The sequence below is a fragment of the Nomascus leucogenys genome, chromosome 10 (assembly GCF_006542625.1).
Source record: "Nomascus leucogenys isolate Asia chromosome 10, Asia_NLE_v1, whole genome shotgun sequence".
Lineage (NCBI taxonomy): Eukaryota > Metazoa > Chordata > Mammalia > Primates > Hylobatidae > Nomascus > Nomascus leucogenys.
This window is the reverse complement of record NC_044390.1, coordinates 697,154-767,050: the sequence shown is the minus strand read 5'-3', so window position 1 is coordinate 767,050 and position 69,897 is coordinate 697,154. Positions and strand designations below refer to the sequence as shown.

At 45.4% G+C, this 69,897-nt stretch overlaps 2 protein-coding genes and 2 pseudogenes across 2 annotated transcripts; 2 read left to right on the top strand and 2 right to left on the bottom strand.

The window, feature by feature from the left end:
- The first annotated feature begins 17,592 nt into the window (after positions 1-17,592).
- On the top strand, positions 17,593-18,320 carry LOC101178717 (annotated as a pseudogene).
- A 3,334-nt stretch (positions 18,321-21,654) lies between these two features.
- On the bottom strand, positions 21,655-36,644 carry LOC105738311 (zinc finger protein 814). Its single transcript, XM_030819482.1, has 3 exons — positions 36,378-36,644; positions 26,330-26,456; positions 21,655-24,659 (listed from the first exon to the last, which is right to left on the bottom strand). The coding sequence occupies exons 1-3, from the start codon at positions 36,411-36,413 to the stop codon at positions 22,504-22,506; spliced, it is 2,319 nt and encodes a 772-aa protein (XP_030675342.1). The 5' UTR covers positions 36,414-36,644; the 3' UTR covers positions 21,655-22,503.
- Positions 36,645-46,999: 10,355 nt separating this feature from the next.
- On the top strand, positions 47,000-49,070 carry LOC115836898 (annotated as a pseudogene).
- An 11,883-nt stretch (positions 49,071-60,953) lies between these two features.
- On the bottom strand, positions 60,954-66,694 carry LOC100598299 (zinc finger protein 417). The gene is made up of 3 exons (XM_030819924.1): positions 66,608-66,694; positions 66,359-66,488; positions 60,954-64,027 (listed from the first exon to the last, which is right to left on the bottom strand). Exons 1-3 carry the CDS (start codon positions 66,692-66,694, stop codon positions 62,457-62,459), a joined length of 1,788 nt encoding a protein of 595 aa, XP_030675784.1. The 3' UTR covers positions 60,954-62,456.
- Between the last annotated feature and the right edge of the window lie 3,203 nt (positions 66,695-69,897).

The window sequence follows — 69,897 nt, the reverse complement described above, 5'->3', positions numbered from 1 at the left end:
TTGCTCTTGTTTGTATATCTACCATCAGTGTCCAAGAATTTCTTCTATCTTACCAAGAGGGAGTATGGTTAGTATTTGAAATTGTTTATTATCTTAATAAGTGGTTATAGCTTTTTGAGGCAATGGTTTATGTTTTGCATACTTTTTTGTTTTGAGACAAGGTCTTCCTCTGTCTCCCAGGCTGGAGTGCAGTGGCACAATCTCAGCTCATTGCAACCTCTGCTTCCTGGACTCAAGCACTCTGCCCACCTCAGCCTCCAGAGTAGCTGGAAATAGAGGCGTGCACCACCACAACTGGGTAATTTTTGCATTTTCTGTAGAGAGGGTTTTACCTTTTTGCCCAGTCTGATCTCAGACTCCTGGGCTCAGGCGATCCACTTGCCTAGGCCTCCAAAAGTGCTTGGTCTACAGATGTGAGGCACCCTGCCTGGCCTCACCTGTAGGCTTGTTTTTTAAAATGAATTTTATCCATTTCCCATTTCATTAAGATATTTAAAAATAATGAAATAACAAAGACGTATGTTGGACTTCATTCTTCAGTGATATCACTTTGCTGCAAGGAATATTTGGTTTCCTTTTTTTTTTTTTTTGAGATGGAGTCTAGCTCTGTCTCCTAAGCTACAGTGAAGTGGCGTGATCTCGGCTCACTGCAACCTCCACCTCCTGTGTTCAAGCAGTTCTGCCTCAGCCTCCTGAGTAGCTGGGACTACAGGCATGTGCCATTATGCCTGGCTAATTTTATTTATTTATTTATTTTAGTAGAGATGGGGTTTCACCATGTTACCCAGGCCGCTCTCTAACTTCTGAGCTCAAGTGATCAACCCGCCTCGGCCTCCCAAAGTGCTGGGATTACAGGTGTCAGCCACTGTACCTGGCCGAATACTTGGTTTTCAGTACCACAAGAACTATGAGCTGGTTATCCACTTCATGTGGAATCATAAGTATCCCAAAGCGACAATACGTATAGATTGCTGGGCAGTGAAACAGTTAAGATGCCACCATAGCTTGCTTTCTTTTCAACATCTAAGATTACCTTACTATTTCTTTTGTTCCGAGTTTGTATTTCCTCAGAGTTTTCACATATGGAAAGGATACACACTTTGTAGAAACAAGAACTTTATGTTATCCAAGTTCTAGGATAGCCATGAGCTCCAATTATCTCAGAGCTCTGAGTCCTCTACTCAATACCCATTGAGATTTATGTGTTCTGAGGCTTTTGTCTTCTAGCTACTTATGTCATTCTCCATGGGTAACGTCATTCATCCACATTAGCTAATTTCCTCACTCCAAGCTCTTTTCTAGAGATAATCTCCAGTCCCTGTGCAGAAACTGTCATTGCACTTTCTGCTGAAACGGTAGTTTCTTGCCAGCAAGGTAAGATTATGGAATCCAGAATCTTTTTTCAGGGGCCACATGCCCATTTCCCCACTTGCATGAATGTTGACACTGCAGCCACAGTTATGGCAGTAAATGTGAATATGGCAAGTAACCACTGTTCCCAGGGAAACGTCCCAATCAGAAGAATATTATCTGGGACACTGATACTGACAGGGAGATGGGACATTCTGAGGGACCTAGAGGCAGGGTGCCACCTCCTCAGCTTCCCTGAGGGCTGCCTAGAATCTCTCTGTTTCCTCTCACTGAATTATTCTTCCTCTTATGGCTGAACAAACACATGGAACCTCACAATGTCCATTGTAAGGGCTTTATCTTTGTGAAGTGAAGAACATGAAGACAGTTTGAATCAGTTATTGAGTGGACACTTTGTGTTTTTGTTGTTGTTGTTGTTGTTGTTGTTTGAGAAGTCTTGCTCTTTCACCCAGGTTGGAGTGCAGTGGCATGATCTTGGCTCACTGCAACTCCACCTCCCGGGTTCACACCATTCTCTTGCCTCAGCCTCCTGAGTAGCTGGGACTACAAGCGCCCACCACCATGCCAGCTTAATTTTTTTGTTTTTTGAGACAAGAGTCTCGCCCTGTTGCCCAGGTTGGAGTGCCGTGGTGCAATCTCGGCTCACTGCAACCTCCACCTCCCGGATTCAAGCAACTCTCCTTGCCTCAGCCTCCTCATTAGTGGGATTACAGGCACGAGCCACCACACCCAGCTAATTTTTGTATTTTTAGTAGAGACCGGGTTTCACCATGTTGGTCAGGCTGGTCTCAAACTCCTGACCTCCTGATCCACCCACCTCTGCCTCCCAAAGTGCTGGAATTACAGGCATGAGCCACTGCACCTGGCCTGTATTTTTTTCTTTAGTAGAGATAGGGTTTTACTGTTTGCCAGGATGGTCTCGATCTCCAGACCTCGTGATCCGCCCACCTTAGCCTCCCAAAGTGCTGGGATTATAGGTGTGAGCCAACGCACCCTGGCCACTTCGTGTCTTTGCAACATTTTTTAGATATGTATTTGTGTTTTTTGGGGAGCATAATTTGCAAATGGAATCTCTGTTATTTTCCTAACATGCTTGGTGGATACAAGAGTTAAGACTTCCTAGCCGGGCGCGGTGGCTCAAGCCTGTAATCCCAGCACTTTGGGAGGCTGAGGTGGGCGGATCACAAGGTCAGGAGTTCAAGACCACCCTGGTCAATATGGTGAATTCCTGTCTCTACTAAAAACACAAAAATTAGTCAGGCATGGTGACGGGTGCCTGTAGTCCCAGCTACTTGGGAGGCTGAGGCTGGAAAATCAGTTGAACCTGGGAGGTGGAGGGTGCATTGACCCAATATTGCACCAGTGCACTCCAATCTCGTGACAGAGACATCATCTCAAAAAAAAAAATCTCAATCCATAAATGTTACATTTTATAATTTTATAACAGCCTGTTATATAGGCACAGATATTATCCCTAAAAGTTTTTTGTTTTTTTTTGAGTTACAGTCTCAGTCTGTCACCCAGGCTGAAGTGCAATGGCGTGGTCTCAGCTCACTGCAACCTCCACCTCCCAGGTTCAAGTGCCTCTCTTGCCTCAGCCTCCCAAGTAGCTGGGCCTACAGGTTCCTGCCACCAGGCCCAGCTAATTTTTGTATTTTTAGTAGAGATGGGCTTTCACTACATTAGCCAGGCAGATCTCAAACTTCTGACCTCATGATCCACCCCCCTCGGCCTCCTAAAGTGCTGGGATTACAGGCATCTGCCACCGCACTCGGCTTATCCCTAGAAATCCTATGATAGCATGATGTATAGGCACCTAAAGGTATGACACTTGAGAAATGTGAATAAAAGATTGTAAGTTACAAATAGCAAGGTACAATCAGATGTTAACAGTCTCAACCCCTAAATGTCGCCTTGTATTACAGCATGTTATATAAGCTCATATAGGCACATATATGAAATAGTGATACTTCATTCTCAGTTGTGGGCGGCAAGCCACCCAGGCGCCGAGGCAAGAGACCAAGGACACGAGCTGTTCCAGCATAATAAAATATAAAACAAGGATAGTCGTACCAGATATAGATCTTAGATATGATTATATATGAATATCATTAATCATTAGTTGGTAGTAATTACTCTTTATCCCAATATTATAATAATCCCTGCTCTATAATCATAACCTAGGAAAAACCAGGCCATACAGAGATAGGAGCTGAGGGGACACAGTGAGGTGTGACCAGAAGACAAGTGCGAGCCTTCTGTTATGCCTGGACAGGGCCACCAGAGGGCTCCTCTGTCTAGCTGTGACGCCAGCATCTGGGAAGATGCCCGTTGCCAGGGGGACCATGGTCTAGCGGTAGCAAAATGTGTCAAGCAACAACACCCGCTACTTAGCAGACCGGCAAAGGGAGTCTCCTTTTCCCCAGGGGAGTTTAGAGAAGACTCTGCTCCCCCACCTTCTGTGGAGGGCCTGACACCAGTCAGGCTTTCCCGCAGTTATCCGGAGGCCTAACACTCTCCCTGTGATGCTGTGCTTCAGTGGTCATGCTCTTAGTCCACCTTCATGTTCCATCCTGTACACCTGGCTCTGCTTTCTAGATAGCACTAGTAAATTAGTGAAAGTACTAAAAGTCTCTGATATGTAGAAATAATGGCGTAAGCTGTCTTTCTCTTTGTCTTCTCCCTCTCTCTGCCTTGGCTGCCAGGCAGGGAAGGGCCCCCTGTCCAGTAGACACGTGACCCACGTGACCTTACCTATCATTGGAGAAGACTCACATTCGTTACCCTGCCCCTTTTGCTTTGTATACAATAAATAACAGCGCAGCCAGACATTCGGGGCCACTACCGGTCTCCGCGCATTGGTGGTAGTGGTCCCCTGGGCCCAGCTGCCTTTTATCTCTTTGTCTTGTGTCTTTATTTCTACACTCTCTCATCGCCACACATGGGGAGAGACCCACCCACCCTGTGGGGCTGGTCCGTACATCTGGCGCTCCGACGTGGGGCTCTCCCTCGCTGTGTGAAGTTGCACCCTGACTGCGGGATCAGCGGAGGAGTTCAACGAGAGATTCCTGAGGATTGCGGTCAATAAATTTGGTGGTAAGCTACAGCACTCAGAGTATTCCAGGGACACGATGGGACAGGCCAGTACAAAGTACTCGGCTTATTTAAATTTTATAAAAACTCTTCTTAAGGAGGTGTTAAAGTCTCTACTGAAAATTTAATTGAATTATTTGAGGTTGTAGATCTTCTTTGCCCTTGGTTTCCGACTGAGGGAACTTTAGAACTTAAAGATTGGGATGAGATTGGCAAACAATTCAAAATTGCTCATAAAGGGGTACATTTTATCCCACCCACCATTTGGTCAATCTGGGCTTCGGTTCGCTCTGTCTTAGACTCCTTACAGACTCAGGAGGACAACATAGAGACTGATCCCTCCTACCTCTCCTCTGAGGAGGCCGAGGAAGTTCTCAGTTCTCCTTCCCCTGAGGATACTTCACAAATTGAGAACATAATTTCACAGGAGGACTTTCACTCTGACATGCCTGTGCCGCCGCCACCCACACCAGAGGCTACCGCACCCCCGTTGTCGCTTTACGATGAGCTTTTAACTGACCTAAATGCACTCATTTCCCCCAACCAGCAAAACTCAGCTGAAACATATCAACAGCCATTGCGGCCAGACCCTCCTGTCTCTCCTCCCTCTTTTAACGCTGCCACTGTGCAAATAGCGGATAAGATCAGGCAGCCTGAAAACGAGTCTATAAATTATGTTCCTATGCAACCCGGTACAGAGGCTCCGCTATCTGAACAACCGGGAAAAGAGGCTCCCAATTCTCGGCCCGGTAGGGAGGCCCTCAATCCCATTTCTTCTCATCAGACTCAGAGTCACAGCCTCCCTTGAAGCCTGGATCCTTTTCTGAAAATCGGACTCAGAGTCACAGGCTCCCTAGAAGCCTGGATCCTTTTCTGAAAATCGGACTCAGAGTCACAGGCTCCCTTGAAGCCTGGATCCTTTTCTGAAAATCGGACTCAGTTAGAGTCACAGGCTCCCTTGAAGCCTGGTCCACTTCCTACAAATCGGACTCGGATAGAGTCACAAGCCCCTGTGAAGCCTGGTCTGCACTTGCCGTGGCAGCCTGGTTTTCAGGCCCATGAAAGACCTGCTCAGCAGGTAATCTGGTCTCAAGCTGGCTCTAAGTTTCTCAACTCTCCTTCTATTCAAAATTCTACACCTTTTCCTGCTCCTGGTCCAGTCAAAACTGCTGTTGCTAATACTACTATTGCCGCTCATAAGCAACAAATTACACACATCCCTGAAAATGACACTCCGCTTATGAGGGCTGTAATTCAGGCAAGGGAATATGGGGATCGCGAAGCCTGGCAATTTCCTGTAATTTTACAACCTCCAGTACTTGCCACCCCAACAGTGCAAAACCACTCACAGCCTGTTGTTGATCCTGCCCAGCAGGCGGCTGACCCTGCAGCTCAACAAGATCAAGAGGCTGATAATCAAGCCCCTCAGCCCTAAAATCAGGCTGCTCAGGGAAATAATCAGGCTCCGCAGTTGCCTGCTCCTGGGGCACAGCAGATACCTGGCATTCCCGCTGTTCAGGCGGTAGTTCAGCCTGACCCCATACGTCCAGGCCAGGTCCAGCTATGCCCTGCTACTTGGGAAAGTTTTTCTTTTAAATTCCTCAAAGATTTTAAGGAATCAGTGAAACAATACGGCACCAACTCTCCTTTTGTCCATTCCACATTAAAAGCCTTAGCAGAAGATAAACCTTTGGTACCCTATGATTGGGAACTTTTAGCAAAGTCAGTCTTATCTAAATCTCAGTATTTACAATTCAGGACTTGGTGGGTTGATGCTGTCCAGGAACGCATTCTTCTTAATCAGGGCTCTAATTCTCCTGTTAACGTTACAGCTGACCAGTTACTGGCAATGGGTCAATGGGCTGCAATCGGACACCAAACTATACTAAATGATGGGCTTATTGAACAACAGCGAAAATGTTGCTTAGATGCTTGGGACAAAATTCAAGATGATGGTAAAGTGTGCCCATCTTTCACAGCCCTCAGACAGGGACAACATGAGCCCTACCCAGACTTTATTGCTCGTCTTCAAGACTCAGCAGAAAAGGCTATTCCTGATAGCCACGGCCAAAGACTTGTTGTAGAACTTGTGGCTTATGAACAAGCAAATCCAGATTGTCAGGCGGCTATTCGCCCCCATCGAAGGCAAAATTCCACCAGGTGGTGATGTACTCACCTCCTACATTAAAGCCTGTGAAGGGGTGGGAGGAACTCTGCATACAGCAATGATTATGGCACAAGCTATGGCCTCTATTCGAATGCCTGGACAATTCTCTGGCCAATGCTTCATATGCAGCCAGAAGGAACATGCAAAAAGAAATTGCCCTCGGCGTGCAGGTCGCCGTCCCTTACATCACCACCAACAACAAAAAACTTTTCAGCAGCAGGACACCCTACCTTCTACTGTATGCCCACGATGCCGAAAGGGCTTTCACTGGGCATCTCAATGCCATTCCAAATTTGATATTAATGGCAATCCTTTACGACCTTCTAAAAATCAGGGAAACAGGATGAGGGGCCAGCCCCAGGCCCCTTTAAAAAATGGGACATTCCTCAACTCTCAGCCCCAGGCGTCCAGCCAGATGGGAGCCTTCCCAGTTCATTCCATTCAACCTCCACCCCAATTCCCACTTCAGCAATTTGTCCCACAGGATCTAATGGCTCAGCCCCAGCACGAATCTCAGTACAATGCTTGTCCCCCACCACCACAGGCTCAGCAGCAGTAGATCTCTGTTGTACCAGAGATATTTCTTTGTTGCCTGGAGAGCCACCTATTGCTATTCCTACAGGTGTTTTTGGTCCCTTGCCGGCTGGCAGTGTAGGTTTGCTACTAGGACGTTCAAGTTTAAATTTAAAAGGTGTTCAAGTACATACTGGTGTAATTGATTCTGACTATTCAGGTGAAATTCATATTGTCATTAGCTCTGCAGTCCCTTGGAATGCAGCAGCAGGGGACCACATTGCTCAACTCCTGATACTTCCTTACATTCCTTTGGGATCCAGTTCTAGTATAAGAAAAGGAGGTTTTGGTAGCACAGATTATCGAAGTAAAGCAGCCTACTGGGCCAACAAAACTTCTGACACTCGTCCTGTGTGCTTCATGCATATTCAGGGAAAAAAGTTTGAGGGAATGATTGATACGGGTGCTGATGTTTCTATTATAGCTTTACATCAATGGCCCCGACACTGGCCAAAGGAGCATGCCTCCACAGCATTAGTGGGTGTCGGTCAGGCTTCAGAGGTATACGAAAGCTCCACAATTTTACATTGCACAGGCCCTGAAGGACAGACTGGAACTATTCGCCCCCTTATTACACCCATTCCTGTTAATCTGTGGGGAAGAGATCTTTTATATCAATGGGGGGCTCAGATTACTTTTCCTAAAGGCAATTACAGCCAGCAGAGTAAAGATATGATGACTAAAATGGGATTTGTTCAAGGTAAGGGTTTAGGAAAATCAGCACAGGCATCACTGAGCCTATCATACATACTCCTAAAGCAGACTCTACAGGACTTGGTTATTCTTTTTAGAAGCGGTCACTGTCAAGCCTCCAGACCCCATCCCTTTGATGTGGAAAACTCAAAAACCTGTCTGGGTAGATCAGTGGCCGCTTCCAAAAAATAAGCTGGAGGCACATCATATTTTGGTTCTCAAACAATTAAAATTGGGACACATTGAACCTTCTTTTTCTCCTTGGAATTCACCTGTTTTTGTTATCCAAAAGAAATCTGTTAAGTGGAGAATGCTTACTGATCTTAGGGCAGTAAATGCTGTCCTTCAGCCTATGGGGACATTATAGCCTGGTTTACCCTCCCCCACTATGATTCCTGAGTACTGGCCACTTATCATCATTGATCTTAAAGATTACTTCTTTACCGTTCCTCTGGCCCCTCAGGATTTTGAAAAATTTGCTTTCACTGTTCCAACCCTTAATAATATCGCTCCTGCAGCACGTTACCATTGGAAAGTTCTACCTCAAGGTGTGCTCAATAGCCCTACTATTTGTCAATATTATGTGGGATGCATATTAAAGCCAGTTAGAGATAAATTTCCCCAATGTTATATTATTCATTACACAGATGATATTCTTTGTGCAGCACCTTCACGTTCTGTATTGATATCTTGTTTTTCTGCATTACAACAAGCAGTCACAGCAGCTGGCTTGGTTATCGCCCCAGAAAAAATTCAGTCTTCATCCCCCTATTACTATTTAGGAATGCAGCTAGAGGACAAGGTCATTAAGCCTCAAATAGTTCAACTCAGACGAGACTCCTTAAAAACTCTAAATGATTTCCAAAAATTACTTGGAGATATTAATTGGATTCGTCCCTCCTTAGGCATTCCTACTTATGCTCTGTCTAATCTTTTTGCAGCACTATGGGGCAATCCTGATTTACGCAGTAAAAGGTCTTTGACTCCTGAGGCAGATTCTGAATTACGACTTATAGAAAAATGCATTCAACAGTCTCAGGTTACCAGAGTGAATCCACATTTACCTTGTGAAATACTAATTTTTCCCACTGAACATTCTCCAACAGGACTCATTATTCAGGCACATAATTTAATTGAATGGTGCTTTCTTCCACACAACTCTTTATGGACGCTAACTATATATCTAGATCAAATTTCTACCTTAATTGGTCAGGTTCGTTCTCATCTCCTTCGTCTTTCGGGAACAGAGCCCCAAAAAATCATTGTTCCCCTTACCCGATTACAAGTTCAACAGGCTTTTGCTACTTGCATCGCTTGGCAAGTGCATTTGGCAGGTTTCCCGGGTATGATTGATAATCACTGTCCTAATGTAAAATTATTTCATTTCCTTAAACTCACTTCTTGGATTTTAACTAACATTACTAGAAACACCCCATTACCTGAAGCTGTCACTGTTTTCACTGATGCTTCCTCTAATGGCCGAGCAGCATATACAGGACCAGGAGAACGTGTTCTTTTTTTTTTTTTTTTTTTTTTTTTTTTTTTGAGACGGACTCTCGCTCTGTCGCCCAGGCTGGAGTGCAGTGGCGCAATCTCGGCTCACTGCAAGCTCCGCCTCCCGGGTTCACGCCATTCTCCTGCCTCAGCCCCTCCGAGTAGCTGGGACTACAGGCGCCCGCCACCACGCCTGGCTAATTTTTTTTGTATTTTTAGTAGAGACGGGGTTTCACCGTGGTCTCGATCTCCTGACCTCGTGATCCGCCCGCCTCGGCCTCCCAAAGTGCTGGGATTACAAGCGTGAGCCACCGCGCCCGGCCTCAGGAGAACGTGTTCTTAACACAGGAGCTATTTCAGCACAACGAGCTGAACTGCTTGCTGTTATGGCTGTCCTTGAAGATTTTCCTGAACCAGTTAACATCGTCTCTGACTCAGCACATGTAGTACATGTTGCTCGCAACATTGAAACTGCCTTAATCAAATTTTTGCCCGATGATAACCTATTTTTTCCTTTCAAAAATTTCAGTCTGTGCTCAGAGCAAGGTCTTCTCCTTTCTACATTACTCACATTCGGGCCCACACACCTCTACCCGGACCTCCCTCGACAGCAAATGCCAGAGCTGATACATTAGTTACTCCCGTTTTTACAGATGCAGAAAACTTTCATGCTTTAACCCATGTCAATGCTGCGGGACTCCGAAAAAAGGTCCCCCTTACATGGAAACAAGCTAAAACCATTGTACGTCACTGTCCTACTTGTCAAGTGTTAATTTTACAGCCACTGTCTTCAGGAGTTAACCCTAGAGGACTTTCACAGAATGCTCTCTGGCAAATGGACGTGACTCATTATCCTCCTTTTGGCAAGCTTTCTTTTATACATGTAACTATTGATACCTTTTCTCATTTTATTTGGGCCACTTGTCAAACAGGAGAAAGTACAGCTCATGGTAAACGACATATGCTTCCCTGTTTCTCGGTTATGGGCTGTCCTGAGAAACTAAAAACTGATAACGGCCCCGGCTACACTAGTGCTGCTTTCAAACAGTTTACTCAGACCTGGGCAATTACTCACACAACTGGCATCCCCTATAGTTCTCAAGGACAGGCTTTAGTTGAACGAGCCAATAAAACACTCAAAGATCAACTTCGAAAACAAGCAATTAAATCAGAGGGAGATGCTGTTACTCCTCATGCCCAATTAAATCTGGCTCTTTTCACACTAAATTTCTTAAAACTTGACAAGAAATCAATCTTTCACAGCCGCAGAACAACATTTCACTGGAAATAAATTTGATCCACAAAAAGGAATGTGGGTGTGGTGGAAGGACGTAAAAACTAACACATGGGAATTAGGCACGGTCATAACTGGGGTTAGGGGTTTTGCTTGTGTTTCCCCAGGAAAAGGACTACAGCCTGTGTGGGTTCCATCCCGACAATTAAAATTGCACCATAACTCCAAAGATGAAACGCTCCCAGAAACAAAAGGCAAAGACCCATCAGAAACAAAAGAGCAACTTTCACAGCCTGACACATACACTTCAGGACCTCCACATTGAGGCAAAATCTCGCCGTGTGACCTACAACACCTCTCGTTCAACTCCACCAACATGGGCTCAAATAAAGGTTTTATCTCATCAAACAGAAAATTTCCTAACAGAAAAAAAAGGAATCCCAAAAACGACGGGTAATATAATTCTGGCTGCCTTTATGGTAGTCAGTGCAGCGGTAAGTACACCACCGGTTGGGGCAATTCAAAATTATACTTATTGGGCGTATGTTCCTTTTCCCCCTCTAATTCGGTCTGTCTCCTGGATGGACTCCCCAGTAGAAGTTTACACTAACAGTAGTGCATTCATGCCGGTGCCTAATGATGATCGGTTTCCAGCTCAACCGGAAGAAGAAGGTATGCACTTAAATCTGTCAATTGGTTATAAATATCCACCACTATGCATTGGGAAGACGCCTGGCTGTTTATCTTATTCTAACCAGAATTGGATGTGGACTGTACTGTCCTTTACAAATGATTCTTATCAATCGCATAATGTGTTCAGTACTAACTCTTCAACTTTTCACTGTCAAACGTAATCCACATGAGGGATGGAGAATTCCTCTCACTACCAAAGGTAATAAAACAAAAGGACTGCCAGACTGTCCAAAGAAACCTACAAAGGGGCCTTTTAAAGTGACTTCAATTTTATGGGATGATTGTAATTCTCCTAAGGCCGTTGTACTTCAAACTCTAGCCACGGGTATTGTTATTGATTTGGCTCCAAAGGATATTATTGGCAAGATTGCTCCGGGAAACTACCTTATGCTCGGAGTTTATTCATTCCTTAGTATAAAGAGCATAGATGGCAGTCTTACATGCTGAGACAATGGGTGTCTCGTTACCCGTTTAAATGGAAGGACGCAGGCATTGCTCCTCCTAGACCAAAAATGATTCATCCCTTTGTCACCCCGGAACATCTTGAACTATGGAAATTAGCTGCAGCCCTGACAGGAATAAGAGTATGGAACGCTACCTATCAACTCCTTTGTACTAATACCAAAACAACCACATTCAACATCACCCTCAGTTCTGAACGGGTGATACCCATCAGGAGCTGTGTCAAACCCCCTTATATGCTGTTGGATGGAAATATAATTATTATTCCTAATGCACAAACTATAGAATGTGATAACTGTAAGCTGTTCACTTGCATTGATGCAACTTTTAATGCCACTACAAGTATTCTCTTAGTAAGGGCTAGGGAGGGGGTATGGATACCAGTTTCTTTACATCATCCATGGGAATCTTCCCCCTCTATTCACATAGTCAATGAAGTTCTTAAAGGTATCCTCAAAAGAACAAAGAGATTTATTTTTACTCTTATTGCAGTCCTTGCAGGACTAATTGCGGTTACTGCAACAGCAGCAACTGCTGGAGTTGCCATTCACAATTCTGTTCAAACTGCTCACTATGTCGAAGCATGGAAAAAAAACTCCTCCAGACTTTGGAATTCTCAGGCTCAAATTGATCAAAAATTAGCTAATCAAATTAATGATCTCCACCAAAGTATAACATGGCTGGGAGATAGAGTTATGAATTCGGAACACCGTATGCAATTACAGTGTGATTGGAATACTTCTGATTACTGCATAACGCCTTATGCTTATAATCAAGATCAATATAGCTGGGAACAGGTCTCAAGACATTTAAAAGCCTGGGATGATAACTTAACCTTGGATATTTCACAACTTAAAGAGCAAATTTTTGAGGCTTCACAGGCCCATTTATCCACTGTTCCTGGCTCAGACACATTTGAAGGCATAACTAAACAATTATCTGATTTTAATCTCTTCAAACCGCTCAAACCCTTCGGAGGATCATTGTTGTTACTGGCATTATTGATATTGGTATGCTTATGTTGTCTCCTTTTAGTCTGCAGATGCCTCCAAGGAGTCTGAAACCAAGTCTGAAGTCAACGACAAGCAATGAAGGCGATGGCGATCCTAGTTAATAAAAAGGGGGGAGATGTGGGCGGCAAGCCACCCAGTCGCCGAGACAAGAGAATAAGGACACGAGCTGTTCCAGCATAATAAAATATAAAACAAGAATAGTCATACCAGATATAGATCTTAGATATGATTATATATGAATATCATTAATCATTAGTTGGTAGTAATTACTCTTTATCCCAATATTATAATAATCCCTGCTCTATAATCGTAACCTAGGAAAAACCAGGCCATACAGAGATAGGAGCTGAGGGGACATAGTGAGGTGTGACCAGAAGACAAGAGTGGGAGCCTTCTGTTATGCCTGGATAGGGCCACCAGAGGGCTCCTCTGTCTAGCGGTGATGCCAGCATCTGGGAAGATGCCCGTTGCCAGGGGGACCATGGTCTAGCGGTAGCAAAAGGTGTCAAGCAACAACACCCGCTACTTAGCAGACCCGGAAAGGGAGTCTCCTTTTCCCCAGGGGAGTTTAGAGAAGACTCTGCTCCTCCACCTCTTGTGGAGGGCCTGACACCAGTCAGGCTTTCCCGCAGTTATCCGGAGGCCTAACCGTCTCCCTGTGATGCTGTGCTTCGGTGGTCACGCTCTTAGTCCACCTTCATGTTCCATCCTGTACACCTGGCTCTGCTTTCTAGATAGCACTAGTAAATGAGTGGAAGTAGTAAAAGTCTCTGATATGTAGAAATAATGGCATAAGCTGTCTTTCTCTTTGTCTTCTCTCTCTCTCTGCCTCGGCTGCCAGGCAGGGAAGGGCCCCCTGTCCAGTGGACACGTGACCCACGTGACCTTACCTATCATTGGAGAAGACTCATATTCTTTACCCTGCCCCTTTTGCTTTGTATACAATAAATAACAGCGCAGCCAGACATTCAGGGCCACTACCGGTCTCCGCACATTGGTGGTAGTGGTCCCCCGGGCCCAGCTGCCTTTTATCTCTGTCTTGTGTCTTTATTTCTACACTGTCTCTGTCGCAGCACACGGGGAAAGACCCACCGACCCTGTGGGGCTGGTCCCTACACTCAGTAATATTTTTCATCCTTCTCACTGGAAAGATCTTTGATGATTTTTAATCAACATAGGAATTTGAATGGTATCTAGAAGTTTAAAAGGGCTTGTTCAAATAAATTATGACCATAAATAGTGAAGAGTATGTTTCTGTCTCTTGTGGTGTAAATTTATTTTTATTACACCCAATTATGTTCACACAAAACCTTTCTAATCAGGTGGAATTAAAGAGCCTTCCTGGAAAATGGAGGTTGCAATCAGCCGAGATGGTGCCACCGCACTCTAGCCTGGGCAACAGAGCGAGACCCTGCCTCAAAAAAAACTAAAAAATTCTTTATTTTCTCCATAAACTACAGTTTATATAAGCACAACTTTCAGTACTAAGCAATTTTAGTCTCTGCAGGCTCTTGTCTTGAATACAACTTTTGTTAATTCTCTTATGAAGTTAATCTTCCTGCTTGTATGTGACTTAAATATATGTCAAAATTTTTTTGTACAAGATTCATACCTCTTTCCTCTTTGAAATTCTTTTACTGTGTTTCATCAACCTAATGTTTATTTTTATTACACCAGTAATTTCCTCATTGTGTTGAATCTTACAGTGGCTTATAAATCGACATGTACCTAGAAATGTTTAGCCAGTCCATGTGTATTTGATATGGCACATTTTTTCCTTTGTATCACATATTCTTTTTTTTTTTTTTTTTTTTTTTTTTTTTTTTTTTTTTTTTTTTTTTTTTTTTTTGAGACGGAGTCTCGCTCTGTCACCAGGCTGGAGTGCAGTGGCGCGATCTCGGCTCACTGCAGGCTCCGCCCCCCGGGGTTCACGCCATTCTCCTGCCTCAGCCTCCCGCGTAGCTGGGACTACAGGCGCCTGCCACCTCGCCCGGCTAATTTTTTGTATTTTTAGTAGAGACGGGGTCTCACCGTGTTAGCCAGGATGGTCTCGATCTCCTGACCTTGTGATCCGCCCGCCTCGGCCTCCCAAAGTGCTGGGATTACAGGCGTGAGCCACCGCGCCCGGCTTGTATCACATATTCTAAGAGAAGTAACTTCCTCTTGCTAACCTCTACTTTCCCTAAGTGATGAATTAATCCTCTTTAGATGATTATAATTCTCTTTTCAACACATAGCTAGAAAGAATCTATAAAGAAGAACTTTCCTGGCTGTGTGCTGTGGCTCATGCCTGTAATCCCAGCACTTCAAGAGGCTGTGGGCGGATCACGAAGTCAGGAGTTCAAGACCAGCCTGACCAACATGGTGAAACCATGTCTTTACTAAAAATACAAAAATTAGCTGGGCGTGGTGGTGCACAACTGTAATCCCAGCTACTCAGGAGGCTGAGGCATAGAATTGCTTGAACCTGGCAGGCAGAGGTTGCAGTGAGTCAAGATCGCGCCACTGCACTACAGCCCGGGAAACAGAGCAAGACTCTGTCTCAAAAAAAAAAAAAAGAAACGAAACCACAGTCCATGTCTGAGGGGTGAACGTTGTTTATCAATTTGGAGAGAAAATAGATAATGTAATACAATGTTAAAATAGATTAAAAATTGAGATAGAAAAACTACTCAATTTATGCTTCACATAAAATTGAAAATTAAATCAAGCCTACACATAAAAAGGCATTTTATGTATATACATATATGTGTGTGTATATATATGTACACATATACATATATGTGTTTATATATGTATATATGTACACACATATATACATATATGTGTATATATGTACACACACATATATATACATATATACATATATACATATATATTCAACCATTCAGTTGAAGTATATATATATATATACATATATATGTATGTGTGTACATATATGTGTGTGTATATGTATATATGTATATACACACACACATACATACACACATACATACTTTTTATTTTATTTTTGGAGACAGAATCTTGCTCTGCTGCCCAGGCTGGAATGCAGTGGCATGATCATGGCTCACTGCAGCCTCGACCACCCCCAGGGTTCAAGTGATCCTGCCACCTCAGCCTGCTGGGTAGCTGGGACTACAGGGATGTACCCTGCCTGGCTAATTTTTGCATTTTTTGTGAACACAGGGTTTTGCCATGTTGCCCAGGCTGGTCTCAATCTCCTCGGCTCAAGTCAACAGCCTGTCTCTGCCTCCCAATGTGCTGGGATTACAGGAATAAACTACTATACCCAACTCAAGATTATTTTTTAAATGGTTTTTCTTAGTAAATTGGGGTGCACAAGTCATTAAAAGCAAGGATTAAATTTAAAGGGAAAAATCTGTTTTACTTTTCTACAGAAAATTAAAACAAAAGCACATTAAAAGTGACAACACGGCCAGGCACAGTGGCTCACACCTGTAATCCCAGCACTTTGGGAGGACGAGGTGGGCGGATCACTAGGTCAGGAGATCGAGACCATCCTGGCTAACACAGTGAAACCCCGTCTCTACTAAAAATACAGAAAGTTAGACAGGTATGGTGGCACGCGCCTGTCGTCCCAGCTACTTGGGAAGCTGAGGAAGGAGAATGGCATGAACCCAGGAGGCGGAGTTTGCAGTGAGCCAAAATCGTGCCACTGCACTCCAGCCTGGGCGACAGAGTGAGACTGTCTCAAAAAACAAACAAAAAAGCAACAACCCAAGACGGAAATAATGACAAAAATTACTTAAAATGTGCAACATAAAAAGTAGTCATCTAGGCTGGGCGCAGTGGTTCATGCCTGTAATCCCAGCACTTTGGGAGGCCGAGACAGGTGGATCACTTGAGGACAGGAGTTCGAGACCAGTCAGGCCAACACCATGAAACGGTCTCTACTAAAAATCCAAAAATTAGCCAGATGTGGTGTCATGCACCTGTAATCCCAGCTGTTCGGGAGGAGGCACAAGAATCACTTGAATGCAGGAGGCAGAGGTTGCAGTAAGCTGTGATCATGCCATTGCCCTCCAGCCTAGGCAACAGAGCTAGACCCTTGTCTTAAAAAAAAAAAAAAAAAAGGAAACGAGTCATCTATAATTTTACTACTTATACAGATTACATTGAGATAAATCACAAAATATTAGGCAAAACTTTAAAACAATTTTTAACTATCCAGTATATCAAAGAGAGATGCCACACATTGTATTTGTTTGCAAGAATGTCATTGTGATTACAAAACTGATCACTAACCATTCAGTTGAAGTTGATTGAGAACTTAAAACTATTTCCTTTTTTTTTGAGGTGGAGCCTCACTTTGTCACCCAGGCTGGAGTGCAGTGGCGTGATCTCGGCTCACTGCAACCTCCGTCTCCTGGGTTCAAGTGATTCTCTTGCCTCAGCCTCCCGAGTAGCTGGGATTACAGGTTTGTGTCACTAAGCCCGGCTCGTTTTTGTATTTTTAGTAGAGACGGGGTTTCATCATGTTGGCCAGAGCCACCACATTATTTTTAAGCCAGGTGCGGTGGCTCACGCCTATAATCCCAGCACTTTGGGAGGCCAAGGTGGGTGGATCACCTGAAGTTGGGAGTTTGAGACCAGCCTGATCAACTTGAAGAAACCCTGTCTCTACTAAAAATACAAAAAATTAGCCGGGCGTGGTGGCACATGCCTGTAATCCCAGCTACTTGGGAGGCAGAGGCAAGAGAATGGCTTGAACCTGGGAGGCAGAGGTTGTGGTGAGCCGAGATCACGGCACTGCACTCCAGCCTGGGTGACAAGAGCAAGACTCCGTCTCAAGATAAATAAATAAAAATAAAAAATAAACATGATGATCACAGATGCAGTCACATTTTCTGAGTTCTTGTCTCTCTGCCAGCGCCACCCAGATAGCCTCACAAAACTTTGACCCAGCCACTGTCAGTGTCGCCACCGCCCATAAAGGAGCTGAGCCCAGCAGGGGCACTGCCTGGGGCCCTGTAGGCAAAAGGCTACAGCAGGAGCTGATGACCCTCATGATGCCTGGTGACAAAAGAATTTCTTCCTGCCCTGAAAGCCTTATCAAATGGAGGCAATCCATGGAGCAGCTGGCACAGTATATGAAGATCTGAGGTATAAGCTCTTGCTGGAGTTCCTCAATGACTACCCACCCTTATGATGCACCCACAGTGAAGTTCCTCACACCCTGCTACCACCCTAACATGGACACCCAGGGTAGCATGCCTGGACGTCCTGAAGGAGAAGTGGTCTGCCCTGCATGGTATCAGGACCATCCTGCTCTCTATCCGGTGCCTGCTAGGAGAACTCAACATTGACAGCCCTTTGAACACACATGCTACCAAGCTCTGGGAAAACCCCACAGCTTTAAGAAATATCTGCAAGGGCCGGGCACGGTGGCTCACACCTGTAATCCCAGCACTTTGGGAGGCCGAGGTGGGTGGATCACCTGAGGTAGAGTCCAAGGCCTGACAGACATGGAGAAACTTCATCCCTATTTAAAAAAATAAAAAAATTAGCCAAGTGTGGTGGCACACCTGTAATCCCAGCTACTCAGAAGGCTGAAGCAAGAGAATCGCTTGAACCCAGGAGGTGGAGGTTGCGGTGAGCCGAGATCTCACTATTGCACTACAGCCTGGGCAACAAGAGTGAAACTCTGTTTCAAAAATAAATAAATAAATAAATAAAAATAAAAATAAGGAAGTACCTGCAAGAAAGCTACTCAAATTAGGTCACCAGCCAGGAGCTCTGACCCAGGCTGCCCAGCCTATCCTTGTGTTGTCTTTTTAATTTTTCCTTAGATGGTCTGCCCTTTCCGTGATTTCTGTGTAGAACTCTGTATCTTGAGCTGTGGTACTATTTTTCTTTTGTTTTTTAATTTAAGCCTTGGTAGAGCCCTTGTGATGAATATTAAATAAACACATTTTGGTCCGGGTGTAGTGCCTCTAGCCTGTAATCCCAGCACTTTGGGAGGCTGAGGCGGGTGAATCACGAGGTCAGGAGATCGAGACCATCCTGCCTAACACGGTGAAACCTCGTCTCTACTAAAAATACAAAAAAATTAGCCGGGCGTGGTGACAGACGCCTATAGTCCCAGCTGCTCAGGAGGCTGAGGCAGGAGAATGGCGTGAACCCGGGAGGCGGAGCTTGCAGTGAGCCGAGATCACACCACTGCACTCCAGGCTGGGCACAGAGCAAGACTCCATCTCAAAAAATAAAAAGAAAAAAAAGAAAAAAGAAAACATTTTGGTCATTAAAAAGCAACAAAAAAATGATACGAGAGAGCACCCAGGGATTATAAGAGGAAACACTTTATTACATCACTCATCCAAAATTCCAGAAAATGGAAAGTACTCTACTGTACAGCAAAGTAAATCATTGGTTGTCTGCAGAACAGAAAGCAAGCCTTTATAAAATGGTTCCAGGTAAACATAAACGTGTTAAGTTCATTATTGTGACTATGTTAATGGTTTCATGGGATTACATGAAACTCAAGATTTATCACATACTACAGCTTAAATATGCATAGCTTACTGTCATTTATAACTTATCACAGCTTTAAAATATACTTCAGACTGGCAGCAGTGGCTCACACCTGTAATCCCACCACTTTGGGAGGCTGAGGCAGGCATATCACCTGAGGTCAGGAGTCCAAGATCAGCCTGGCCAACATGGCAAAACTCCATCTCTACTAAAAACACAAAAATTGGCCAGGCATGGTGGCACGCTTCCAGTCCCAGCTACACGGGAGGCTGAGCCAGAAGAATTGCTTGAACCTAGGAGGTAGAGGTTGCAATGAGCCGAGGTCATGCCACTGCACTCCAGCCTGGGTGACAGTGAGACTCTGTCAAAAAAAAAAAAAAAAGATTGGGCGCGGTGGCTCATGCCTGTAATCCCAGCACTTTGGGAGGCCAAGGCGGGCAGATCACGAGATCAGGAGATCGAGACCATTCTGGTTAACATGGTGAAACCCCGTCTCTAGTAAAGATACAAAAAATTAGCCGGGCGTGGTGGCGGGCACCTGTAGTCCCAGCTACTTGGGAGGCTGAGGCAGAAGAATGGCGTGAACCCAGGAGGCAGAGCTTGCAGTGAGCTGAGATCGTGCCACTGCACTCCATCCAGCCTGGGCAACAGAGCGAGACTCGGTCTCAAAATAAATAATAATAATAAAATGCAGTTCAAAAGAAAAATATAGATTTACCATTAGTTTTGGAAAACAGGTTTGGCAACTCTATGCTGACTACACCAATTCTTCTCATGCCCCAAGTGGGAAAACTAGCCTCCATGGTAGCAGATATTGATGTGGCAGTAAGGCCATTTCCACCTGATTAACTGGCTGGCTGGTCACAAAGACCACATCACTGAACTGAGATCTCCCTTCTCCTATCATCTTCCTCCTGCTAATGCAGGAATGACCTTGAGGAGAACAGCCCAGAATGGGTACAGGAATTCACAAAACCTTTAGATTATTTCCTCTGACAATGGCCTCAGCAATACAACATTCGTCATTATGGAAGTCCTGATAATTCCTGTATCTGCATATTCATCACATACGTAGTGACTGGATCATTGTGGATGCCCTTTTAAAAGACATGCATTATGCTGCATGCAGTGGCTCACACCTGTAATCCCAGCACTTTGGGAGGCTGAGGCCAGATCACAAGGTCAGGAGTTCGAGACCAGCCTGGCCAACATGATGAAACCCCATCTCTACTAAAAATACAAAAATTAGCTGGGTGTGGTGGCATGTGCCTGTAGTCCCAGCTACTCGGGAGGCTGAGGCAGGAGAATCATTTGAACCTGGGAGGTGGAGGTTGCCATGAGCCAAGATTATGCCATTGCACTCCAGCCTGGGCAACAGGGCAAGACTCTGTCTCAAAAAAAAAAAAAAAAAAAAAAAAATGAGTTGCAGTTACACTATTCTGTCTCCTCCACTGCCTATAAAGTAATTCTATAAAATTATAATTTCACCTGATAGCATTACAATCTGTGATGTTATCCTACAGAATTCTGGATATCAGGGCATGTGTCTGCATTGCAACAGCTGGGGAACAGACTTCCCTCAGCTGTACCAAGTACAATGCAATAGACCTCGTAAAAGAATTTTGTCTTGTGCAAAAAACGCCAGAAATTGTCACAAAAAATGCCCTGTATCCAGCTGACCTATGAACCCACAAATTTTAGTATCCATGCTACAGATAAAGACCACAAAGCCCTGAAGGCCTTCTTTGGAGGCCTCTGGCAGCTGTGCAAAGCAGTCCACAAGTGGAGAAAGCTATGTTCTGCATTCATACTGTTCCATTAGCCACAAAGAGTTTAGCTATGCCAACAAAAGCTGTGACCCCCTTCATAGTAACAGGACCTACTTGTTTCTGAACCACCCATACAGTGACAACAACCCTCAAGATTGAAGAAGGCTGAAACAATAAGGCCTTCATAATAGCACAAACCAGAGAAATGGGAGGCAAGCTGTTCTTAGGATCATGACTTGGAGGGTAGAAAATTTGTCAAGATTGATGTGATACCCACAAGATCACTGAAAGACATAGTCCATCTTTTCAAGTCAACATAAGAGGCCTCTGGGACAAAAATGGGTAACGTCCATGCCATGACTTATCAGACAGAAAAAAATGACGAAGTGCTGAAGCTACTCAACAAATCCTTCTGTGACTCGATCAGAAATTAAAAGTTAAAAAAAAAAAAAAAGGCCAGGCACAGTAACTCACACCTCTAATCCCAGCATCTTTAGAGGCCAAGGTGAGAGGATCGCTTGAGCCAGGAGTTTAAGACCAGCCTGGGCAACATGGTGAGACCCTGTCTCTCCAAAACTTAAAAAATTAGTGGAGCATGGTAGTGCATGCCTATGGTTTCAGCTACTCAGGAATTTGAGGCAACAGAATCACTTAAGCCTGGGAGATCGAGGGTGCAGTGAAATGTGAACGCACCACTGCACGCCATCCTGAGTGACACAGTGACACCCTGTCAAAAAAAATCTAGCAAGGTGCCTGGGTAGAGTGAAAAATGCACTTTAGCTGCCGCATGCTTGGAACTTTTGCAGATGCTCAATAAATGACATTAAATCTAGGTAGGTGGCACCCTCAAAGGGTTACACTGAAAAAGAAATAACATTCCATATACATCTATGGTGTTTTTCTCATGTCAATGTTCGAGGCTCCAAAAAAGAAGGCTGAAGGCTTTCTTGCATTCATTATATTCAAAAGGCATTTCTGCAGTGGGAAGTCTCCTGTGTGTTATGAAGCTAGATTTCTACATAAATATCTCACATGTCACATTGGTAAGGCCCTGATCCAGTGTTAACTCTCTGACCTTGAAGGAGCACAGAGGTGTGGCTACAAAATTGCCCAAATGTATTTCATTTGTCTAGTATGAACTCTCTGATATTCAAGGAGAGAAGACCTTCAGGTAACTTTTTTTCCACATTTGCTGCAATCACAAGACCTTACTCCAGTGTGAACTCTCCTGTGTTTAACAAGACTGAAAGTTTCAGCAAAGGATTTCCCACATTCACTGCACTCATAAGGTGGTGTGACCAGTGTGAACTCTCTTATGAACACAGAATGCAGCTGTGGGTAGATGACTTCCCACAATCATTGCATTCATATGGCCTTTCTCCAGTGTGAACTCTCTGGTGTGCAATGAGGTGGTCCTTCTTGCTAAAAACTTTCTGACAATCCTCACACTCATATGGCTTTTCTCCAGTGTGAACTCTGGTGTACAAGGAGGCGAGACTCCTTATTAAATAATTTCCCACATTTCTCACATTTATGAGGCTTTTCTCCAGTGTGAACTCTCTTGTGTTTAGTGAGACTGGAGCTTTCAGCAAAACATTTTCCACATTCACTGCACTCATAAGGCTTTTCTCCAGTGTGAACTCTCTTGTGTTTAGTGAAACTGGAGCTTTCAGCAAAAGATTTTCCACATTCACTGCACTCATAAGGCTTTTCTCCAGTGTGAATTCGCTTATGAACACAGAATGTAGAGCTGTGGGTAAATGATTTTCCACAATCATTGCATTCATAAGGCCTTTCTCCAGTGTGAACTCTCTGATGTGCAATGAGTTGGTACTTGTTTCTAAAAAATTTCTGACAAGCTTCACAAGCATATGGCTTTTCTCCAGTGTGAATTCTCTGGTGTACAAGGAGGTGAGACTTCTGCTTAAATACTTTTCCACATTCCCTACACACATAAGGCTCTTCTCCAGTATGGCCATGCTGGTGTAGAATGAGGTTACCCCTGTGACTAAAACATTTCCCACATTCCCCACACTTAAAAGGTCTTTCTGTAGTGTGAACTCGCTGATGATTCCTAAGGTGTCCTTTTTCATTAAAAGATTTCCCACAGTCTCCACACTTGTAAGGTCTTTCTCCAGTGTGCATGCGCTGATGGTGAACAAGGCTGCGCTTATGACTAAAAGATTTCCCACATTCTCCACACTCATAAGGCCTTTCTCCAGTATGAACGCGCTGATGGCTCCTAAGGTGCCCGATTGAACTAAAAGATTTCCCACATTCTCCACACCCATAAGATCTTTCTCTAGGGTGAACTCGCTGATGTAGAATGAGGGTGCCCTTATGACTAAAAGATTTCCCACACTCTCCACACTCATAAAGTCTGTCTCCAGTGTGAATGTGCTGATGGTTCCTAAGATGTCCTTTTGAACTAAATGATTTCCCACATTCTCCACACTCATAAGGTCTTGCTCCAGTGTGAACTCGCTGGTGTAGAACGAGGTTGCCCTTTTGACTGAAAGATTTCCCACATTCTCCACACTGATAAAGTCTTTCTCCACTGTGAACTCGCTGATGGTGAACAAGGCTGCGCTTATGACTGAAAGACTTCACACATTCTCCACACTTGTAAGGTCTTTCTCCGGTGTGAACTCGTTGATGGCTCCTAAGATGTCCTTCTGAACTAAAATATTTCCCACATTCTTCACACCCATAAGGCTTTTCTCCAGTGTGAAATCGCTGATGTTGAATGAGGCTGCTCTTTTGACTAAAGGATTTCCCACATTCTCCACATTCATGTTTTTTGTCAGTGTGAACTCTCTGATGATTACTCAAGCTATCATATTTGCTAAAGGATTTCCCACATTCACCACATTCATAATGTTTTTTTTCAGTGTGAACTCTCTGATGATTACTGAAGCTAGCATATTTGCTAAAGGATTTCCCACATTCTCCACATTCATAAGGTCTTTTCACAGTGTGAACTCTCTGATGATTACTGAAGCTAACATATTTGCTAAAGGATTTCCCACATTCACAGCACACATAACATTCTTCTCTAGGGAGAAGTCTCTGGTGCTGACTGAGGATATGTTTGGTGCTAAAATGTTTCATGGATTCTCCACGGCTATAGTGAGCTCCCCCCCACTGAATGGGAGACACACACTCAGTTTTGCTCTTTGACTTCTCCCCAGTGTGACTGGCCTCCTGCTGGAGTAATCCTGACCTGGGCAAAAAGTCCTTCCCACTCTGACTGAAGACAGATGACTCCCCTGACACATGGAACTTACACCTCTTCACAAACAATGCCTCCTCAACACTGCCTCTGTAGGGCTTCTCACCAATGTACTCATTCTGGGGCTGATGAAAGTTTCCACTGTCATACAATTTATTCCCCCAGGACTCACACCTGTGCAGTTTCTGCTTGTGATGTGTTCCCTGATGATCTGCCACATGCAAAATGTCTCCCAAGATGGGGCCACACATCTCACAGTGGGGGGCCTTCTTGGGAGACACACCTGCCATAGGAGTCCTGACCTGAGTCTCTCTTTGTATATAAATATTCTGCTTAGAAGGTGCCGCCTCATCTTCCACTCCACACCAACAACCTGAAAGCAAGAAAATGCTGGTGAAGTGCATGTTAACTCTGGTGGGAAGGCACAGACCACCCACAAGTGTATCTGACAAACTGAGGAATTACTCCAAGGAAATACTTGGAGGAACAGAATGTTGGTTTCAGGTGGAAGATGGTGCTATTTATTATTACTGGACTATAAAGGTCACAGAGTGTAGGAGGCCTCATAGGATAAAGGACACAACCATGTATGTAACACAGGGAGTACAGGCAGGGTCTACAATTCCCACATCTGCAAACCACTCATCTGCAGAACTTTATGTCCTCATGACATGTGAGTGCTGTAGAGAGGGATTTGTCCAGGACAAGGAAAACACAAGCACAACACAGCAGCTACTGCTTGAGGAGAGTTTAACAAAGTATATATATTTGTTAACAAAATCTCTATGCCAACACTGGAGAGAACACTGTAGATGGTGACGTATGTAAAATGGATGAGATTTGGGGTCCAGAGATGTGAAGATTAGATAGGAGAATGGATATTAGAGTACAAGTTCGTGTATGAGTAGGTCAAAGGTTAAAAAAGAAAGAGTAGAAGTGATAAGGTAGATAAGTGTGAGGCTCTCGAGGATGAGGAAGAAAAGACAAATTATGTGTGCCTACTTCCCTTGCCACAAAAATACTACTAAAATAGAACAGGTTGTTGGTATGCTTTCAATAAAGCCCTGATTCCATGACCTCCTCCAGGGTGCCACTCTTTTTTTTTTTTTTTGAGACAGAGTCTCACTCTGTCACCCAGGCTGGAGTGCAGTGGCATGATCTGGGCTCCCTGCAACCTCCCTTCCTGGGTTCAAGCAATTCTCTGCCTCAGCCTCCTGAGTCGCTGGGATTACAGGCATGTGCCACCAGGCCTGACTAATTTTGGTATTTTTAATAGAGACAGGGTTTCACCATCTTGGCCAGGCTGGTCTTGAACTCCTGACCTCATGATCCACCTGCCTGGGCCTCCCAAAGTGCTGGGATTACAGGAGTGAGCCACCATCCCCAGCCCAGGGTGCCACTCTTGAGGCACTCATTCCTTCTGAGCCCATTATGCTGAGGCTGAATTCATTTGCAGCTTCTGGATCAAATGGAGGACTGTGCCTCCCACCAGAAGGATGACCAAATACATGGAAATGAATAACGTACAGACTAAGGGAAAGACAGAACAAGGGAACAGCCAACGGTGCCTCAGAACAACTCAGCCCATGAAAGCCCACGAGAGAAAAAAACTGAGTATTTCAAGGAGAATTTCTAAAGGTCTTGTAAGAACAGCCTCTGGTCTATGTGGGCAGTGATGTAGTCTGTGAAGGCAATTCCCGCCACAGGAAGGCATAAGAAAATATCAGCTAGAGAAAGAAAGTAGACTCTGGGTACACAGGAACCTGAAATCTGGACAAGGACACCCAAACATCCACAGGACTAACAAGGTGGGCTTCTGACTATGAATCCCTCCCTGGGAACCTGCAGTGAAGCAGGTGTTGGGGCTGCTCCAAGAAAGGAGTAGGGCAGTATGTACACCTCAGTCCTACCAACCAAGAACCTACCCATAGAACTGAAGCAGGAAGCTGTGTCCATGCTCCTGACATGAGAAAGTCTTGCCAATGGGGAAAGAGGGGGGGGAACAGACTAGCTCAGGTCACAGGGTGATTGTGAGCAACTTACCCAGGGAGGATATAAGTGCCAGGTTCTCCAGGGTCACATCACGGTACAGGCATCTCTGAGCCTCACTAAGGAGATTCCATTCCTCCCAGGTAAAGTTCACAGCCACGTCTTCAAAAGTCACTGTGCCCTGTTATGATGTTAACAAATGAAACTACAAACCGCCCCTATGCTGACGTATCACAATCCATCTCTCCCACACATCTACTCTCGCACATCCTCCTTTCAAGGTCCTCAAATCATAGGGGAAACTAGGCCCATTGGTCATGGGGTACAGCCACCACCAACAATAATTAGGTGAACAAATAGGTATCTATGTGGTGGCTGTGACATAAAGTCCACCCCCTCCTGACAGGCACTTCCCCTAGTATGGCCGAGGTCATGGAAAGCCCAATTTGGCACCTTCAGCACAGCAGAGATACCCTCTCTGAATGCACCTGATTCTTTTTTTTTTTTTTTGAGATGGAGTCTCGCTGTGTCGCCCAGGCTGGAGTGCAGTGGCGCAATCTCGGCTCACTGCAAGCTCTGCCTCCTGGGTTCACGTCATTCTCCTGCCTCAGCCTCTCCAAGTAGCTGGAACTACAGGCGCCCACCACCACGCCCGGCTAATTTCTTTTTTTTTTGTATTTTTAGTAGAGACGGGGTTTCACCATGTTAGCCAGGATGGTCTCGATCTCCTGACCTCGTGATCTGCCCACCTCGGCCTCCCAAAGTGCTGGGATTACAAGCGTGAGCCACCGCGCCCAGCCCTATGCACCTGATTCTTTAGACTTCCAGGTACATTCCTTGTCCATCCCCAGCTGACTGCCACACACACCACTGGCCTCTACAACTTAAAGTATATTTTGTTTGTTTGTTTGAGACAGAGTCTCACTCTGTCGCCAGGCTGAAGTGTAGTGGCATGATCTCAGCTCACTGCAACCTCCACCTCCTGGGTTCAAGCAATTATCCTGCCTCAGCCTCCCGAGCAGCTGGGATTACAGGCATTTGCCACCACGCCTGGCTAATTTCTATATTTTTAATAGAGATGGCATTTCACCATATTGGGCAGGCTGGTTTCAAACTCCTGATGTCAAATGATCCACCCGCCTCAGCCTCCTGAAGTGCTGGGATTATAGGCATGAGCCGCTGCACCCGTTCAGATACATTACTTAAGAATGTGAAGTGGCCAGTCATGGTGTCTCACACCTGTAATCCGCACTCTGGGAGGCCAAAGTGGAAGAACTGCTTGATTCCAGGAGTTCAAGACCGGCCTGGACAACACAGCAAGGTCTTTTTCTACATACACACACACACACACACACCAGGGAAAAAATTTTAAATATATAAAAAGAGAGTTAAATGGGAAAGAAACTTGCACTCAGGCCATTTGTGGTCGTACCAGTATCACCAGGCATCCAGGTGGCAAATCACATTGGGCCTTCATTTTTGGCCTTACACTACATCGTAGCTGACACCATCCAGAGTGTATGGCCCATTCAAACCAGATCCACTATTACCACAGAATTGCAATTCTATTGGATCCTCAAAGGAGTGGTGGTCTCAAGTAATTCTATGAAGGCCTCCTTGCATGGCTCCACAGCAACACAGAACCATGTGTGGCTTCAGCTATCCATGACCTTATTCCACTTCTGTGCTACACTTGCCAACCCCTTGGCAATGATGACCTTTCCCTCAATTACTCCTGTACTTCTGCCTGCATCTCATCTCTATTATCTCCATGGAAGTCCACCCCATGACAAGCTATGCCCTCTGACACACCCTACATTCATTGTCACTTACCTCCCTCTCCTGTGTGAATGCATAACACAGGTTATGAATGCCAATAATGTCACCCAGGGAACCAAGCAAAACATCTAGTCCCCAGCCTCCAACCAGTCCTTTCTGGCTCCCTAAAAGATTTACTACCTTATTATGAAGTGTGCCCTCCAAAATGGGACCCATGGCTAATGCACCTTAGTCCACACATTAGCTATCATATACTGGATGTCTCCAATATCAATTCCTTCCCAGATATCCCAACCTATGTGGACAAGCATCTCAGGCTCCGAGCATGGTGAAAACAACCCTCCTTATATCCCCAGTGACTATTATGCCTACTCCCAACTTGCTCATCTCAGCTGATACAGCTTCTATCACTGCTGCTGCTAAGACCAAAAACCCTAGGGTTGCCGGGCACGGTGGCGCAAGCCTGTAATCCCAGCACTTTGGAAGGCTGAGGCGGGTGGATCACCTGAGGTCAGGAGTTCAAGACCAGCCTGACCAATACAGTGAAACTCTGTCCCTACTAAAATTACAAAAATTAGCCGGGCGTGATGGTGTGTACCTCCTGTAGTCCCAGCTACTCAGGAGGCTGAGGCAGGAGAATTGCTTGAACCTGGGAGGCAGAGGTTGCAGTGAGCAGAGATCACGCTACTGCACTCCAGCCTGGTGATAGAACAAGACTCCACCTTAAAAAAAAAAAGCAAAAACAAAAAAACCCCAGCGTCATACCTGAAACCCTCTTGCATGTCCTTACCAACCACATTAGAAAATCTAGCTGCTCTTTTACCAAATGTAAATCACAATTCTAGCGACATCTCCTCGGCCAACAATCATCCATTAAACCTCACCTGGATGACAGAATGAGCCTCAACGCTGTCTTCCTTCCTCCTCCCTTAACCCCATGTTCCTTTCTCCAATATGGAGCCAGACGGAACTGAAGTAACATCACCTCCCCACTCTGATCAGTTTTATCTCTGAGCATTTCACATATTGCTACCAAATCCAGGGCTGACCTTCTAAGTTTCACTTAAATGTTTCACACAGTTTCACTGAAATGGGAATACCTCCATACAACCTGTGTTATGGACTTAGGGCCTAGGGTTTAGGGTTTCTCTAGTGTTCCCGATTGAAAGGACTGAGTTCCAGAGGTGCAACAGAGCAGGATGGCAGAATAGAAAGCAGCATCCATCACACCCTTAACAGAACACCAATTTTTTTTTTAATAGAGTCTCTCTCTGTCACCATGGCTGGAGTACAGTGGCACGATCTTGGCTCACTGCAACTTCTGCCTCCTGGGTTCAAGCAATTCTCCCTAATTCTCCCTGCCTCAGCCTCCCAAGTAGCTGGGATTACAGGTGCCTGCCACCACACCCAACTAATTTTTGTATTTTTAGTAGAGACGTAGTTTTGCCATGTTGGCCAGGCTGGTCTCGAATTCCTGACTTCAGTTGATCCGCCTGCCTCAGCCTCCCAAAGTGCTGGGATTACAGGCCTGAGCCACCCACCATGCCCGGCCCAGAACACCAAATTTAAACACTATCAACACACAAAAAAATCACCTTTGTACGAACCAAAAATGAAGTGAGCACTCACAGTATCTGGATTTAATTTTGTATTACTGGAAATGGCACTAAAAGGGGCTGTAGAGTCTTGAGTTGCCAATGCCACCCCTCCCCATCCCCCAGCAGTACCTGCTTGTTGTGGAGAATCTGTGCTCCTGGGAAGGAAAAGCACAGTGACTGTCAGACGTTGCATGGAACTCAGTGCTTCCTGTCATAGCAGAAAGCAAAACTGGGCTGAACTCAATGGACACCTACCCAGGGAGTGAGCATATGGAGCAGCCCAGCCAGAGGGGAATCGCCCACCCCCAATGGTCGGGACTTGAGATCTGGCAAGCATTGCCACTGAGGGCTGGAGGGCTCTGAAGTCCTAAATAAACTTGAAAGGTGATCGAGGCCACAAGGACTGCAACCCCTAGGCATGTCCTCTGCTGAGCTGGGCTCCAAGTCAGTGGACCTGGTTGGGTTGGGAGAGCACAACCTACTGAGACACCAGTTAGGGTAGCTAAGGGCGTGCTTGTGCCACCCCTCGTGCAACCCTAGGCTACTTGGCTCCTTCCTTCCACTCGAAGAGAGGAGAGGGGACAGCAAAAAGAACTTTGTCTTGCATTTTGGATGTCACCTCAGCCACAGGATAGGGCACTGGGCAGGGTTGTGAGGACCCATTCCAGGCCCACCCAGATAATATTTCTAGACACACTCTGGACCAAAACAGAATCCGCTGCCTTGAAGGGAAGAACTCAGTCATGGGAGGACCCATCACCTTCCAACTAAACAACCCTTGGACCCTGAATAACTAGCAGCAGTACCCAGCTAGTATGCGATGGCACTGGGTGAGACTCTGAGACATGCCAGCTTCAGATATAACACAGCACACTGCTAGCTCACAGCACACTGCTAGCTGTGGTGCTTACGGTCAGAGACCCCACCTGCTTGAGAATAACAGAGGAAAAAGTCAAGGGGACCTTGTCTTGCACCTCAGCTACCAGCTCAACCACAGAGGGACAGAGCACCAAGAAGTCTCTTGGGGTCCCTCATTCCAGGCCTTGGTTCGTGGATGACATTGCTGGACCTGCCCTGGGTGAGTCTTGAAGAGTGAGCCTCAGACCAGGCAACATTCACCACAAGCTGACTGAAGAGCTCCTAGCCCTTAATGGAACCTCAGTGGTAGTCTGACAGCACTCCCTGTGGGCCTGTGCTGGTGGTGGCCCCAGAGTGAGGCTGCTGTGCCTATGGAAAGGGGATGGAAGAGTGGGAAGGACTGTAACATGTAGTTTGAGTGCCAGCTCAGCTGCAGTGCAAAGGAACACCAGGTAGATTTCTAAGGACTTTTACTCCAATCCCTGGCTCATGGATGGCATCTCTATACCAACCTGAGGCCTGGGGAACTCACCGTCCTAAGGAGAAGGACATAAGCCTGTCTGGCTTTGCCACCTGCTGACTGTACAGGGCGAGGGCCTTGAGGGAACACAGGCAATAGCCATGTAGTGGTTACAGGAGCCTTGGGTGAAACCTAGTGCTGTGCTGGCTTCAGCTGTCACCCAGCACATCCCCAGTGGTGGTAGCTAAAGGGGTGCTTCTGTCCCAACCCCCAGTTTCAGGCACTTCAGCACTGACAAAGGGATGCTGGGACAAAGTGAGGGAAGACTCAACAAGAGTCTCTACCTGTTAATGCAGGGCATTCTTTCAGATCTTACTCAAGACCACAAAGGTGGTATAGCTCTCTGAATCTGCAAGAGTCACAGCATGACTGAGTGTGGGGTTCCCCCTAAAGTAGATCCAGCTTAGATAACAAGACCCAAGTCCTTTCAAATACCTGGAAAGTCTTCCTAAGAAGGACAGGTACAAATGAGCCCAGACGGTGAAGCCTACAATAAACACCTAACTCTTTAATGCCCAGACACTGACGAATATCTACAAGCATCAACGCCAACCAGGAAAACGTGACCTCACCAAAGAAACTAAATAAAGCACCAAGGACCAATCCTGGAGAAACAGAGATATGTGATCTTTCAGACAGATAATTCAAGATAGCTATTTTGAGGAATTTCTCAAGACAAACACAGAGAAAGAATTCAGAATTCTATCAGATAAATTTGGCAAAGTAATTAAAATAATTCAATAGAACTGGCCGGGTGTGGTGGCTCACACTTGTAATCCCAGCACTTTGGGAGGCCAAGGCAGGCGGATCATGAAGTCAGGAGATCGAGACCATCCTGGCTAACATGGTGAAACCCTGTCTGTACTAAAAATACAAAAAATTAGCCGGGCGAGGTGGCGGGCACCTGTAGTCCCAGCTTCGCGGGAGGCTGAGGCAGGAGAATGGCGTGAATCCCAGAGGGCGGAGCCTGCAGTGAGCTGAGATCACGCCACTGCACTCTAGCCTGGGTGACAGCGAGACTCCGCCTCAAAAAAAAAAAAAAATAGAACTGGCCTGGCATGATGGCTCACGCCTGTAATCCCAGCACTTTGGGAGGCCAAGGTGGGCGGATCATGAGGTCAAGAGATAGAGACTATCCTGGCCGATATGGTGAAACCCCGTTTCTACTAAAAATACAAAAATTAGCCGGACATGGTAGTGCACACCTTAGTCCCACCTACTCAGGAGGCTGAGCCAGGAGAATCGCTTGAACCTGGGAGGCAGAGGCTGCATTGAGCCGAGATTGCACCACTGCATTCCAGCCTGGGTGACAGAGGGCGACCCTGTCTCAAAAAAAATAATAATAAAAATAAAAAATAAAAATAAATGGATTAAAAAAGACTTAAATCTAAAACCTAAAACTATGAAACTACTACCAAAAAAGACTGAAGTGGGCAAAGACTTCTTTATTTTTTTTTGAGATGAAGTCTCACTCTGTTGCCCAGGCTGGAGTGCAATGGCATAATCTCGGCTCACTGCAACTTCCACCTCCCAGGTTCAAGTGATTCTCCTGCCTCAGCCTCCAAGTAGCTGTGATTACAGGCATGTACCACCACACCCAGCTAATTTTTCTATTTTTAGTAGAGATGGGGTTTCCCATGTTGCCCAGGCTGGTCTCAAACTCCTGACCTCAGGTGATCTGCCCGCCTTGGCCTCCCAAAGTGCTGGGATTACAGGTGTGAGTCACCGAACCTGGCAGACAAAGACTTCTTGAATAATACCTTTCAAGCACAGGCAACCAAAGCAAAATTGGACTAATGGCATCAGATCAAGTTAAAAAGCTTCTGTACAGCAAAGAAAACAATCAACTAAGTGAAGAGATAACCCACAGAATGGGAGAAAATATCTGCAAACTACCCATCTGCAAAGGGATTAATTACCAGAATATATAGAGTTCAAACAACTCTATAGGAAAAACTCTTAATAATCCCATTTAAAAATCTCAATAGACATTTCTCAAAAGAAGACATACAGTCAGGAGCAGTGCCTCCCAGCTATAATCATAGCAGTTTGGGAGACTGAGGCAGGAAGATCACTTGAGCCTAGGAGTTTATAACCACCCTGTTTAACCAGTGAGACCTCCATCTCTATAAAAAAGTTTAAAAGCTAGCCAAGGCAAGGTGGCACATGCCTGTGGTCCCTGCCACTTGGGAGGCTGAGGTAGCAGGATAGCCTGAGCCCAGGAGGTCGAAGTGAGCCATCATCACACTCCAGCACTCCAGCCTGGGTGACAGAGCAAGATTCTGTCTCAAAAATACAAACAAAAGACAATGACATACAAATGGCAAACAGGTATAGGAAGAGGTGCTCAATATCACTGGTCATAAGAGAATGCACATCATCTCACCCCATTAAAATGGCTTATGTCCAAAAGACAGGCAATAACAAATGCTAGTGAGGATGTGAAGAAAAAAGACCTCTCGTAGGCTGTTGGTGGGAATGGAAATTAGTACCACCACTAGGGAGAACAGTTTGGGGGTTCCTCAAAAAACTAAACATTAAGCTACCATATAATCTGCACTCCCATGTTTGCTGCAGTACTCACCGTTCACAGCAGCTAAGACTTGGAAGCAACCTAAGTGTTCATCAACAGATGAATGGATAAAGAAAACGTGGGCTGGACGTGGTGGCTCACACCTGTAATCCCAGCACTTTGGGAGGACCAGGCCAGCGGATCACAAGGTCAGGAGATGGAGACCATCCTGGCTAACACAGTGAAATCCCATCTGTACTAAAAATACAAAAAATTACCTGGGCATGGTGGCACATATGTTTAGTCTCAGCTACTCGGGAGGCTGAGACATGAGAATCACTTGAACCTAGGAGGCAGAGGTTGCAGTGAGCCAAGATCGCACCACTGCACTCCAGCCTGGGTGACAGAGAGGGACTCCATCTCAAAAAAAAAAAAAAAAAAAAAAAAAAAAAGATAGAAAATGTGAGGGCATGGTGTCTCACACCTGTAATCTCAGCATTTCGGGAGGCTGAGGGGGGTGGATCATGAGGTCAGGAGTTCCAAACCAGCCTGGCCAAAATGGTGAAACCCTGTCTCTACTAAAACTACAACAATTAGCCAGGCGTGATGGCAAGCACCTGTAATCCCAGCTACTCGGGAGGCTGAGGCAGGAGAATTGCTTCAACCCAGGAGGCGGAGATTGCAGTGAGCCGAGATCACACCATTGCACTCCTGCCTGGGCAACAAGAGTGAAACCCCATCTCAAGAAAATAAAACAAAATAAAAAATAAAGACTGCATCTAACTAGGTAAGGTCACAAACAAGCAAACTCTTCCACTATCAGTTCTCACCAGAGGATTCTGTAACTATAAAAGATTAGGCCTTCAGCAGCTCAAAAGGGCCGTCCTGACAGTCACTTTTAATAAAAACTCAGCATCTGCTGCCTAAGGCTCTGCCACCCCAAAGACTCTTCCTTGTAAGACTGCAGGCCAACTGCCCACCAACTGGCCCAGACCAGGATGACTTTTGTCTTCTTTGCTCCCTCTAAACTGGTTCCATAATGTTTACTCCTATCTCTTTTTACTCTTGATGCTAAACATTATTTTGTTCGTTGTGTTGTAATGCCCAACCTTGTTTTCACCAACCCTGTTTTTAGACTCTCACTTTTGCTCTGTTAATCACCTAGCCTCGTTTCCACATGAATAGACTCCCTTAGCTGAGAAAGCCAGATGAGCTCCATCTGGCCTCCTTGATTTACAAGACATTAAGGACTCCTTACCCACCCCCCTTTCCTCAAGGAGTTAACTTGTGTAAGCAGATTCCCAACATATCAAAGGAGTCCAATTAACGGATAAGGTACTGGAACAAACCATGTATGAAGTTCCCAGGATTTTGCTCAAAAGATAACACCATAAAGCCTTGAGTTTGTGTCCAGAGTAGTGCCCATATCTAACTCTTATGAAGGATTTAGAGCACCGCACCTGGTACCTTGCCTTTTTGTAACCAATTGTCTTTTAAATTGTTTCTCTGTAACCATTTGTCCTTTTAATTTTTTGCATGTTTTTACTTCTGAAGAGTTGTTGCATTTAAGCTCCCCTCCCCTTCCTAAACTAAAGTATAAAAGTTAATCAAGCCCCTTCCTTGGGGCCGAGAGAATTTTGGGCGTTAGCCGTCTCTTTGGCCGCCAGCTGAATAAAGGACTCTTAATTCGTCTCAAAGTGTGGCGTTTTTCTAACTCTCTCGGGTACAACAGTGTTATGTTTAACCTATAACACTTACATGTTAAGTATACCATTGTGTATGTCAGGCCTCTGAGCCCAAGCCAAGCCATCGCATCCCCTGTGACTTGCACGTATACATCCAGATGGCCTGAAGTAACTGAAGATCCACAAAAGAAGTAAAAATAGCCTTAATTGATGACATTCCACCATTGTTTGTTTCTGCCCCACCCTAACTGATCAATGTACTTTGTAATCTCCCCCACCCTTAAGAAGGTACTTTGTAATCTCCCCCACCCTTAAGAAGGTACTTTGTAATCTCCCCCACACCCTTAAGGTTCTTTGTAATTCCTCCTACCCCTGAGAATGTACTTTGCGAGATCCACCCCCTGCCCCCAAAATATTGCTCTTAACTTCACCTCCTATCCCAAAACCTATAAGAACTAATGATAATCCACCACTCTTTGCTGACTCTTCGCCTGCACCCAGGTGAAATAAACAGCCATGTTGCTCACACAAAGCCTGTTTGGTGGTCTCTTCACACGGAAGCGCATGAAAGTGTATGGTTTGCTATATTGACTGACTTGTGGTGTGTCTTCAGCCTCTGTGCCCATGGCCGACTACCAAGTGAACTGGAATCACTAGAGAATTGCCTCCTTCGAACTCCATTTAGCTCATGGCTTTCGTGGACTCAAATGTCATCAGTAAACACCTGACACTGTGGAAAGACACAAACATGCGTGGACCTTATTATCTCTACCCTTGCAATGCTCATGACATCCCTCCTTTCTTCGAAAATCTCCATGCCTTCTAGCGTCCTCACATGAGTGCAAAGCCCCCAGCCTGCTTGCTCTTCCAGGTGGAGCTCCGCCTCATAATTTGCTCCCAACAGGCACCTGTCGACCCCAGATTCCATCCTTCCGGCTCAGTTCACCTCCAGGCCTTTGCCCGCGCCAGTCCCTGTGCCTGTCTGTCTCCCCACCGCATCCCACGGGTGTCAGAAATGGGGCCCCTCCGGCGAGCGCCTCAGTGTCCCAACGCCGGCATCCGGGCTGCAGAGCCCTGAGCAGGCGCTGCTACCTCGCTGCTTTTGGGTGACTATGAGGTGACCTGAGGACATGGAAGGCGCCACAATTACCTGAGCGGAGAGCCTCAGCGTGGCCGCCGCAGCCATCGAACCACGTGGTTTTAAGCAGCGTCGGGAGGAGAGGGCGACCAGCCAGGAGATATGGGAACGACGGTCCCTATCCTGGCCCAGGAGTGGGTCACGCTGGGCGCTGTCACAGAGCTCCAGAGTCGCCTCTGTGCAGCGGAGGACAACTGCTCTCCGCCTTCTGGGTTCAGTCACCGCAACGCCGACCTAGCGCTCCCGAGCTTCTCTGACAAACCCAACACCAATCAAAATGGCCGCCACCAGAGGGCGCCGGAAGTCCGGACCCATTGTCACGTGCACACAGGAAACGCCTTTATTCTGAGCCCTCATGGCTCTTCCACGCTATCATTCGAGGCGGAGTTTTCTGGGTAATGTAGTTCTCTAGGTAACAAGGAGGGTAAAGGGCGCAATTCCTAGAGGCGCTTCTGCAGGAAAAACCCAGCTCCACCTCAGGAGTATCCTTTTTTTTTTTTTTTTTTTTTTTTTTTTTTTTGAGACGGAGTCTTGCTCTGTCCCCCAGGCTGGAGTGCAGTGGCGCGATCTCGGCTCACTGCAAGCTCCGCCTCCCGGGTTCACGCCATTCTCCTGCCTCAGCCTCCCGAGTAGCTGGGACTACAGGCACCCGCCACCGCGCCCGGCTAATTTTTTGTATTTTTTTAGTAGAGATGGGGTTTCACCGTGTTAGCCAGGATGGTCTCGATCTCCTGACCTCGTGATCCACCCGCCTCGGCCTCCCAAAGTGCTGGGATTACAGGCTTGAGCCACCGCGCCCGGCCACCTCAGGAGTATCCTTAAGATGTGCGTCCTCACTGCTATGGTGGCTCCCACCTGTAATTCCACTAGTTTGGGAGGCCAAGTCACAAGGATCATTTGAGGCCAGGAGTTAGAAATTAGCCTGAGCAGCAAAGCAAAATCCTGTCTCTACAGAAAATAAAAAATATTAGCGGAGTGTGGTTGGGCGGTCCTGTGGTCCCAGCTGCCCTAAGGTTGGGGTTAGAGTTAGGGAGCCTGAGGAGGGAGGATCGCTTGAGCTCAGGAGTTGGAAGCTGCTGTAAGCCGAGATCGTGCCGCTGCACTCCAGCCTGGGCAACAGAGCCAGACCTCTTATCTTGAAAATAAGGGCCAGGTGCAGGTGTCTCACGCCTGTAATCCCAGCCGTTTGGGAGGCCAAGGCAGGTGGATCACCTGAGGTCAGGAGTTCAAGACCAGCCTGGCCAACATGGTGAAACCCCGTCTCTACTAAAAATACAAAAATTAACCCGGCATGGTGGCATGCACCTGTAATCCCAGCTACTCGGGAGGCCAGGGCAGGAGAATCTCTTGAACATGGGAGGCAGAGGTTGTGGTGAGCCGAGATGCTGCCACTGCACTCCAGCCTGGGCGACACAGCAAGACTCCATGTTGGAAAAAAAAATAAAAATAAAAATAAATAAACAAATAAAAGATTGCAGATCTTTCTACTAGGCAGAGGATCATCCTGCCTTTCCTTAGAAATCACATTGAGATTTCTTGGGATTATTGGCTGTAACTGATTACCCTAGTGTATGGAAAAATATTATTTCAGAGTTAGGGTAGATGTTCCCAAAGGCTACAGATCCAAATTCACCTATCATTTCAGATGGTCCTTCAGATGCAAAATTCTTCCACTGGAAGCAAAGATTAATGCAAAGGTTAATAACCATTACTGTATTGTTAAAATGAATGTGTAAACACCCAGAGGGTTCATTTTTCCCACGGCCCAGATAAAGCCAATTTATCAGGACAGGGGAATTGCAAAAGAAAAAGAGTTTTATTCACACAGAGTTGGATGAACAGCACACTGGAGTCTTGTTAGTATTACTCAAATCAGTCTCCCTGAAAATTGGGAGACTGGGGTTTTTTGTTGTTTGTTTGTTTGTTTTTTGAGACGGAATTTTGCTCCTGTTGCCCAGGCTGGAGTGCAATGTCACGATCTCAGCTCACTGCAACCTCTGCCTCCTGAGACTGGGGTTTTTAAAGGATAATTTGGTAGATAGGGGGCCATGAATTGGGGAGTGCTGATTGGTTGGGTTGGAGATGAAATAATAGGGAGTCAAAGTTGTTCTCTTGTGCTGAGTGGGTTCTGGGGGAGAGGAAGGCACAAGACCAGATGAGCCAGTTTATCCATCTGAGTGGTGCCATCAGATCCATCAAGTTCAGGGTCTGAAAAATATCTCCAGCACCAATCTTAGCTTTTACAATAGTGATACCATCCCTAGGAACAACTGGGGATGTTTACAGTCTTGTGGCCCCTAGCTGATGACTCCTAAATGATAATTTCTAATCTATGGGGCCCTAATAAATCAGTAAGTTAACAGGAATTGGGAAGGAGCCAGGCTGGCAGAACAGGAACCTAACCCCATCTGCAACCTCTTTGTGGGAAGAAACCACAGCTGTCAGAAGTGTTTAACAGAGCAACTCCATCTTGAATAGGGGTTGGATAAAATGAGGCTGAGACCTACTGGGCTGCATTCCCAGACGGTGAAGGCATTCTAAGTCACAGGATGAGATAAGAGGTCAGCACAAGATACAGGCCATAAAGACGTTGCTGATAAAACAGGTTGCAGTAAAGAAGCTGGCTAAAACCCACCAAAACCAAGATGGCCATGAGAGTGACCTCTGGTCGTCCTCACTGCAACACTCCCACCAGCGCCATGACAGTTTACAAATGCCATAGCAACATCAGGAAGTTACCCTATATGTTCTATAAAATGGGAGCATGAATAATCCACCCTTTATTCAGTATATAATCAAGAAATAGGGGCCAGGCACAGTGGCTCACGCCTGTAATCCCAGCACTTTGGGAGGCTGAGGTGGGTGGATCACGAGGTCAGGAGATGGAGACCATCCTGGCTAACACGGTGAAATCCTGTCTCTACTAAAAATACAAAAAATTAGCCAGGCATGGTGGCGGGCACCTGTAGTCCCAGCTACTTGGGAGGCTGAAGCAGGAGAATGGCATGAACCCGGGAGGTGGAGCTTGCAGTGAGCTGAGATCGCGCCACTGCACTCCAGCCTGGGCGACAGAGCGAGACTCCGCCTCAGAAAAAAAAAAAATCAAGTAATAACCATAAAAATGGGCAACCAGGCCAGGCGTGGTGGCTCACGCCTGTAATCCCAGCACTTTGGGAGGCCGAGGTAGGAGGATCACGAGGTCAAGAGATGGAGACCATGCTGGCTAACAGGGTGAAACCCAATCTCTACTAAAAATACAACAAAATTAGCCGGGTGGCTCTGTGTGTGGAGTATCCACTCTTTTATTCCTTTACTTTCTTTTCTTTTTTTGAGCAGGAGTTTCACTCTGTCACCCAGGCTGGAGTGCAGTGGCATGATCTCGGCTCACTGCAACCTCCACCTCCTGGGTTCAAGCAATTCTCCTGCCTCAGCATCCTGAGTACCTGGGACTACAGGTGCGCACCACCATGCCCAACTAATTTTTGTATTTTTAGCATAAATGTGGTTTCACCATGTTGGCCAGGCTGCTTTCAAGCTCCCAACATTGTTATCTGCCCGCCTCGGCCTCCCAAAGTGTTGGGATTACAGGCGTGAGCCACTGCACCTGGCCCAAACCCATGTATTTCTTTAATGTATTTGATTGATGTCTCATGCCTCCTTAAAATGTATAAAACCAAGCTGCACCCCGACCACCTTGGGCACATGTTCTCAGGACTTCTTCAAGGCTGTATCACAGGCCATGGTCACTCATATTCGGCTCAGAATAAATCTCTTCACATAGTCTACAGAGTTTGACTCTTTTCATTGACGCTGAAGGAACCCCCAACCCAGAGGAAAATCATCCGTGTGCATCAATTGGCTCACTTTGAGTGAGTGGGGTGCATATACCCAGATAAAGAATGAGATTGGTTTAGAGGCCCAACTTAGTGGAGTTAGAGTCTCTCCTGGTTAAAGGCTCCTCTTGCGGTCTGGCCGCAGGGGTTATTCAGGGATGCACCGAGAAGTAGTGAGGAGAATGATGAAAGAAAGACACAGAGAAGCAGGATTAGGAGGGACGGTCCCCTGATAGGGAAGCGACCCAAGCTCTGGTTTATTCAGTGCTTTTATACATGCCAGGGGTCAAAAGTCCACACAATAATTGTTTTTGTCTTCAATTGATGCGGCCTCCGCAGTCTGTCCTGTGCTAACCATTAACTGTGAAAAGCCATTCTCAGCGCTTCACTTATCTGGTAAGAACAGGAAGCTACCCATAACAGGATCTTCAGTGGTTAGGTCTTTGCCATGCCACCTACTTCCCTGTCTGCTGGCTTTGCCAATGCATGGGAATGTGAACTTGGGTCCCCACAGGCTCCTCTCAATAAAAGGCAAGGACACTTGACCAAACTTTGGTTCGATGCCCAACTTAGGAAGGTTAGATTACTTCCTAAGAGTTAGGGGGTTAGAGGCCCCTCTCAGTAAAGTCCCTCTCAGCTAGGAATGGGTTTGGCACAATGGGCTGTTAACTGCTGTTCTCTTTGGAATAATCTGCCTTGCTGATGGCTATGGGTGACAGGACTAGGAACGTACAGGATCATTGGACATGGGGAGCTTTTTCCTTCCCAAAAGGGGAAACTTGCGAGCTGATGCGATGGCTGGAAAAGATCCCCTTGCTACTGACAAGCAGCCACCTGAACTTTTCAGTGTCACTGCAGTTGGGGGGTCTTTTCTGGCCTCTCTAAGCTCCTGGCCTTCCCCACCCTGCCACAGGCAATGTTTTTCTCTGTCTCCTTTCCCTTTCTTATCTTTTCTGTTATTCAGGGTGACCATCTTGCCCAGAGTCCAAGTTGAAACTCCTGGTCGGAGGTTGGATTAAAGATGATGGGGCCCAACCGGGGCAAGTTTGAGCCTTGCCTGTTGGATATTCCAGGCAGAGCAGAGTGGCTAATGTGTATGTTTTGTCACACATATTTTGCTCTGGCCAGAATGGAAAAAGATAATTTAGCTTTGTGTTGCAGATTGGCCCCCAGGGCTGTGGCGCAGCCAGCTGGGTCACCAGAGCCTCTCGGGGAAAGGGAAACCAGAAGCCTGGAATGCTGGAATGCCAGCAAAAGGGTAAGAATTTCTTTTTTGTTGTTGTTGATTTTATTTTATTTTATTTTATTTTGAGATGGAGTCTCGCACTGTCACCCAGGCTGGAGTGCAGTGGTGTGAATTCAGCTCACTGCAACATCTGCCTCCCAGGTTCAAATGATTCTCTTGCCTCAGCCTCCTGAGTAGGTGGGATTACAGGTGCGTGCCACCATGACTAGTTAATTTTTGTATTTTTAGTACAGACGACGTTTCACCACATTGGCCAGGCTGGTCTCCAACTCTTTTTTTTTTTTTTTTTTTTTTTTTTTTTTTTTTTTTTTTTTTTTTTGAGACGGAGTATCGCTCTGTCGCCCAGGCTGGAGTGCAGTGGCTCAATCTCGGCTCACTGCAAGCTCCGCCTCCCGGGTTCACGCCATTCTCCTGCCTCAGCCTCTCCGAGTAGCTGGGACTACAGGCGCCCGCCACCACACCCGGCTAATTTTTTGTATTTTTTAGTAGAGACGGGGTTTCACCGTGGTCTCGATCTCCTGACCTCGTGATCCGCCCACCTCGGCCTCCCAAAGTGCTGGGATTACAAGCGTGAGCCACCGCGCCCGGCCTCCAACTCTTGACTTCAGGTGATCTGCCCGCCTGGGCCTCCCAAAGTGCTGGGATTACAGGCATGAGCCACCGCACCCAGCAAGAATTTCTTGCCAGTCAGTTGGCTGGGTGTGGTGGCTCACACCTCTAATCCCAGCACTTTGGGAGGCAGAGGCAGGTGGATCACCTGAGGTCAGGAGTTCGACAACAGCCTGGCCAACATGGTGAAACAACATCTCTAATAAAAATAGAAAAAATTAGTCATGGCCGGGCATGGGGGCTCACTCCTGTAATCCCAGCACTTTGGGAGGCTGAGGTGGGCAGATCACTTGAGGTCAGGAGTTCGAGACCAGCCTGGCCAACATGGTAAAACCCCATCTCTACTAAAAATGGAAAAAATTAGCCGGGTGTGGTGGCACATGCATGTAATCCCAGCTACTCAGGAGGCTGAGGCAAAAGAATCACTTAAACCTGGGAGGTGGAGATCGTAGTGAGCTGAGATAGCACCATTGCACTCCAGCATGGGCAACAGAGTGAGACCCCATCTCAAAAAAAAAAAAAAAATTAGTCATGCATGTTGGTGTGCACCTATAATCCCAGCTTCTTGGGAGGCTGAGGCAGGAAATCACTTGAACCCAGGAGGTGGAGGTTACAGTGAGCTGAGATGGTGCCACTGCACTCCAGCCTGGGTGACAGAGTGAGACTCTGTCTCAAAAAAAAAAAAAAGTCCAGGCACAGTGGCTCATGCCTGTAACCCCAGTACTTTGGGCTGAGGTGAGGGGATCATGAGGTTAAGAGCTCGAGACTATCCTGGCCAGCATGGTGAAAACTCGTCTCTACTAAAAATACAAAAATTAGCTGGGCATGGTCGTGGGTGCCTGTAATCCCAGCTACTCAGGAGGCTGAGGCTGGAGAATTGCTTGAACCCAGGAGGTGGGGGTTGCAGGGAGCCGAGATCATGCCACTGCACTCCAGCCTGGCAACAGAGTGAGACTCCATCTCAAAAAAAAAAAAGCTGATTTGCCTAAATCCAAGAAAGAAAAGAAGTGGGTTTTCTTGTTTTGTTTTGTTTTGTTTTTAGTGTGTAAATGAAACAAAACAGCAAGGAGAAAAGTCCCCTGATTTGTATCCTAGTGCTTCTTGATCACACCTAGTTGGCATAGCTGCAAAAAGCATAGCCACATCTATCTAATCTTATTGCTCATAGCTGTTAAATACCAAATCTGAATCTGCAATTTTAGAAACGGAGGCTTCAATGCTTTTTGTTCCCAATGTTTCACAAGCAAATGGATGGAAATCAGAAGGCACAGAGGGGAAGAGTAAAATAAAAGCCCTAAGACAATTTAAATGAAGTCCCTGAAAATGACAGTGAAACAGAGCAACCAAGAGATTGATTCATACAGCAAACAGGACAAGACAGATTAATACAAAGTTAGGCCGGGGGCGGTGGCTTACGCTTGTAATCCCAGCACTTTGGGAGGCTGAGGAGGGCGGATCACGAAGTCAGGAGATCGAGACCACGGTGAAACCCCGTCTCTACTAAAAATACAAAAAAATTAGCCGGGCGTGGTGACGGGCGCCTTTAGTCCCAGCTACTCGGAGAGGCTGAGGCAGAAGAATGGCGTGAACCCGGGAGGCGGAGCTTGCAGTGAGCCGAGATTGCACCACTGCACTCCAGCCTGGGCAACAGAGCAAGACTCCGTCTCAAAAAAAAAAAAAAAGAAAAGTAAATTTGTTAAGAAAGTAAAGTGATGAAAGAACAGTCACTCCATAAACAGAGTAGACTCTTCCCGAAAGTCAGAGGAGGAATGTGACCACCCTAGGTACTTGTTTATACATAGTGTTAGGAATAACGCTCAAAATTTTAAGGAAATTGAACACTCGAACACAGGATTTTTAGCAAAGCATTTTTACTTTTGCACAGAGGGGTGCCTCTTTGGCCAGTCGCCATGAGAGCGCACCTGAACAAAGGGGCATGAGAGCCTTTATTTTTGATGCAAGTCTTGTCTTTGTACTTTTTTTTTTTTTTGAGACAGAGTCTTGCTCTGTCCCCCAGGCAGGAGTGCAATTGGCTCACTGCAACCTCTGCCTCCTGGGTTCAAGTGATTCTTCTGCCTCAGCCTCCTGAGTAGCTGAGATTACAGGCACCCACCACCATGCCTGGTTAATTTTTGTATTTTTAGTAGAGAGGGGATTTCACCATATTGGTCAGGCTGCTCTCGAACTCCTGACCTCAGGTGATCCACCTGCCTTGACCTCCCAAAGCGCTGGGATTACAGGCGTGAGCCACTGCGCCCCACTGTACTTTTTTTTTATTGGCTGGGGTTGGGTTGTACAATCTAAACTAATCTCGGTTGGCTAAACATTTGATTTTTTTAGATAAGGTGGGCACATAAAAGAAAGCAGACAGGAAAGGGGAAGGGGTATCTGTAATGAGCTAGAAGGTTAGTTTTTTACAAAATAAGGAAAGGAATGTGGGCTGGTATTGATAATGCCTGGTATTGTGGTGTGCCTCGGTGTTTAACAAAGGCAAAAAGGAAAAAAAGGAGAAAAAGGGAAAGGGGGAGGTTCTATGAATTAAAGAATAAAATATTTGATCGAGTTATTTGAAAAGAAACCTCATCATATCCCACAAGAGGATAAAAAAAGATCATGGGGAGATGTGCTACAAGGGTTTGTGATGAAGAATTAATTTTATTAATTACTATATTTTGCAAGAATATTATTATCTTTAAAACAAAATTAGGAATGCTTCTGTTTTCAAGATATCCAGATATCAGGACACTCTTAAGTCTTGGCCTGTTTAGTAACATTTTCTTTTCTTTTCTTTTCTTTTCTTTTCTTTTTTTTTTTTTTTTTTTGAGACAGAGTCTCTATCTGTTGTCCAGGCTGGAGTGCAATGGCTCAATCTCGAGAGGCTCACTGCAACCTCCACTTCCCGATTCAAGCAATTCTCTGCCTCAGCCTCCTGAGTAGCTGGGATTAGAGGTGCCTGCCACCACACCTGGCTAATTTTTGTATTTGTAGTAGAGATGGGGTTTCGCAATCTTGGCCAGGCTGGTCTTGAACTCCTGACCTCGAGATCCACCTGCCTCGGCTTCCCAAAGTGTTGGGATTACAGGCGTGAGGCACCGCGTCCGGCCAATATTTTCAATCTGTTTCCTTAACCAGAAACATCTAGAGTCTAGGAATACTTAATTTTTGGGGAATGCAGCCCAGGAAATCCCAGCTTCATTGTTCCTAGCCCTCACTCAAGATGGAGTTGCTCTGGTTTGAACACCCCTAACATTATCATCTCTGTTTCAAAGTTCAACTATAAACTCAGTTTCTACCAAAGTTAATTCACCCTGCTCCCAGGAATGAACAATAATTTTCTCACTGTTATAATTTTTGCAAAGGCAGTTCAATCACACTCTGAAGGATTAGAGTCGGTTTTCTCAGTCCATGTTTCTCAGGAACGATGGAGAACTACTCAGATAGGGCCATAACAAGGAAGTGTGACAGAGCAATAAAATCTTGGGACCCTCAAACTCACCATGCCAAAGAGAAAGTTAAGCTTGTGAACTGAGCCAGGAGAAAAACAAAACAAACAAAACAAAACAAAAAAAACCAACAACCTGCCTTCCTCTTTGTTTCCACACAAACGGCTGAAATTATAGAAGGCCACATATCGACCGGGCGTGGTGGCTCACGCCTGTAATCCCAGAACTTTGGGAGGCCGAGGCGGGCGGATCACGAGGTCAGGAGATCGAGACCATCCTGGCTAACATGGTGAAACGCCGTCTCTACTAAAAATACAAAAAATTAGCCGGCCGTGGTGGCGGGCGCCTGTAGTCCCAGCTACTCAGAGAGGCTGAGGCAGGAGAATGGTGTGAACCAGGGAGGCGGAGCTTGCAGTAAGCCGAGATCGCGCCACTGCACTCCAGCCTGGGCGACAGAGCGAGACTCCGTCTCAAAAAAAAAAAAAAAAAAAAGAAATTGTCCTTCAGCCCACCCCAAGGCATATTTAACTTCTTCCTCTATGCTACCTTTGCTTTATCTTATGTAAAATATAGATTTACTGATGCCAAAGGGAAAGCATAATTAACTATTCTTCTACCTCCTCCTTTAACCTGTAAAAGGTGGATTCAGTGAGCACTAATCAAAGACTCACAAGAATGTAACCACTCACCTCATTGTCTACCCTTCTCCCTCCTTTTTTTTCCCCTTTCCCCTGCTTCTCACTGTTTCCTCTTTGAATATTGAAGTCCTCAAAACTCTCTTTGGAAAAAGTACAGGCCACAAATCTTACTGTAACTTGTATCTCTTTTTCCCCTGTAACATCTTCAACCTTGGCAAAATAACCTCTAAACTGATTGAGACCTGTCTCAGATTCCTTTTGGCTTACAGAAGATAGAGGAGAGACACTGTGCCCCCATGAAGCAGAATTAGAAAACTACATCTCTCTGGTTCCCACAGAAAACAACTCTCCTGCATGTACCATGGATTCTTGTGCCCAATTCCTTGAGTAACACTTTAATCCACTTGGTATTGGTTACTCCATATTCTAACTTATATTCAGTCCCTTTTAGGAATTATACATCAGCCTCACAAAAAGAACAATTAAATAACTTGGTATTAATAATGGTGGTAGTATTCAAACGTAGAGCTCTCCACCTGAAGACACTGGAGTATGTTAAATTCTTTTTTTTTTTTTTAAGATGGGATTTCACTAGCCGGGCACAGTCACTCATGCCTGTATTCCCAGCACTTTGGGAGGCCGAGGTGCGCGTATCATGAGGTCAGGAGTTTGAGACCAGCCTGGCCAACATGGTGAAATCCCATTTCTAAAAATACAAAAATCAGCCAGGCATGGTGGCATGCGCCTGTTAATCCCAGCTACTGGGGAGGCTGAGGCAGGAAAATCGCTTGAATCTGGGAGGCGGAGGTTACAGTGAGCTGAGATGGTGCCACTGCACTCCAGCCTGGGTGACAGAGCGAGGCTCTGTCTCAAAAAAAAAAAAAAAAAAAAAAAAAAAAAAAAAAAAAAGCCGAGGGTCTAGCCAGAGCTGTGGAACCGCCGCCAGGTCGCTGTTGGTCCACACCACCCGTCGGGCTGCTCGCCCACCCAGCATCCGCCGCCGCCATGGGAGTGCAGGTGGAGACCATCTCCCCAGGAGAGGAGCGCGCCTTCCCCAGGCACGGCCAGACCTGCGTGGTGCACTACATCCGGATGCTTGAAGATGGAAAGAAATTTGATTCCTCCCGGGACAGAAACAAGCCCTTTAATTTTATGCTAGGATGCAGGAGGTGATCCGAGGCTGGGAAGAAAGGGTTGCTTAGATGAGTGTGGGTCAGAGAGCCAAACTGACTATATCTCCAGATTCTGCCTACGGTGCCACCGGGCACCCAGGCATCATCCCACCACATGCCACTCTCGTCTTCGATGTGGAGCTTCTAAAACTGGAATGAAGAGAATGGTCTCCTCCCTCAGCTCCCTGTTCTTGGATCTGCCACGGTGGGACCTGGTGCCTCCAGACGCGTGGGCGTGAATCCATATGAAGCTTTTCCTGACGTTCCACTACACTCTGTATAGACATCTGCCCTGACTGAAAGTGTTCTGTCACTCAGCTTTGCTTCCGACACGTTCCATTTCCTCTTCCCCCTTCTCCTTGTGTGTGTGTTTACCTAAACTATGTGCCATAAACCTCAAGTTACTCATTTTATTTTGTTTTCATTTTGGGGTGAAGATTCAGTTTCAGTCTTTTGGATCTAGGTTTCCAATTAAGTACATGGTCAAGCATCAACAGCACAAGTGATAGATTCACTTTAGAACAGGAATCGGTGTTGGCGGGTTTGCAAGAATATTTTAATTTTTTGGATGAATTTTTATCTATTATACATCAAACATTCTTTCTGCTGCGCTGCAAAGCCATAGCAGATTTGAGGTGCTGTTGAGGGATGAATTATTGTCCAAGTTGAGAGATGTCCTTGGGTTAAATGAAAATCCCTACCTAAAACCGAGGTGGCGATGGGGAGAGCCTTTGTATTGGCAGAAGGGCTGAGGCAGGGCTCACTTGTCTGACATAATGTAAAAGAGTCTTGGAACATGTCCTGGGTCCAGGGTCTAAAACCCCTTGCTGGCTATGGAACACCAAACTCTGTGCCAAAGGGTGGGAGCCTGCCCTGCCACACTACAATCTAAGCCTAGGGCATAAAACCCCTTGTGGCTTGGAGAGAACCCAGGTCTCAGGGCATATAACCCCTTGTAGCCTCTGGAATGTGTCCAGACTCACTGGCCCATTGCTCCTTACTCTCCCCAACTCATAAATTGATTGTATCTTGAATTCTTATTCTTCTTGAATAAGAACCTGGTCTCCCTTATCTCAAGTAGCAGACCATATGCTAAACTGTCACAGCTACGCTTGATGCACCGCTGCTTTTCTACCCCCAGGTCCTCACCTGTCTAACCCCCATGTCTGCACGTCCTCACTACCTGCATCTTTGTTTGATTACCAATAAATAGTGTGGGCTCCCAGAGCTCAGGGCCTTCACAGACTCCATACTGGCGTTGGCCCCCTGGACCCACCCTATGTACTCTTAACTTGTTTTGTCTCATTCCTTTGACTCCGCCAGACTTCTTAGCCCCCATGACCTGGTGTTGGGTCTGATCACCCCAACATTTCTGGCACCCCAATGTGGGGCTACAAAGGCCCTGGTGAAGGAATGCTAGAGTGGGTGGAAGTGGAGGATGTATCACCAGAGGACACCCGAGGATGACTGAAAGATGCTCGGTGGGTAAGCTGGGTGCTTGGAAAAACCAGGGTAACAATGGGACAGAATAAAAACAAACATTCTGCTTATTTAAACTTTCTAAGGCATTTATTACAGAGAGGGGGAGCAAAAGTTAGTACTCAGAAATTATTAACAGTCTTTAGTACAGTAAAGCAGTTTTGCCCATGGTTCCCAGAACTAGGGACTATGGAGTTGGATGAATGGGAAAGAATTGGCAAATTGGCAGAGATTTGGCCAGGCGCGGTGGCTCACGCCTGTAATCCCAGCACTTTGGGAGGCCGAGGGGGGCGGATCACGAGGTCAGGAGATTGAGACCATCCTGGCTAACACAGTGAAACCCCATCTCTAATACCAAAAAAAAAAAAACTAGCTGGGCGTGGTGGCAGGCACCTGTAGTCCCAGCTACTTGGGAGGCTGAGGCAGGAGAGTAGCATGAACCTGGGAGGTGGAGCTTGCAGTGAGCCAAGATCATGCCACTGCACTTCAGCCTGGGTGACAGAGTGAGACTCTGTCTCAAAAAAAAAAAAAAAGAATTGGCAGAGATTTTAAAAAGGCATATAAAGAAGGAGCCAAAATTCCAGTTTCTGATTGGTTGGTGTGGGCATTGATAAAGGCAGCTCTTGAGCCATTTCAAACAGATGACGAGACAGATTCAGATGAGGAAGAGGAAGACAAGTGTAAAAAACTAACTTCAGATTCTGAATGTGAGGAGCAAAAACCAGAGGAAATTAAAGAAAAGAAAGGGAAACTGAAAAGGGTATGTTTTACTAGCCCGTCAGCTCCACCTGCTGAATTAAGTGAATGGCCACCTCCTCCCCCTCCCCATAATGGGCGAGAAAATGAATTAGCTGTAAAACTTGCCACTGCTGTAGTTGCAACATTAAAATCTGGAGCAATTGGTGGTGCTATACAAAATTCTGTTCAAAAGGCTAGAGCTGAGGGAGACCTTGAAGTATGGCAATTTCCTATCACCCAGCAAGGAGGGCAAAATATAGCTAATTAGGCCACGTTTTCTTTCAAGCTATTAATGGAATTTAAGCAAGCCATTAGTCAATATGGGCCAAATTCTCCTTTTGTACAAACTTTACTAAAAAATGTGGCTCTTGATAATGGATTGATAAAATATGACTGGGATACTTTAACAAAATCTGTTCTTACTCTATCTCAGTACTTACAGTTTAAAACCTGGTGGGCTGATGAAGCTCAAAGTCAGGCAAGGGAAAACACACAAGCACAGCCACCTGTGCCTGTTTCTTTTCAACGGTTAATGGGAGTCAGTCCTAATTGGGGTCGATTAGAAAATCAAGCAGTAATGGAGAATGTTGCCATTGTTCAGTTATGCACTGTGTGCTTACAGGCGTGTGAGAGAATAAATGTTGCAGGAGAAAAATATCCTTTTTTCAGTTCTGTCCGACAAGGACCTAAAGAACCATATACTGATTTTATTGCTCGGCTCCAGGAGGCTATGAATAAGGCCATAACTGACAAAACAGCTCAAGATGTTGTAATACAGCTTCTTGCATATGAAAATGCTAATACAGAGTGTCAAAATGCTATTAGACCTATGAGAGGGAAGGCTCATTTGGCCGAATATATTAAGGCTTGTGATGGCATTGGGGGTAACTTACATAAGGCTACTCTTTTAGCTCAAGCTATGGAAGGACTAAAGGTGAGAAAAAATATGCCTCATTTTCAGGCTCTTGCTTTAATTGTGGCCAATTTGGACACACAAAAAAGGAATGTAGAAAAGGAAATCAAAAGGCAAAAACTATTACCATCAATCAACAGAAAAGTCCCAGTGTATACCCCCGGTATAAGAAAGGCAATCACTGGACAAAACAGTGTCATTCTAAATCTAGTAAAGATGGACAACCTCTTTTGGGAAAAGGGAAGAGAGGCCCACCTCAGGCCGCTCAACAAACCAAGGCGTATCCGGCACAGTCAGTGCCCTTACAAACATACAACAATTGTCCCCCACCGCAGCATGCAGTGCTGCCATAGATCTCTGCAGCACAATTCCTGTCTCCCTACTTCCTGGGGAGCCACCAAAGAAGGTCCCCATGGGTGTTAGGGGCCCTTTACCCTCAGGAAAATTTGGTCTATTGCTTGGAAGGTCTAGATTAAATTTAAAAGGTGTCACTGTACATACAGGAATAATTGATTCTGATTATGCCAGAGAGATTCAACTAGTTATTATTTCCTCAACTCTGTGGTCTGTTTCCCCAGGAGAAAGAATTGCTCAGTTTTTGCTGTTACCTTATACAAAACTGGGAAACAGCATTATAAAAAGAACAGGAGGCTTTGGTAGTACTAACCCAGCAGGAAAAGCTGTATATTGGGCCGGGCGTGGTGGCTCAAGCCTGTAATCCCAGCACTTTGGGAGGCCGAGGCGGGCAGATCACGAGGTCAGGAGATCGAGACCATCCTGGCTAACATGGTGAAACCCCATCTCTACTAAAAATACAAAAAATTAGCCGGGCGTGTTGGCGGGCACCTGTAGTCCCAGCTACTCGGGAGGCTGAGGCAGGAGAATGGCGTGAACCTGGGAGGCAGAGCTTGCAGTGAGGCGAGATCGCACCACTGCACTCCAGCCTGAGCGAGACTCCGTCTCAAAAAAAAAAAAAAAAAAAAGAAAAGCTGTATATTGGGTTAATCGAGTGTCTGATAAGAGACCTATTTGTACAGTAACCATTCAAGGAAAGGACTTTGAAGGGTTAGTAGATACTGGAGCTGATGTTTCTATTATTGCTTTAAATCAATGGCCCTGACACTGGCCCAAACAAAAGGCATCCATTGGTATTGTTGGAGTAGGAGCTGTTTCAGAAGTTTTTCAAAGTTCCTTAATTTTGCCATGTCTAGGGCTGGATGGCCAAGAAGGGTCAATTCAACCTATTATTACACCTATTCCTGTCAATTTATGGGGAAGGGGCATATTGCAACAATGGGGTGCTGAAATACCTATTCCTATGGATTAGTATAGTAATAACAGTAAACAAATGATGAGAAAAATGGGATATCTCCCGGGAAAAGGATTAGGAAAGAATGAAAGTGACCAACCAGAACCTTTAGAAGTAAAAGGGCAAACAGATTGAACCGGATTAGGGTATCATTTTTAGGAGCAGCTATTGCTGAGCCTCTGGCTCCCATTCCTCTTGTTTGGTTAACTGCCAAACCAGTTTGGGTGGAGCAATGGCCACTGAAACAGGAAAAAACTGGAGGCTTTAAAAGAATTAGCACAGGAAGAATTGCAAAAGGGACACATAGAGCCTATTTTCTCTCCTTGGAATTCTCCTATGTTTGTTATTAAGAAACAATCAGCCAGGCGAGGTGGCTCACGCCTGTTATCCCAGCACTTGGGAGGCCGAGGCAGGTGGATCATGAGGTCAGGAGATCGAGACTATCCTGGCTAACAGAGTGAAACCCTGTCTCTACTAAAAATACAAAAATTAGCCAGGTGTGGCGGTATGTGCCTGTAGTCCCAGCTGCTGGGGAGGCTGAGGCAGGAGAATGGCTGAACTCGGGAGGCAGAGCTTACAGTGAGCCGAGATTACGCCACTGCACTCCAGCCTGGGCGACAGAGCGAGACTCCGTCTCAAAAAAAAAAAAAAAGAAAGAAAAAATCAGGTAAGTGGAGAATGTTAACAGGTTTAAGGGCTGTTAATGCTGTAATTCAACCCATGGGCGCACTGCAACCAGGGCTGCCCTCTCCAACAATGATCCCAAAATACCGGCCTCTAATATTGCTTATTTACCACTCCTTTAGCCACCCAAGATTATGAAAAATTTGCTTTTACTGTTCCCGCTATGAATAACAAAGAACCAGTGGATACCATTGGAAACTACTCCCAAAAGGCATGTTAAATAGTCCGATTATTTGTCAAACTTATGCCGGAAAAGCTATTAAGCCAGTTAGAGAACAATTTTAAAAATGTTATATTATCCATTACATGAGTGATATTTTATGTGCAGCTGAAACTAGGAAGGAATTAACACTATGCTACAAACAGAAAAGTCTATAACTACAGCAGGATTACTCATAAGCCCCCCATAAAATCCAAACTTCAACTCCCTTTCAATATTTAGGAATGAAGGTAGAACAAAGTGCTATTAAGCCTCAAAAGGTTCAAATTCGAAGAGATAATTTAAAAACTTTAAATGACTTTCAAAAATTATTAGGAGACATTAATTGGATTTGTCCAACTTTAGGCATTCCTACCTATGCTATGTCTCACCTTTCTTCTACCTTACGAGGTGATTCTAACTTAAACAGTAAACGCTCCCTGTCCAAAGAGGCATTAGAGGAACTTCAATTACTTGAAGAAAAAATTTAACAAGCACAAGTGAGACCAATTGACCCTATGCAGCCATTACAGTTTTTAGTTTTTCCTACTAAACATTCACCTACAGGAGTTATTGTTCAGCAGAATGATCTGGTTGAGTGGCTTTTTCTACCTCACAAGACAACCAAAACGCTTACTCTGTATTCAGATCAAATTCCTGTACTAATAGGACAAGCAAGGCTGTGCACAACAAAGTTAATGGGATATGATCCAAATCAAATTATAGTTCCATTAAACAAACAACACATTCAGCAAGCTTACATTAATTCCCGGGAATGGCAAGTTAATTTGGCAGGTTTTGTTGGCATTCTTGATCATCATTATCCTAAATCTAAGATATTTCCATTTCTAAAATTAACATCCTGGATATTGATTATTACTCAAAAAGCCCCTAATGAAGGGGCCGTTACTCTTTTTACTGATGGGTCTAGTAATGGAAAAGCCTCATTTGTGGGACCTCAACAACAAGTTTTTCAAACTGACTTTGCTTCTGCTCAAAGGGCTGAACTTATTGCTGTAATTACAGTACTGAAAACTTTTAACAGCCAGTTAATATTGTTTCTGAATCAGCTTATGTGGTGCAAAGCACACAAAATATTGAATGTGCTTTAATTCGCAATGCGACTGATGAACAACTTAACTTCTATTTCATTCTTTACAACAAGCAGTACAATAAAGACATTCCCCTTTCTATATTACTCATATAGGAGCACATACTAACCTCCCTGGTCCTTTAAACTTAATCAAAGGGTGGATGCACTGGTTTCTGCAGCTTTTGCCGATGCACAAACGTTCCATTCCTTAATCCATCTTAATGCTGCAGGCCTCAGAAAAAGATACAGCTTATCCTGGAAGCAGGCTAAGGAGATTGTAAAACACTTCTCTGCCTGTGAAGTCCTGCATCTGCCACATCAGGGAGCAGGAGTTAACCCTAGAGGTCTATCTCCAAATTCCATCCGTCAGATGGACATAACACACATTCCCACCTTTGGAAAATTGTCCTTTGTTCATGTTTCAGTAGATACTTATTCACATTTTATCTGGGCCACATATCAAACAGGGGAAGCTACAGCTCATGTTAAAAAACCTTTTTTCTTGCTTTGCAGTTATGAGAATCCCAGACAAAAACAAAACTTGTAATGGCCCAGGGTATTGCAGCAAAGCCATGGCTGCATTTTATCAGCAGTGAAATATTACTGCTGATCGAAAGATTACATCATTTCTATGGAATACTACAGGTATTCCACATAACTCACAAGGACAAGAAATAGTTGAAAGAGCTCATTGTACCTTAAAAACTCAGTTACAAAAACAGAAAGAGGGAGACCAGGTATATAAAACCCTACATATACAATTACACCTCGCTTTATTAACATTAAATTTTTTTAATTTACAAAAGGATCAACCCATGACAGCAGCTGAACAACACTTAACAGGACAAAAGGAAAATAAAAGTGCCAGACAAGATATACGGTGGAGGGATGCACATACAAAGAGTTGGGAAAAAGGAAAAATAATTGCATGGGGAAGAGGATTTGCTTGTGTCTCTCCAACTGACAATCAGATGCCTGTGTAGGTGCCCACCAAACAGCCGAAGATCTATCATGAGCCACACCAGGAAGAGAGGACTCTGGGAAGAGCCAGAACTCCTGATACGAGTGATGGCACGAATGAACATCTCAGAGACAAAGGAAAAGACCAAGAATACTCGCCAGGCAGACCCCCCAACATGGGGACAAATCAAGAAACTGGCACAGATGGCAGAGGACAATCTGAGAGCACAGAACAAACCAAAAACAACTAATAACCTAATGGTGGCTATGATGGTGGTACTTACTGTGGCGGTAAGCCTCCGTACTGTAGGAGCAACTCAAAATTTTACTTATTGGACATATGTCCCATTTCCTCCTTTCATTAGGTCTGTAAGTTGGATGGACCCTATTATTAAGGTGTACAACAATGACAGTACCTCGACGCCTGAGCCCACAGATAACAGAGGGCCAATGCATCCTAATGAGGAAGGGATGAAAATGAATATATCAATAGGATATAAATATCCTCCAATATGCCTAGGACCTGCTGCTAGATGCTTACAAATTGGCACACAAGTATGTTTGGCAGAAATCCCTGGAAAAAATAAATCACAGGCTACTTATATACGATTTCAGGGCAAAGTTTAAAATATAACCATTCCAGCCCTAAAACTCGGCAGTTCCGTCCAGACAAACTCGAATGTAAACAAAATAGAGTTTGCTTTGAAGGTGTGGATGCTTGGCATTGGGAAAATTGTGTAGCAAGTAAGGCTGGGGTGCTACAAAATAATTCCCATGGAATCATCATTGATTGATCCCCTAGGGGGATTTTTAAGAAAAATTGCGCCGGAGGGCCTACTTATAAAATAAGCTGATGGAATCGTTGGAAAGAGAACCATACACAGTATATTCAGACGGAAGCTGATGTCCCTATTATATGGAGCCCTGCTGGCATTGTCACCCCTAGTCCAAAAATGATATCTCCTGCCATAGGACAGGAACATTCAGAATTATGGAAATTAGCTATGGCTCAAAGTTCAATCAAAATTTGGGAGGGTAAATATAATAAGTATAAAGGGGAGGGAGGTAAAGATAAATATGTTCTCTTTTCTTTCTAACAGGACCTTTTGGATTCAAAGTTGTGTCCGACCACCTTTTATGTTAGCAATAGGAAATATTACTTTTTTTTTTTTGAGACGGAGTCTCGCTCTGTTGCCCAGGCTGGAGTGCAGTGGCGCGATCTTGGCTTACTGCAAGCTCCGCTTCCCGAGTTCACGCCATTCTCCTGCCTCGGCCTCCCGAGTAGCTGGGAGTACAGGTGCCCACCACCACGCCCGGCTGATTTTTTTGTGGTTCTTTATTTATTTTTATTTTATTTATTTATTTTTTTGAGATGGAGTCTCGCTCTGTCGCCCAGGCTGGAGTGCAGTGGCGCAATCTCGGCTCACTGCAAGCTCCGCCTCCCGGGTTCTCGCCATTCTCCTGCCTCAGCCTCTCCGAGTAGCTGGGACTACAGGCACCCACCACCACGCCCGGCTAACTTTTTTGTATTTTTTTTTTTTTAGTAGAGACGGGGTTTCACCATGGTCTCGATCTCCTGACCTCGTGATCCGCCCGCCTCGGCCTCCCAAAGTGCTGGGATTACAAGCGTGAGCCACCGCGCCCAGCCCTATTTTTTATTTTTTTTTAGTAGAGACGGAGTTTCACCGTGTTAGCCAGGATGGTCTTGATCTTCTGACCTCGTGATCCACCTGCCTCGGCCTCCCAAAGTGCTGGGATTACAGGTGTGAGCCACCGCACCCGGCCGGAAATATTACTGTTGACATAAATACCCGTTTTATCACCTGCCAGGAATGTCGTTTGTTTACTTGCTTTAACGCAATCTTGATAAAAATCAAACTATCTTGTTAATTAGAGGCACAGAAGGAGTTTGGATCCCTGTGTCTCTAAATAGACCATGGGAGGCATCACCATCCATTCACATTATAACTGACATCCTTAAAAAACTCTTATCCTGTTCAAAAAGATTTATAGTTGCTCTTATATTTGCTATAATTGGCCTCATTGCGATTACCACTACTGCTGCAGTAGCTAGTGTGGCTTTACACTCATCTGTGCAAACAGTTGAATTTGTTGATAAATGCAAAAAGAATTCTATGAAATTATGGAACTCTCAAGCCCAAATAGATCAAAATATAGTTAGTCAAATTAATGATCTCCGTCAGACAGTAACTTGGATGGGGGATTGCATCATACGTTTAGAAACTAGAATTCAAATGCAATGTGACTGGAATACATCAGATTTTTGCATTACTCCTCATAGTTAGAATGAAACAGAACACCAATGGGAAAGAATTAAATGCCATCTAGTGGGCAGAGAGGAAAATCTCACCCTCGATATTGTAAAACTAAAAGAGCAGGTTTTTGAAGCCTCTCAGGCTCACTTAGCCCTGCTCTCTGGAACTGATATTTTAAGCAAGGCAGCCAATGGGTTGTCTGCAATCAATCCTCTTAAATGGATTAAGACCACTGGAAACCCTACACTTGTAAATTTTGTTCTAATAATTATGTGCTTGTGCTGTCTCCTTTTAGTCTACAGATGCAAAAGCCGCTTCTGGAGAGAAAGCCGATGCTGAGAACAAGCAATGATAGCTGTGGCGGTTTTGCAGGACAAAAAAGGGAGACATGTTGGCAGAAGAGCTGAGGCAGGGCTCGTTTGTCTGATATAATGTAAAAGAGTCTTGGAACATGTCCTGGGTCCAGGGTCTAAAACCCCTCATGACCTTTGGAACACCAAACTCTGTGCCAAAGGGTGGAAGGCTGCCCTGCTGCACTACAATCTAAGCCCAGGATATAAAACCCCTTGTGGCTTGGAGAGAACCCAGGGCTCAGGGCATAAAACCCCTTGTAGCCTTTGGAATGTGTCCAGACTCGCTGACCCGTTGCACTTCGTTCTCCCAAGATCATAAATTGATTGTATCTTGAATTAGAAGAACCTGTTCTCCCTTATCTCAAGTAGCAGAGCATATGCTAAGCCATCACAGCTACGCTTGATGCACCGCTTTCTACCCCCAGGTCCTCACCTGTCTACCCCCACAGCCGCACGTCCTCTCCACCTGCGTTTGATTCCCAATAAATACTGCGGGCTCCCAGAGCTCAGGGCCTTTGCAGCCTCCATACTGGTGTTGGCACCTGGGACCCACCCTATGTACTCTTGTCTTGTCTCATTCCTTTGACTCTGCCGGACTTCGTAGCCCCAATTACCTGGCGTTGGGTCTGATCACTCCAACACTTTGCCTCCACCAGTCCCACAACACCCTCGCTTTAAGCCCCTCCCTTTGAAAGCAGATCATGTTCACTGCGATGCTGGACACTGCAGGTATCTGTCCCTGGGCCAGCAGGGACCTCTGAAGCTTCATGGCCTGGTTTATATTTTTTTCATCTTGTGGTTTTTCTTTTTTTTTTTTTATTATACTTTAGGTTTTAGGGTACATGTGCACAATGTGCAGGTTTGTTACATATGTATCCATGTGCCATGTTGATTTCCTGCACCCATTAACTCGTCATTTAGCATTAGGTATAACTCCTAATGCTGTCCCTCCCCCCTCCCCCCTCTTGTGGTTTTTCTAATGGACTTTCAGGGATTTTGTAATCTCATAACTTTCCAAGCTCCATCACTTCCTAAATCTTTTTTTTTTTTTTTTTTTGAGACGGAGTCTCGCTCTGTCACCCAGGCTGGAGTGCAGTGGCGCGATCTCGGCTTACTGCAAGCTCCGCCTCCCGGGTTCACGCCATTCTCCTTAGCCTCTCCGAGTAGCTGGGACTACAGGCGCCCGCCACCACGCCCGGCTAATTTTTTTGCATTTTTAGTAGAGACAGGGTTTCACCGTGGTCTCGAGCTCCTGACCTCGTGATCCACCCGCCTCGGCCTCCCAAAGTGCTGGGATTACAAGCGTGAGCCACCGCGCCCGGCCTTCCTAAATCTTAAGAACTTTAATTGACAGTTTAAATTGAAGGTGCTGTTTGTAGACAACACCCAATATAAGCCCAGGCATTGCCAGGCATGGTGGCCCACACCTGTAATCCCAGCACTTTGGGAGACCAAGGCAGGCGGATCACCTGAGTTCAGGCGTTCCTGACTAGCTTGATCAACATGGAGAAACCTCGTCTCTACTAAAAATACAAAATTAGCCAGGCGTGATTGTGCATGCCTATAATCCCAGCTACTCGGGAGGCTGAGGCAGAATTGCTTGAACCCGGGAGGCAGAAGTTGTGGTGAGCCAAGATTGTGCTATTGCACTCCAGCCTGGGCAACAAGAGTGAAACTCCGTCTCAAAAAAAAAGCCCAGCCATCATGAAGAATCCTCAAATGTTCTCTGAAGAAAATGATGCTGGGGGCTGGGTGCAGTGGCTCATGCCTGTAATCCCAGCACTTTGGGAGGCTGAGGCATGTGGATCACCTGAGGTCAGGAGTTCGAGTCCAGCCTGACCAACAGGGTGAAACCCTGTCTCTACTAAAAATATAAAAAAGTAGCCAGGTGTGGTGGCGGTTGCCTGTAATCCCAGCTACTCTGGAGGCTGAGGCAGGAGAATCGTTGGAACCTGGGAGGCGGAGGTTGCGGTGAGCTGATATTTCACCATTGCACTCCAGCCTGGGCAGTAAGAGTGAAACTGCGTCTCACACTTGATCTTAGCCAAAAGGCCAAGAAGCGTTGAACGAAAGCCACCGCGCCCAGCTGGGAAAGTTCTTTTTTACAGATTTATAGTTCTTCTTCATAGATTCTTTCTTGCTAAGTGTTGAAAAGTTAACTATAATCATCTAAAGAGGATTAATTCATCACTTAGGCAAAGTAGAGGTTAGCAAGAGGAAGTTACTTCTCTTAGCGTATGTGATTCAAAGGAAAAAATTGCTACATCAAATACACACCAACTGGCTAAACATTTCTGGTACATATCAATTTCTATGCCACTTTAAGATTCAATACAATGAGGAAATTACTGGTGTAATAAAAATAACAAACATTAGATTGATGAAGCACGGTAAAATAATTTCAAACAGGAAAGATGTATGAATCTTTTGTACAAAAAATTTCAACATATAAGTTGCATACAAGCAGGAAGATTTAACTTCATAAGAGAATTAACAAAAGTATTAATTCAAGACAAGAGCATGCAGAGACTAAAATTGCTTAGTACTGAAAGTTTTGCCTATATAAACAGTAGTTTATGAAGAAAATAAAGTTTTGGTTTTTTTGAGGCAGGGTCTCACTGTTGCCCAGGCTGGAGTGCAGCTGTACCATCTCAGCTGATTGCAACCTCCGTTTCTGAGGAAGGCTCCTTAATTTCCCAATTATAAAGGTTTTGTGGGAACATAATTGGGTGTAATAAAATAAAAATTTACACCACAAGAGACAGACACATACTCTTCAGTGTTTATGGTCATAATTTGCTTGAACAAGCCCTTTTAAACTTCTAGATATCATTGAAACTCCTATGTTGATTAAAAATCATCAAAGATCTTTCCAGTGAGAAGGATGAAAAATATTACTGAGAATGAAGTATCACTATTTCATATATGTACCTATATGTGCTTATATAACATGCTGTAATACAAGGTGACATTTAGGGGTTGAGACTGTTAACATCTGATTGTACCTTCCTATTTGTAACTTACAATCTTTTATTCACACTTCTCAAGTGCCATGCCTCTAGGTGCCTATACATCATGCTATCACAGGATTTCTAGGGATAAGCCGAGTGCGGTGGCAGATGCCTGTAATCCCAGCACTTTAGGAGGCTGAGGGGGATGGATCATGAGGTCAGGAGCTTGAGACCACCCTGGCTAATGTAGTGAAAGCCCATCTCTACTAAAAATACAAAAATTAGCTGGGTGTGGTGGTGGGAACCTATAGGTCCAGCTACTCAGGAAGCTGAGGCAAGAGAAACACTTGAACCTGGGAGGCGGAGGTTGCAGTGAGCCAAGACCATGCCATTGCACTTCAGCATGGGTGACCGAGTGAGACTCTGTCTCAAAAAAAAAAAAAAAAAATTTTTTTTTAGGGATAATATCTAAGCCCATATAACCTGCTGTTATAAAAGGTAACATTTAGGGATTGAGATTCTTTTTTTTGAGATGGAGTCTCACTCTGTCACCAGGCTGGAGTGCAGTGGTGCGATCTTGGCGCACTGCAACCTCCGCCTCCCAGGTTTAATGAATTCTCCTGCCTCAGCCTCCCAAGTAGCCGTGACTACAGACACCCACCACTGTGCTTGGGTAATTTTTGTATTTTTAGTAGAGACAGGGTTTCACCATATTGGCCAGGGTGGTCTTGAACTCCTGACCTTGTAAGCCACCCATCCCAACCTCCCAAAGTGCTGGGATTACAGGCCTGGGCCAAAACACCCAGCTGAGATTCTTCATATAGTTGATTATCTTGCCATTTCTAACTTACAAGCTTTATCCACATTTCTTAACCTTTTGTTTCACTAAATGGGAGAGGAAGTTTTAACTCTTGTATCCATGAAGCACCTTAGTAAAATAACAGAGATTCCATTTGCAAATTATGCTCCCCAAAAAACACAAACACATATCTAAAAAAGTTATAAAGACATTAAGTGTCCATTCAATAACTGATTCAAACTGTCTTCATGTTCTTCACTTCACAAAGATAAAGCCCTTACAATGGACTTTGTGAGGTTCCATGTGTTTGTTCAGCCATAAGAGAAAGAATAATTCAGTGAGAGGAAACAGAGAGATTCTAGGCAGCCCTCAGGGAAGCTGAGGAGGTGGCACCCTGCCTCTAGGTCCCTCAGAATGTCCCATCTCCCTATCAGTATCGGTGTCCCAGATAATATTCTTCTGATTGGGACGTTTCCCTGGGAAAGGTGGTTACTTGCCAAATTCACATTTACTGCCATAACTGTGGCTGCAGTGTCAACATTCATGCAAGTGGGGAAATGGGCATGTGGCCCCTGAAAAAAGATTCTGGATTCCATAATCTCACCTTGCTGGCAAGAAACTACCATTTCCGCAGAAAGTGCAATGACAGTTTCTGCACAGGGACTGGAGATTATCTCTAGAAAAGAGCTTGGAGTGAGGAAATTAGCTAATGTGGATGAATGACGTTACCCATGGAGAATGACATAAGTAGCTAGAAGACAAAAGCCTCAGAACACATAAATCTCAATGGGTATTGAGTAGAGGACTCAGAGCTCTGAGATAATTGGAGCTCATGGCTATCCTAGAACTTGGATAACATAAAGTTCTTGTTTCTACAAAGTGTGTATCCTTTCCATATGTGAAAACTCTGAGGAAATACAAACTTGGAACAAAAGAAATAGTAAGGTAATCTTAGAAAGATGTTGAAAAGAAAGCAAGCTATGGTGGCATCTTAACTGTTTCACTGCCCGGCAATCTATACGTATTGTCACTTGGGGACACATGATTCCACATGAAGTGGATAACCAGCTCATAGCTCTTGTGGTACTGAAAACCAAGTATTTGGCCAGGCGTGGTGTTGTGTACCCATAATCTCAGCTCCCTGGGAGGCTGAGGTAGGAGAATCACTTGAACCTGGGAGGCCCAAGTTGCAGTGAGCCAAGATTGCACCACTGCACTCCAGCCTGGGTGACAGAATGAGACTCCGTTCCAATGCGAAGTCTTTTAAGACCAAGGAGAGCAGACATTCTGATGTTTTCCACGTTGACAGCAGTCATGAGGCCTTTCTCCAGTATGAACTCTCCTGTGTTTAATGAGTCTGGATGTTTCAGCAAAGGATTTCCCATATTCACTGCACTCATAAGGCCTTTCTCCTGTGTGAACTCTGATGATGAAGGAGGGTAGAGCTTCGCTGAAATGTTTTTCCACATTTGGTGCATTCATAAGGCCTTTCTCCAGTGTGAATTCTCCTGTGTTTAATGAGACTGGAACATTCAGCAAAGGATTTCCCACATTCACTGCACTTATAAGGTTTTTGTCCAGAATGAACTCTTTTATGAACATGAAGTGCAGAGCTGGAAAGAAATGATTTCCCACATTCACTGCATTCATATGGCCTTTCTCCAGTGTGAATCCTCTGATGTATGGTCACACAGTTCTTATTACCAAATAATTTCCCACATACCTCACACGCATATGGCCTTTCTCCAGTGTGAACTCTCTCATGAACAAGAAGATGATACTTCCTGTTAAATAATTTCCCACATTCCCTACAATTGTAAGGTCTTTCCCCAGTGTGAAGTCTCTGGTGTTCAGTGAGGTGAGATCTGTACCTAAATGATTTCCCACATTCCCTGCACTCATAGGGCCTTTCTCCAGTGTGACCTCGCTGATGTTGAACAAGGTTGCCCTTTTGACCAAAAGATTTCCCACATTCTCCACACTTGTAAGGCCTTTCTCCAGTGTGAACACGCTGATGGTTAATAAAGCAGAACTTCTGACGAAAAGATTTCCCACATTCCCCACAGTGATAAGCTGTCTCTCCAGTGTGACCTCGCTGATGTTGAATGAGGTTACCCTTTTGATGAAAAGATTTCCCACATTCTCCACACTCATAAGGCCCTTCTCCAGTGTGAACACGCTGATGGCTAATAAGGCTGCCCTTCTGACTAAAAGATTTCCCACATTCTTCACAGGGATAAGCTGTCTTTCCAGTGTGAACTCGCTGATGTTGAATGAGGCTGCTCTTTCGACTATAAGATTTCCCACACTCTCCACACTCATAAGGTCCTTTTCCAGTGTGATCTCGCTGATGATTACTGAAGCTGACATATCTGCTAAAGGATTTTCCACAATCACTGCACATATAACATCCATCTCTAGTGAAAAGTTTCTGGTGTGGAATAACTGAGTGCTTGGTGCTGAAGGCTTTTGTGTGTTTTCCACACCTGTAATTAGTTTTTCCCCCCTGAAAGGGTGGGTCATGCATAGTTTCACTGTCTGTCTTCTCTACAGGGTAAGAAGCTTCTTCTTGGCACAATCCTGAACTGGGCAGAACGTCCTCCCCAAACTCGTGGAAAACAAATGGCTCCTGTGACACCCTAAGCTTACATTTCTTTAAAAATGACGCTTCTCTGACACTCTTTCTGTAGGATTTCTCTCCAATATACTGCTTCTGGCGCTGATGAAGGTTTGCAGTGTCATCCAAGTTTTTTCCATATGCTCCACTCCTGTTCAGCTTCTGCTTGTGATGAGTTTCCTGGTGGTCAGCAAAGTGAAAAACATCCCTTAAGATGAGGCCACACATTTCACAGGGGTGAGCCTTCTTAGGAGAAACACCTGCCCTAGGAGTCCTGCTCTGAGACTCTCTTTGTACAGAAATTATCTGCTTACATGGTGCCTCCTCATCTTTTGATCCACACCAACAACCTGAAACCAAGAAAATGCTGGTCAAGTGCAAAGTACCTCTGACGGGAAGGCACAGCCCACCCACAATTACGTCTCACAAATTGAGAAATTACTCTATAGAAATATTTGCAGGAACACAATGTTGGCTTCAAGTTGAAGATGGGGCTGCTGGCCAGGTGTGGTGGCTCACGCCTGTAATCCCAGCACTTTGGGAGGCTGAGGCGGGTGGATCACCTGAGGTCAGAAGTTCGAGACCAGCGTGACCAACATGGTGAAACCCCATCTCTACTAAAAATACAAAAATTAGCTGGATGTGGTGGTGGGCACCTGTAACCCCAGCTACTCGGGAGGCTGAGGCAGGAGAATAATTTGAACCCGGGAGGTGGAGGTTTGCATTGAGCCATGACTGCACCACTGCACTGCAGCCTGGATAACAAAGTGAGACTCCATCTCAAAAAATAATAATAATAATAATAATAATAATAATAATAATAAAAAGAAGAATGAGCTGCGTAGCATTACTGGGTTATAAAGGTCACAGAATCCAGGAGGCTTCATGATGTAAACAGCACAAGCATACATGCAACACAGGGAGTAGAGGCAGGGTCCACAGCGCCTTCCTCTAAACACAAGTTGTGTATGGGACCTTATCTCCTAATGACATGTGAGTGCTATGTAGAAGCATATGGACTGGGCGCAGTGGCTCACGCCTGTAATCCCAGCACTTTGCAAGGCCGAGGCAGGTGGATAACCTGAGGTCAGTAGTTGGAGACCAGCCTGGCTAACAAGGTGAAACCCCGTGTCTACTAAAAATACAAAAAATTAGCCAGGCGTGGTGGCACAGGCCTGTAATCCCAGCCACTTGGGAGGCTGAGGCAGGAAAATCACTTCAACCTGGGAAACAGAGGTTGCACTGAGCCAAGATTGTGCCATTGCACTCCAGCTTGGGCAACAAGAGCGAAACTCCATCTCAAAAAATAAAAATAAAAAAAATAAAAAAATACACATAGAAGCATATGTCAAGACCAAGAAAACATGAGTACAACACAGCAGAGGGTGGTCATAGGTGGTTTAACAATGGGCATACACTTCCTGCCAGGCACGGTGGCTCACGCTTGTAATCCCAGCACTTTGGGAGGCCAAGGCGGGCGGATCACGAGGTCAGGAGATCGAGACCGTCCTGGCTAACATGGTGAAACCCCGTCTCTACTAAAAATACAAAAAATTAGCCGGGCGTGGTGGCGGGCGCCTGTAGTCCCAGCTACTTGGAGAGGCTGAGGCAGGAGAATGGCGTGAATCCGGGAGGCGGAGCTTGCAGTGAGCCGAGATTGCGCCACTGCACTCCAGCCTGGGCGACAGAGCGAGACTCCGTCTCCAAAAAAAAAAAAAAAAAACAATGGGCATACACTTCCTAATACGTCATCAATACACCGATATCAGAGACAACTGCAGATGAAAGCACAAGAAAAATGGGTGAGATGTGGAGTCCAGAGATGTGAGTATTAGTGCTGGGGTGAATATCACAGAAGAAGTGAAAAGGTACAGAACTAACAAGTGTGAAACTCTCAACAATGGGGAGAAAAAGACAAATAGTGTGTGCCTACTCATATTGCCACAAAAATACTCGGCAAATATAAATAGTTTCTGGTATGATTTGGATAAACCCCTGAAGTCATGCCCTCCCCCAGCATGGCACTCCTGAGGGACAGTCTCCCTTTGAGCCTATCGTGATGAGCCTGAATTGAACCGCATCTTGTCAAACACAGAGGACTCTCCATCTCACCCCGGTACATGGGACCGGATGATATAAGTATGAAGGGAGAGACAGCAGAGATGAACAGCCAACACTAGCTCAGACAACTAAGCACCTGACAGCCCACAGGAGAGTAAACTAAGTATTACAAGAGAATTCCTAAGCAGGGTCTTGCAAGCACAGTCTATGGTCTATGTAGGTAGTGACAATGTCAGTGAAGGCAATTCTTGGTGCAAGGAGGCACGAAGGATTGTCAGATAGAGGAAGGAAGCGTTAATAGAACCTGGGCGCACAAGAGCTACTGATTTGCACAGTCACCTGACAGCCAGAGAGCAGGCAAAGTGGATACATTAAGGTGCCAATAAGACTCCTGACTCTGACTCCTTCCCTGGGAGCCTGGAGCAGAGCAGGTGTTGGAGATGCTTAAGGAGAGGAAAAGGCAATACACACACCTTACTCCTACTAATGACACAACTTACACGGAGCAGTGTAGAAGGAACCTGTGTCCCGGCTCCTTAAGTGAGAAAGACAGTCCTGTCAATGAAAAACAGGTGAACGGCAACTAGCTCAGGTCACAAAGGTGAGCGTGAGCAACTTACCCAGCGAGGATATGAGAGCCAGGTTCTCTAGCATCACATCACGGTACAAGCACCTCTGAGCCTCACTAAGGAGACACCACTCCTCCTGGGAAAAGTTCACAGCCACATCTTCAAAGGTCACAGTGCCCTGCTATGATAGTGACAGATGAAACCACAAACAGCCCCTCTGCTGAGGTACCACAACCCACCTCTCCCACACACCCACACTTGCCCATCCTCCTCCCAAGGTCCCCAACATAGAGTTGAAACCATGTCCACTGGTGCCTTTGTCTCTTCATGGGCCCACTGGTCAATTGCCAGCAGCAATAAGCAGTAAGTGGACAAATAGGTATCCATGCTGAGATCCCGACATAAAAAGGTCCATCCCCTTCTGAATAGCGATATCCAAGCTCATGTAAAGCCCAGGGCAGCTGCCTGAGCCCATCAGACAAACTTGCTCTCTAAATATACATCATTCTTTATACTGCACAGACACATGCCCATGGCCACCCCCACCTGAGTTTTCCCCACCATCTACCTCTCTCTGGCACCCCCACAAATAGAACTTTGTTTTTTGTTTTTTTTTTGGTTTTTTTTGAGACATAGTCTAGCTCTGTCACCCAGGCTGGAGTGCAGTGGCATGATCTTGGCTCTCTGCAGCCTCCGCCTCCCGGGTTCAAGTGATTCTCGTGCCTCAGCCTCCCAAGTAGCCAGGATTACAGCCACGCACCACTATACCCAGCTAATTTTTGTATTTTTTTTTAGTAGAGATGGGGTTTCACCATGTTGGCCAGGCTGGTCTTGAACTCCTGGTCTCAAGTGATCCACCCGCCTTGGCCTCCGAGAGTGAGATTACAGGGGTGGGCCACCACACCCAGCCCCCACAAATAAAATTATTTCACAAGATGAAGAGGGTATAATGGCCCATGATTCCCTTGGGAATATGCAGTGGTTTATTTCCATAACTCTGCTGGTAGGGATGGAATTGAAACCCACCACAAAGTATAACAACCTGGAACCCTGCCTTATCACCTTGATAAAAAGGGTTGTTAGGCTAGGACACATTATTCAAGAGAGCAGAGTGGGAATGAGATTTGTACTCACTTTTTTTTTTTTTTTTTTTTTTTTTTTGAGACGGAGTCTCGCTCTGTCACCCAGGCTGGAGTGCGGTGGCGCGATCTCGGCTCACTGCAAGCTCCGCCTCCCGGGTTCACGCCATTCTCCTGCCTCAGCCTCTCCGAGTAGCTGGGACTACAGGCGCCCGCCACCACGCCCGGCTAATTTTTTGTATTTTTAGTAGAGACGGGGTTTCACCGTGGTCTCGATCTCCTGACCTCGTGATCCGCCCGCCTCGGCCTCCCAAAGTGCTGGGATTACAAGCGTGAGCCACCGCGCCCAGCCATGTACTCACCTTTTAAGGTTGTCCCATTATCACAAGATGTCAAAGTGACACATCATATTGGGCCTTCAATTCTGGCCTATACCCAAATATGGACAAGCATCCAGAGTATGCTTGACAAATACAAATAGGATCCAATATTAACACAGACTTTCCATGGTTTACAATACCAGTGGTAATCCCAAATCATCCTGTGAATGTCTCCCAGAATGACTCCATAGCCACACAGAACCACATATGGCTTCAGATATCCATGGCCCTATTTCACTTTTGTGCTGCACCAGCTGAGACCTCAGCTGTAGCAACCCTCCTCTGTCCACCTAATGCCGTTTAAAGCCCAGCCCCTGGATTTGTGAACCAAACTAAATCTACTATCACAGATGAGCATATTTTTCACTGCCCATATGCACCAGGCTGAACGAAACTCCCCAGGTACTCCCAAAGTCATCTCAAAACGTTTGTGAGCCTAGACAGTGATAAATAGTTACAACTTGGCACCAACTCAGGCATAAGTGTCATATTCCTTACTCCTATGCTTCTGCATGCGTCTATCTCTTGCCTATTCTCTCCTTGGATGTCTATGTCCCCTTTCAAACTCTACTGTCTGATACATCCTGCCATGATGGTCACTCACACCCTCTCAGGTGTTTAGGAAGCCCAATAACATCACTCAGGGATGTAAGTAAGAGATCCACTCCTCAGCCTGTAATCACACCTTCCTGGCCCCTGAAAAGATTTACCACCAAAATCTGAAGCATGTCCTCCTAAATGGACCCATAACTAACTTACTGTAGTTCACCCATTAGCTTTCATATATTGGATGTCTCCAGTATCAACACCCTCCCAGATACCCCATCCTGTATGTCTAGTTATCCATTTTATGCCACCATTTATTGGTCACTTCATATGGCCAAAACAACACTCTTGATATCCACAGTCAATATTATGTCAATACCAACTTCATGTCAGCTGATGCAGCGTCCATGGCTACAGCTGCTAAGATCAAAAAACCTTGGGCTCATGCCCGATTCCTCTTTCATGCCCTTATCATCCACATTAGAAAACCTAGCTGTCTGCCAGGCGCGATGGCTCATGTCTGTAATCCCAGCACTTTGGGAGGCTGAGGCGGGCTAATCACCTGAGGTCAGGAGTTCGAGACCAGTCTGGCCAACATGATGAAACCCCGTCTCTACTAAAAATACAAAAATTAGCTGGGTGTGGTGGCAAACACCTGTAATCCAAGCTACCTTGGAGGCTGAGGCAGGAGAATTGCTTGAACCAGGGAGGCAGACGTTCTAGTGAGCCGAGATTGCACCATTGCACTCCAGCCTGGGCAACAAGACCGAAACTCCACAAAAAAAAAAAAAGAGGAAAGAAGAAAGAAGGAAAGAAAGGAAAGAAAGGAAAGAAAGAAAGAAAGAAAGAAAGAAAGAAAGAAAGAAAGAAAGAAAGAAAGAAAACCTGGCTGTCTCAAGAAAGAAAGAAAGAAAGAAAGAAAGAAAACCCAGCTGTCGAAAGAAAGAAAGAAAGAAAGAAAGAAAGAAAGAAAGAAAAGAAAACCTATCTGTCTCTTTACAAAAAGTGAATCCTGAATCCAGACTCGTGATTTGCCACGTATCTGATCCATTAACCCTCACCTGGATTATGGCAGAAGCCTTATCTCTGACCTTTCTTCCTCTTCCCTCAACCCATAGTGTGTGCACCAAGGTCCAACCAGATGAAGCCTGTAGCCAGATAGAACTGTGGTAATATCACCTCCTGACTTTGATCCATTTTATCTCTAAGCATTTCACAACCTGGTAGCAACTTCTGGGTTAACCTTCCAAGGGTGTTTACATTGGTTGACAGAAATGGGCATACTTGTAGATAACCTTCCATGGCCTTAGTATCCTGGGTTTAGAGATTCTCCAGGGTCCTGGGATCAAAGGACTGAAAAAATGGCACTTAAGAGTCCCAGGACACCACAAGCTAGAGAACCTGTGGATGGGGTCTGGACCAATGAGGGGATTGTACACCCTCCACTTTCCTGTGTGGGTACCCTAAGTGCTTCTGCAGCCAGGAGTGCCTGAGGGGAGAGGCAGACATTACAAACATGTCACGGGATCTGATAAGCTCACGCCTCCCTGAAACCTTTCTTGTCCCTGGAACTTTGTTCCCAACA

Bases quoted from the DNA above. Each gene is read 5' to 3' on its own strand.
- LOC105738311 (XM_030819482.1), bottom strand. From the start codon at position 36,413: ATGGCTGCGGCGGCCACGCTGAGGCTCTCCGCTCAG. The intron at 26,457-36,377 runs GTAATTGTGGCG...ACATCATAACAG, and splicing joins CGCTGAGGCTCTCCGCTCAG to GGCACAGTGACTTTTGAAGA. The intron at 24,660-26,329 runs GTAAGTTGCTCA...TCTTGCTTTCAG, and splicing joins GGCACTTATATCCTCCCTGG to GTTGTTGGTGTGGAGTGGAA.
- LOC100598299 (XM_030819924.1), bottom strand. From the start codon at position 66,694: ATGGATACCTATTTGTCCACTTACTGCTTATTGCTGCTGGCAATTGAC. The intron at 66,489-66,607 runs GTTTCAACTCTA...TCACTATCATAG, and splicing joins CAAAGGCACCAGTGGACATG to CAGGGCACTGTGACCTTTGA. The intron at 64,028-66,358 runs GTAAGTTGCTCA...TCTTGGTTTCAG, and splicing joins GGCTCTCATATCCTCGCTGG to GTTGTTGGTGTGGATCAAAA.